The sequence below is a fragment of the Leiobunum rupestre genome, chromosome 3, assembly GCF_980474605.1.
Source record: "Leiobunum rupestre chromosome 3, qqLeiRupe1.1.hap1, whole genome shotgun sequence".
In the NCBI taxonomy this organism is placed as follows: Eukaryota; Metazoa; Arthropoda; class Arachnida; order Opiliones; family Sclerosomatidae; genus Leiobunum; species Leiobunum rupestre.
Window position 1 is genome coordinate 76,530,518 of NC_143386.1, and position 72,089 is coordinate 76,602,606.

General features: G+C 34.6%; 2 protein-coding genes across 2 annotated transcripts; one reads left to right on the plus strand and one right to left on the minus strand.

Moving 5' to 3' along the window:
- The first annotated feature begins 16,590 nt into the window (after positions 1-16,590).
- On the plus strand, positions 16,591-20,526 carry LOC149954622 (cytochrome P450 2C15-like). Its single transcript, XM_090169993.1, has 5 exons — positions 16,591-17,000; positions 18,075-18,181; positions 18,997-19,252; positions 20,241-20,431; positions 20,489-20,526. Exons 1-5 carry the CDS (start codon positions 16,591-16,593, stop codon positions 20,524-20,526), a joined length of 1,002 nt encoding a protein of 333 aa, XP_090026119.1.
- Positions 20,527-55,201: 34,675 nt separating this feature from the next.
- LOC149954623 (cytochrome P450 1A1-like) lies at positions 55,202-59,066 on the minus strand. The gene is made up of 5 exons (XM_090169994.1): positions 58,717-59,066; positions 57,549-57,655; positions 56,478-56,733; positions 55,298-55,488; positions 55,202-55,239 (listed from the first exon to the last, which is right to left on the minus strand). The coding sequence occupies exons 1-5, from the start codon at positions 59,064-59,066 to the stop codon at positions 55,202-55,204; spliced, it is 942 nt and encodes a 313-aa protein (XP_090026120.1).
- Between the last annotated feature and the right edge of the window lie 13,023 nt (positions 59,067-72,089).

The window sequence follows — 72,089 nt, forward strand, 5'->3', positions numbered from 1 at the left end:
GCAGAGCTGGTCGTCACCATCAGGGGGACCCGTGAGAAGTTATTCTTAGCCTTGACTGTTCTCATTGAAGTGACCGCGCCGCGCTTCGGACGGTCACTATGTGAGGGGGGTTGAAAAAGGTGACCTTGTGGCCAGAGGTAGCCTAAATTCCCCCTTCGTTATTTTATCTCTCTCCGTACATCCATCTTCGGGATTAGCGAGTCCCCCTATTCTACGAACAATTCACCGCGAACCCACTAAAACCCTTTCTCTCTTTCCCTGCAGTTTCGTTTACAACAAGTCCGAATTGAGGGTTGCCAATTATCTTATTCGTAGTATTTCTCCTTTTTGTGTTATATTTTTAACAATAGTTTTAAGTGAAGTGTGATACATGCCTGGCGTTTCGACGGCGCCAGGCTTGACATAATTGCAAACCTTGATTTATTGGGAACGCTACGGCTGACCCTTTGAGGTGTCCCGCTCGTGGGAACAGAAAAATTAAAAGTAGCGTGATAACGTTTTTCTGACGATTGGTTGGGTCCGGCAACGACTTATGGTCCGGCTCCTCTGATTGGAGTGAATGTGCGCGCCTCGTGAGCCACGTGACTTTGGCCACGAACAAAACCAGGGTGTTCGCGCCCTTTTGGTCAGATCTGGCTTGGTTCTCACCTTTATTCGATAAGGTCGGAGACTCTCTAAGTTGTCCCGGGAACGGCCTTTGAAAATGCGAGGTTGCGGTGGCGGGAATCAGTGAAGCCGCGAGATTCTCGACCGCGAAGTGAGGGTACCGTTACGGTCTCGCGGAACTAGAGAAGTTCTCGGTCAGAAATGGTTAGTGGCAACCAGTTTCGGGGAAGCTACCGCGTATGTGTGCGGGATCATGAGCAGCAAGAGGTGCGGTTAAAGACTCCGACCAACGTGGACCACCAATCCGGACCCTAAAAATAAGTATTGTAAAATAAGGAGGATGGCTGTGGCCATCAGTTGTTATTTAAATTGAATTCTTTCAGAAGTGTCTTATTGTTAAGTGTTTTATTTAGTATGTGTTTAGTGTTTGTAATTGTTTTTATTTGGTTTACCTTCTTTAATTAAATGTTAATACTTAATTTTGAATTTCGTGTAATGGCAACTCCCAATTTAATGATTAAGCAAATATCCCCTAGACCAGCGGTTCTCAAATTTATTTTGCTATAGAACCCGAAATTATCCACCTAATTCTGGTGGAACCCCAACTAATTTTTTTACTTATCTTAAAAGTCTCTTGACACAAACAAAGATGGCCGCGCTGCGAATTCTCGGAACCCCGGTGATCCTTCCACGGAACACCTTTTGGGAACCGCTGCCCTAGACATCCCTTTTCAAACCCGCTAACCCCGAAGGTTACGAGGGAGGGAGGATCAAACTCACCATTGTAGGCTTGGTCGCTGGGTCTCCTTTAGGCTAGGAGGGCGACGCAAGGTTTTGAGTATAAAACCCCTACAATAACGGTTACAAATCTGTAGATCATGTTTTAAACATTTATACGGAAATTCCAAGAGAATATTTACTTTCAAACCTTATAGAGATATTTCACGTCGTCTGCTTTCCCTAGCTTTGGCAGTGTAATGGTCGCCATTTTGAGCGGGTTTCTCAATACGAAAAAGCATTGGTGACGTAGACTCCTATACAAGTGAAATATCTCTATATTACGTGAAAATAAAAAAAAAATTATATCAAAATCAATTTAGGTGCCGGTTATAATATTGAACAAATTAATAATTAAGATAATGCATTTATAAGCTTAATAGTTTGATTAAGGATTTTTGTGGATGTTGTTTTTTTTTCAACACTATTTTAAGTTAACTTTTAGATTAACATGTTATGTTTTATTGAATTTTGTAAAGTCCCCATTAGGTATAATTTTGTACAGTGTGAGTCCCCATAACAGCTTAATTTAGATCTCCATTTTTTATAATTTTTACAAATTTGTAAATCATATGTTTGAAACAATTGTACCCAAATATCAAGTTTACATATTTGTTAAACCTCACTTTTCACGAATGATGAGTTTGTGCTAAATAAAAATTTAATTTAAATTTTTGCATAAAAAATGTTTGCTTTTAATAAATTATCCCCTAAAGAATAACTTTGAGTAAATTAAGAGTGATTTATTTATAACAGAAACGAAGTATTGATTAAAAACTGAAAATACTGCGATAAGAAAAAAGTTAAAAAAAAATCATTTTAATTGAACATTTTAAAACTCATTTTCTAAAATTGCTCAACCACAATTTTTTAGGCTAGGGCTTTTACGCTGTTTTAACATGATTTTATAATTAAACAAGTTGGCAAGCCAAAATATACCTCTCCTCGGAAGCATTGTCCCTAGTGGTATTAATTTCTCGAGATGACCCTCTAAGTTATATCTCCCCAATTCAGAGTTATTTACTAATAACGTAATCCTGGTTCAATCCCGCCCGGTATAAAATTTTAATTTGAATTATAATAATTGAAACGAAACAACCGAGATTAATTTGTTCAGAATATTATAAATTAAGTAGTTACAACAGTGAGTTAGACGAACTAGAACAACGCACAATTGAATTTAACCCTATTTACAGAAATTTTTTATCAGTTAAATGTAATACGAAGCAAACTTTAATAAAAGAAATATCTACAGAGGGTATTTGTATTTTTATCGCTTACTATATAACAACACAGAAAACCTTCTTTAAACCACTTCACTCGAAAAAATGATAGTTAAAGCCAACAATACCGCCCAAAAGCTAATTACAATCAAAATTAAAATACAACTAGCGGTATTAATTTCTCGAGATGACCCTCAAAGTTATATCTCCCCAATTCAGAGTTATTTACTAATAACGTAATCCCGGTTCAATCCCGCCCGGTATAAAATTTTAATTTGAATTAAAATAATTGAGACGAAACAACCGAGATTAATTTATTCAGAATATTATAAATTAAGTAGTTACAACAGTGAGTTAGACGAACTAAAACAATGCACAATTGACTTTAACCCTATTTACGGTATAAGTTTAGCAGTTAAATATAATACGAAGCCAATTTTAATGAAAGAAATATCTACAGAGGGTATTTGTATTTTGGTCGCTTACGAAATACTTGCCGCATAGTTAACGCTCATTTTATTTCAACGTTGGCCCGATCAAGATACCGTAGATATCTGGTAGTGGACGACTCGTAGACTGTCGGAACCATCCTGTTGACGTTGTGACACATACCGCATGAAAAAGACCAAAACCGTCCAATTTCCAATATCATATAATGACTCGCACACCCAGGATATCAATGAAAATGCGACGTATACACTTTGAAGGTTCCGTCAAAAATTATCCTTTCCCAAACGTAAAGGTTCTCAAAACATTAATACACAAAAAATAAGTAAAAAGGTTCCTCCAAAAAATGAACCATTTTGCGGAAGAAGTAAATAATTTTAAAAGAATAAAAGATAAAACAAATATACAACCGCAAAAATAAAACGTCAAATAATAGAAGAAAAAAATCTTTAACTCCATTCATTAAAAAAACCCTAAACAAAAGTACCAAATTGAAATAAAGCAACTTATTATATTAAACAAGATTAAGTCTTTATAATTTTTTCGTAAAAAAACCACATTAGTCCTTCACAATTTCATTCGTAAAAAAATTCAAGACTTTGTTAACTTTTATGCTTACAATGAGTGTCTTATTTGCAGTATAGCTCGAACTGAACGGCCCGGGTTCGAAACCTGGGTGACGCATTTGTTTTTAATCAAATGAGAAATCGCTAAATTAGAATTTCTTCGATGCAATAATTTAAATCTTCCACGAAATCTTGCTCTATTTCAATTAAACAAAAATTTCGTACTCTATTAAATACGCTTTCGATAAAGCTGAAGGTCTAATTTTCAATGAAACGTAATAAGTGTCGGTGGTTCTGTGGTAGAACGTCCGCCTGTCAAACAGGCGGTCTCGGGTTCGAAACCCGCCCGATGCGATCGCAAGTTGATACTAAGACGAATACCGTGAACAATTGGTGGAAACCCTGCCATTGGATGTTGAGAGGTAGCATTACACTCAGCACTCGGTCCGTCCCAAAAGTCAATAAGAAAGAGTTGGAGAGATACCACCCGTACATACACACCGCAAACTCAACACCCACAAACGTCATAACAATAACACAACATTACCACCCTACACATAAACATTACAATAGCGAAATATCCAAACCACTGAATTAAACCTTTCGTGCCGGCGAGCGTTGACGAAAAAAAACCACCAAACCAAACCCGACTGCAAATTAATCCGTTAACGCTCACCGTCCCACGGTGGTTTTGCAAACACGGTTTTTCGACTTTGTTCCCTAATTACTAGCAACTGCGAACGCAGAGATCTCGAGAAACTGCGTACGCAGTGATTACACTTTGCACCGAAAATGCGAACGCGTTCGCAGGCCTGACAGACACACAGACCCACCCACAGACAGACCCACAGACAGACACGGTCGTTGTATAACCCCTCCTAGGGGACTTTGTCCCCTCGGAGAGGTAAAAAGTAAATAGTAAAGTCATTTGAATATTTGCTGCTTGTGACGAAAAGTTGCAATTGGTTATCCAGTACGAAAGCGTGAAGTTTTTCAAACAAAATTCACCTTTACAGTTGTTTTGTTGAAAGCGAATAACGGCCCTTACTCCGCCTCTTTATAGAATACAGGAACTAGTTAGGTCTCCGCAACTTCAAATTTGTGTTTTAAAAATCTTTCCTAAACATTATCGCCATCTTTTGAAAAGGCTAGATACAAAATTGGCCAAATTATTCGCTTGTGAGGACCTGACGATAATAATGTTTATTTTAGGGAAAAATGTATACTAAAATTAAAAAAAGTTTTTAACAGAACCTGAAGTGAAGTTTTCTACATTTCGAAGGGCTTAAATCAATATTAACTAACTTATATTTTTCAAAATTAAGTAATTATTCTGTGGGGACGTGTGTAAGTCCGCACAATTTCGTAAGTCCCCATAACACATAACAAAAGTTGACCCACACACCCGAACATTCACACTCACCCACCCACCCCCGCCACTCACTCACCCACCCACCCCCACTCACTCACCCACACCCCTCTCACCCACCATATTATTTTCCATAGAATGGTTAAATAATGCCACGAATAATTTCAAGTACTAAAATCTCAAAGTTAGAAACAAACCACCAGTTATTGAACATATCTGCAGTTTCTTGTCTGACATTCATAGATGTGTTATTATAGCTGAGAGAATAGATAGTGATTACAACATTACAAACAGATAACCAACTGAAAGGTGCAATTGAACTTTGCTCAACATAGTTTCAAAGACTCTTTCCCTTTATTTCGATTACACCCAAATTCCATTATCTTGTCCATCTTCCCAGACAAATTTCTTTGTTTGGCCCATTACGACACCATTGGTGCAGGGGGGGGGGGGCGGTCGGGCCGTGCCCACCCTGGACCGTATGGTTGTATGTACAATTTTTTTTATTTGTTTCCATTGCGTGCCGACCCTGAGATCAAATCCTGGTAACGGTGCTGCATTGGTGTATGAGGTTTGAAGCTTTCTTTTCTATATTTAAAGGTCGAAAGTGAGGAAGCTTCCAAATTATAGCACTAAGTATGTGAAACTATAGTTTGCTTAGGAATTGCTTTTATCAAAAAGGTCCTAATGGTAATCCAAATGAAAACTACCTGTATGGTGGAAATAAGATTTCAGTCAAAAAACCGTTTGATTATTCGAAATGTCCAGAAAATATAATACATGAAATTACAGCTTTTGCTGGATGATCTCCAATTTGTGAAATTAAAGAAGAGGTGGTACATGATCATATCTACAGGTAGGGAATCTGCGTACATAGTATTAAACCATGTTAGTGAAGCGCAGCCACAATTTGCACTAGTTTATAGAATATTAAGTGTTCAAAATAACCTGTGTTTTGTAATCCAAAAATCACAAAACATGGGTTCCATATAGATTTTAATGCATATAGATGTAGATGAACCATATTCTTTAGCTCTACAGTCATCTGTGCAAAACCCATTTCGTTTGGTCCCAAGGTTCTTCAATGATTAAATCTATATTGTAAACAAATATGTATGTTTTGTTCCAAATTTCTAATTCCAATTGCCATTTAAATTTCATTAAAATTTTAAAAATAATGAATTTATACAATCAATTAGTTAAAGTGGCATATAATGATTTTTTTGAAAATTTAGAATTTTTTATAATTGTAAAAGGAACTCAATGCAAAATTCCAGTTTTCATTCAAATTAATGAATTGTTATAAAAAATTGGTTAAAGTGGTTTTTATATTATACAATTTTCCAATATTATATTTTTTCTGTAATAGTTAAAAATTAATTTTTATTTAAATTAAAGGGTCTTATATGTCAATAGCAAATTAAAAATATTTTAAAATAAGTTGTGGTTTGTTTTATTTAGAAGATCCCAGGGTTTCAATTTTGAATATTAAACTCTATCAGTAATTTTCTCCAGGTCAAGGACAGATTGTATTGTATTTTATTTTATTTTATAAATTTTACTTCGTAGACAATAATGCTAGATTGTAGAAAGATATTAAGAGGTTCCTGCAAGGAAGGAATGTGTGCAAATGAATGCGTAGAGTATCTAAGAAGTGAAGATGTTAAACATAATTATTGTGCATATTGTTGCTGTTCTGTTACTAATCATGTTAAAGGTAATTTTTAGAAAAAACTATGAACTAGCTTTCAATAAAGTACATAACTGAAATTTTCATAGAGCGATTCAAATCTGGGAAACATATCGAAATTAGGAGAAACACACCTAGGCCAGATTTTTTAAGGTGACATTTTTTTTGTAAGTTGCCACAACAAATTCTTTTGAAAAGGAATGTGATACTGTGAACAAGAACTCTAAAGTTGTAGATTCCGTGGATAAGATTGCTGAAGCGGAGGATTCGAGGAACGATAACTTGGGATTAGAAAATACTGTTAAATTAAATTCTTATACATGACACATGAGTCAAATTGGAGCTACTCCAGAAAATTGTCAAAGTAACAAACAAAATTCAGCTATTTCCAAAAACTAGGAAAGTATAGATTCCACCAGAGAATATATTTAAAAAAAAACTCAAGCACTCGGTAAATTTTTATTTTTTTTTAAATAAAATTGCTAAACTTATTAGTAATTATTTTTATTTATACAGATGAATGACTTTGGCGTTCCTACTTATTAGAATTTCATTCAAAAGTCACTTGAGGATGGAACAATAACAAAACCTCAAATTAGGAATATTTTGGTCAAAGAGTGTTGTTTCATGTGTGGTATGAATCCGAAATGTTGTACTAGAACTGCAAACACTATTATTGCATCAAATATGTATGAACTTTACCCAAGCATACAATTAGAAGGAACTACACCATGGTCCATTTTAAAGGAAATAATTTTGGCTGATTCATTATTTATAGTTTTAATTCATCTTTATTTAGTCAAAATTTACTAAAGCTCTAAGTTCCAAAATCAGAAAACACAGAATGAAAAAGCCCAAAAGGAGAAATCCGAGGAGGACAAATCAGAGGAAATCGGTTTCAAACGATACGCAACTGCAGAAATTACTACAAAAGAAGAAAGTGGCAAAGATAAAATTTCCAAATGTACCATTCCCAAGTCAGCAATGAGGTGGGAAAATTTCTTACTTTTCTATAGAGTGTGATATAATAATAATATTTTACATTTTAAAGTGGGTTTTCAAGGAACCGGTTCAAAGGAGAATTGATAGGTGAAGATAACGAGAAGAAGAAATATATATTTTTTTCATTTACGATAATTATCTTTTCTTGGCCTATGCCAAGTGAAGTTTCAACATGGAAATCACTGCTTTCATGAGAGGGGGACACGCGAGAAGGGATGCTGTAAAAGAGCGGACTTGGGAGTGATGGGCACGAATGGTGACAACGTGTCTGGTAGTTTATCATAGGAAAATTTAAAAGAAGCAGGCAGAATAGGTCCAGTCTAGAAGTCAGTGGTTGGGGAAAAGGGAATTTCCACCGACTACATCTTAACGTCGACTGTTCCACCGTAAGGAAATTTTATCCACTGACTATGGGACTAATGAACAATTAAAAGCCTAAAAATTAAAACGCTTTTTTATGAGACAAAGCGTGGGCGTTTTAGAAAAAAAGTAATTGGATTTTTCTCTGTCTAGCCTAACAGCAAATACAAAATTGACGGACCGGTTGGCCAAAATATGCAGGTCTGAATTACCATCAACCTTAAAACCGAATTCCATTCGAGATATTTTCCTTGTAATCGAATATTTTATAGAAACGTTTCTAAAGGGGAGTTAATTCACTACTCAAATGATTTATTAATTTAAATTTTTTTTATTAACTGCTTCTCTAAAAAATACCTTTCTAAATAGTTCTGCATTTCGTCGGTAATCAAAAGACCATGTTTTGGACATAATTAAATTTTATATTTAAGGAAAATTAATATAGGATTTAAAAAACTTCGAGGGAACACATTTTCTAAGATGGCACTTAAAGGAAATGGCTAGCTTGTTCAAATTTATTTTTTCCCTCACTGAAAAAAATGTTTTTTTATTGGGTATTCTCTTTAGCTATTACCATTTTGCTTCAAATGAAAAATTAAGCGCATAATTTTAAGAAATTTGAAATTAAAATGTGTTTATATTATTTGTTTTTATTTTGCAACTTAAACACGGCTTCAGTCTATGCGATAATATCTTTCTTATTTTGTTTTTGTTTTTGGATTGTTGTAAATGTTTTGGTAAATGAAAATAAACTTAAAACGGTTTTAAAATTCACAATTTATTTTTATTTAAAAAATCCAACGTTTCGGAGGAACTGATCCTCCTTCTTCAGAGATTTTTAAATAAATAAATTGTGAATTTTAAAACCGTTTTAAGTCTTTTTTCATTTAGTTTTTCACAATGTGCCTCTCTTCACTTCTATTTAAAGGTTTGGTACGTTATGATATATCAAACCAGTAAAGTGTGTTGACCTGTTTGACGCAGCGTTCGCGTAAACGTAGAGTATCAAAAAGCCGTGAATGCGACCTAAAATAAGCGGGGTTGATGTACGGAATATCGGAAACATAGCTAACAGCGAAACCCGGTTTATTACTAAGCTAGTTATTAACAACCCTATATTTTAAATAGGTTTTTGTATTATCTTTGTAAAGTGAAAAGAATAATATCAAATTTGTCGTGATATTGCTCTGGACTGTCCTCTCAAATATTTTTGTTCTCAGTATACACACCATAAAAGAAATTTCAAAAACCTTAAGCTCTTCATTCTTCAAAGAAGTCTACTTGTTTTCGCTAACCCTTTCGGCGTCATCGAGGTCTTTACTTATTTGCTTAAAATTTAGATTTGGAATGATGTCTGACGATCTGCTGATTAGATTCTTCTGAGGCACGGTGTTTCAAAGAAAAATATTTTGGTCAAAAATTAAATAATTGTTAGATTTAAATCATATTAACTTATACAGCTCACGAAGAGGACTAGGAATCAAGTAGCACAAAGATTACAAAGCCGCGCCTTCCAGCTGCGAAGTTACGGAACGCTGGGGGTTTTAAGGTATTCAATAACCCGTTTTGATATTAAAAAAGGCGATTTTCCATCGGTTCCTTGTTGTTTATTAACTTATTTTTAAATCCAATTTCAGAGACAATTGGGTAAGAAACTAACTGAAATATTTTTTTGTAATTATTTAAAAAAAAACTGGCATGCGGTTCGTTCTGGGCTTTCATTACGTGGGTCTATATATCCGTGTTTCTTTCTATTCGAATATCTTAACTGTTAGTTTTCTTAATATCTGTTATTATCGTTAAATTTCGATCATTTCTTTGTGCGATCGCTTATTGGTTCATGTGGTTTCTAGCACATTAACATTTTTCTCATTGCGTTTCGCGTCTTAGTGCTGTATCTATAAAATTGACTTTTGCAGAGTTATTTTTTACAATATTTTATATTTTGTAACACTGTCGTTCCGTTCGAGTCATCACATCTTTTGTCTTATCCTTCTAACCTGATGATTTTACGGTTCCAACCTTATCTTAACCGTTGTCGACAGATTGTAACCTGAGTAAGGAAGTAATAGCTCGTATGTAGAGGCGGAAATAGTTCATCTCCTGTTAACAAACCTTTACATTTTGATAGCCGTGGCGGCGTACGTTAACCTAAACCATTCAACGTTCTTCGGTTCATAGAGGAACAGAAAGCAATGAACTCCAGCTGGTAAGCGGAAATCCGATGTGCTATTTATTTGATAAATTCATATTTACTTTAATTAAAATACACAAAAATTAATTTTATGTATTTAAGAGTATACAGGGTGTTACGGAATAGTACGTCAAAAATTCAGAGGCGTGTTCCCAATGAGTAACAAATGTCTTAAGAGCTTCGTTTCAGAGATATGAACATCCAAAAATCAACGGTTTAAATTTAATATTCAAAATGACCACCTCTGGTTCTATTTCAGGCAAATCATCCAAGTACTCATTTTAAAATGCCAAGCATGTTACGGCTATGCTCACAACATCGGTCGGTTCTTCATCTGCTGCCCACTGATCCATCAACATCAAAGGAAGAACCACATGCGTCGTCTCGTTCCTTATGGCACGTTTTTGAGTAAAGACACTATTAAAACTGTTAAAAAATAAACCGACTACGATAAAATAGTACTCTAAAACACTTAAAAACGTTACTATGCCTAACCATTTAGCCTGGGTGGTAGAAAATAAGGTCTCAACTAAATGATCGACAACAAAGCAACATTAGGAGTTAATTCTGTTGGTGAGACCTAACACTGCGGTGTGAGAGTAACTTTGGCCTCACTAGTGACGTTTATGTAATTTAAGCGTTCCATCTCTGAGAAGACTATCCTCATCGGATGTTAGTCGAATACTGAAGAACTGTAGTCAACGCCTACTTTGTTCATATTCCACTGATAAAAGTCTCGATAAAAGTTTGAGCGTTTTCATATGAAACGAAATTTCATCCTAAAATGGAGGTTTTTGCCTACTAGATAAAGTAGTCTCCTCACTGACACAGGAGAAAAGGGGTAAGAATCTTTATGTCGAGTAAATTTCTCAAAGCATTTTCGTGGAAGGGGGTAGAAGTCATTTACTTTCTTTTAATGAGTCCACAAAGAAGCGGCAAAACGAAACAGTTGACTCATCGACCATGAAACTTCTCAAACGAGCGTAAGGGAGCGTTTATTTGGTACCAATTTCAAAAAACCTGCCTGTGATTAAGTGAGGTTAAATGAGAAAGGATTCTTCAAAAAATTCAATTCTGGTTTATAGTGTTTTGCTTTTTTTAAATTTTTAAAATTTGTTCACAATGTATATATATTAATTTTTTGCTTTGTTGTTGTTGTTACATTCTCTGTTTGTTTCTCTTTTACCATGTTTTTCTTATAGTTTTTTTCCTAATGTTTAGGGGCCTAAAAATCGCAAGATGACTTGGCCCCATAAAACAATAAAAATATACATGAAGTCTTCTAAGTTTAAATAAAATTAAATTGAAATTGAATTATTTTAAATTCAACGCTCCTATTCTTAGAATGCTTAAAACAATTCGAATGCCATTAGTATGATATCTTACGTGGAGTATAATTTTTGATTAAATAAATTGCAGTAAAATATAATTGGCATAGCTAGAACTAATAAATATGTACATAGCGACTTTAATCAGATAGATTACCCACTACGATCTTTTAAATCAAACATGAACTAGACGTTTTTATCCACTAGCTCGGCTTTAGGGTCATTTATTACCACGTAGGCAATATTTTAACAATGTTGTTATTATGAAGTATGGAGTACGCTCCTTACTAGGAATGAAAAACTTCAATAAGAAAAGCCAAGTGCAGAAGCTTTGGTTTTGGAGCATTATGAAATTGAAAATGGATATTTGCAAATATTTAGAGGTTTATGTATACAAAACTTAAAATAAGGTTCTAAAGCTTATCAGAATAATGGGTTTGCAAGTGTAGAAAGACCTTCCTATATTAAATGGCTACTTTATTTACGCTAATACCACATTAAGGACGATCAAAGGAGGTAAATGTTATCAAAATATCTTTTGGGAGTTTACTTGAATATACTCTTTAAATAAAAATAGTACCATCTTAAGATTTGGTACCATCAATATGGCCTACACAACTACCTTATCAAATTTCAAATAAATAAATAGTTATTTAAATATTAGTTATTTAATTTTACTCTGCTTCTGATCACACTAACCCCCAAAATGCTGGGATAGTGCAATCGCAATAAAATTACGAACAGAGGTTAAATATGGTGTCACAATTAAGGGAAATATTTTCGTAGCTCTAAAATAAAATCTTTTTAAATAAAGTACCCAGATGCTTATATAGATTCCTGAAGCTAAAATCATAAAAAAACTTTCTTTTAAACCATAAATTATTTTATCAAAATATAACATTGACTAACTGATCACACTTACCCTACACTGCAAATTTTCCGGATTTACTTTTGAAAACCTCAAATTATAAGCAAAATACAAAATTTACCCAGAAGGTAAAATGCAAAGCAGACTACAAAATATAAATTATGAAACCAGTTTGCCAATTAGGAAAAAAGTTATATAACTTTTATTCTGCGCATGAAATATCTAAATACAAGTAGAAAAGTATATATTGTTGGGGAAATAATAGGTGGGTATCACACTTACCCCTGCTCAAACTTACCTCCATTGAACAAATTTTGTAAAAACCAGCATACCAATCGTAACATTTTCTTATATTAAACGCTGAAAGGGTAATTTGGTAACGGTGTAATCTACTGTTTTGGACTAGTATTTGATTTAAGGTCTGTACTGAACATAGTTCATTTACCTTGCCGTTCATTTTTTTCTGTATATAACTGAATTTGCTTCGTTTCGTTGGCTGCACATTTCACGCTGATAAAATAAGTGTAAATGTAAACTGAAATTTGCGCTATATAGCCCTCATAAAGTCGTAATATGCAATAGGAATAGGTTCGAAAAAGTTTTCTGTTAAAAATTAAAGTGCACTTAAATGTATTATTTCAAGATATTTGTAGTTAGCGATACAAAAAGCCAAATCACTCTTGTTTCATTGTTTTTTATAACTGTTTTTTGTTCATGGTGTATTCGGAGACTGATTACTCGTTTCAAATACAACCTTCCGCCTGGACCATTGAGTTGGCCGTTAGTGGGTCATTTGCCTTTCTGTGGAGATTTTTCACGTAGACAAATTTATTTCCAAAAAATATCAGAAAAATATGGAAAAATTTGCAGGTAAGAATTTTTCAATCCAACCGAAGTATTTCAATTAATTTTGTATATATTAAAGAGATGCGTAATGAACCACTGCCCAAAAACCCGAATTTGCCTTCTTTTCCTTATAATTTCTAATTTATAACCCACGTCATTTTTAAAACATTACTCGACATAATAATTATTTTTATCTTTTAACTGAGAAACCTGCGGTTGAATAGACTACACTGCGGTGGCCCTAAGACTCAAATATGTCTGCCTTTTGGCAAAATTTCAACATTAACCTTTAGAATTTAAGTATTACTGAGTTATTTCAAAGCATTTAACATATATAGACAACATTTTGTTTTTAACATAAAATTTCCAATTATAGTTGAAAGTGTTGAATATAATCAAACGAAGAAAATTAGGTTCTACTCTGCGCGCAAAGATCAAGAAATTTAGTTTATTTCGTGATTAAGATAGCAAATTAGACAATTGCACTTATTTTCGTAATCTACCAAATTAACTGCTCATCGTGGAAATAAAATTAAAAAACCATTAACCGATTCTGGACATTTAATTTAAATACAAAATTATTAATTTAAAGAAATCCCATAAAAACAATCGTGATGGACATGGCAAAAGCTTGGGTTACACAAAGGAGGGTAGTGGGGTTATCCCTAGAAAAGGAATAGTAAAGTTCACCAATAAAATTTCGTTATAGCCGGACTACTTTTTAATAGGCGAATGTGATACGGACATTTTTGCACCTTGTAAAGCCCGCATTTGCATTTATGAGTACCGAAACTTTCTATATGCATTCTATGGGTCTCTATAAGTAAAAAATGTCTGTTACACATGGGTCTTTAAGTATTTCGTTTCAGAGATATGGGCTCCCAAAAAACTACCCCAAAAAACCTGACACAGCCTTAAATCTGGCAAACAATATTCTTCCTTGAACCAAATTGTTTGCATTAAACTATCAATTGTTTTTAATCCGTGAGGCGAGAAACTTAAATAACAAGTGGCAAAAGTTCATTATTGTCCTTTTAGAAGTAAAATAAGTAAAGACAAATACAAGTCATTTTTATTTATTGTTACGATTTTAATTATTCAATTTAAAGAATCAAATTTCTTGTATTTGTCTTAGCCGTCTATCTACAGACTCAAACGCCAGTCGATCTGACACCAGTCTTTTAGGAATCTACTGCTGGTTGAATCTTTGAGCTTCTCACCAACTTTCCTTGAGCCCGTCTGTGCAATAAGCGTTCCTCACTTCCTGGACCAATGTGCCATATTAGCTACCGTATTAGACGATTTTAAAACCATTAGTTTCGAATTTATATATATATATATATATATATATATATATATATATATATATATATATATATATATATATATATATATGAAAACAAAGTGAAACTCAAAATGAAAACGGCCACATAAACTGCTGTACCATTGCTGCGCCACTGATAAAAGAATCTACCATAGGTTGATTTTTCAAAATCTTCGTGGTTATTCGAGTAATTTTTACGGAAGTTTCATAAAGTTTCTTTGATACATTTCCAGTTTTTATCTTGGAAGCCGTCTCGCTGTTGTTGTGAGTGATCCTACTATCATCAAGCAAATTGCAACGAAACACAATTTTACAGGAAGACCCCGTGACGTCCAGTTTATGCCTGGGAAAACAAGTAATATTTGTCATAACTCAAAAAGCAATATTTGAAACCATTTCATTGATATAAATTTAAATTGACGGGTCGTAATGGCTTTCCCGTACTTTAAATTGTTCTCTGAAGTGTAGTCAACTATCGGTCGAGATATTTTACTAAGAAAATGCTTTCTTTTCACCAAATTTATCTGTTTCAATAAGAAAATTAGCCAAAGGGCTAGTTTTCTCAAATTTATGATGGACTTCTATGAAATGCTTAAGGAATCATCTAAATATCTGGTCGTTCGTATCTGCAACGTGATCAAATGCAAAACTTCAGAAAAGAGACGTGACATAAACATTTCGCAAGATTTATTAATTGAAAAATTGCCTTCACAAACAAAACATTTAGACAATCATTAGAGTCTTTGAAAGTCTTTCAATATAAGTGGATTTGCCTTTTACAAAACAATTATAGTAGGTTGATATTATTGGTTAAAGATACTTAATTTTGAATTTAAAGGGGATTAAGAATTTCATGTTTCAAAAATTTTGTAAGAAATACCGATTTCTGAAGAGGTTTATTTAGTAACGTAGATCAAGAGTTGATAAACTCTTTTGAAGAGCAACTCAGTAATAAGCTCTCAAATGATGCTTTGTTTTAGATTGCGCAAGCAAGGGTCACTCAACTTTGGGATGATCAAATGAATTAACGCTAAAACCAATTCATTATAAACCGAGGGTGACACAACGGGGACTTCGAACTCCAAATTGTTTTTTTTTTCAAAAATATTCCTAAACCTTATAGTTAAAAATAACTATCATCAACATGGCGATCTCGACATTTACAAAGTGCGAAAGGATTCCGTAATTTGAAAATTTAAAATCTAAGTATATGTCAAATTCGACTTAAACTATAAAATAATAATTTTCTTCAAGTAACAAACATTTAAATAACTTTAAATCCAATATTTCAAGTATTTTATTTATAATTTTACTCTTATTGGGCTTATATTAAATTGTGTTTTCGTTAAAAATTTCATTTGTTTTGGTAGAATTCACATTTGTGAATGATTTCGCTTATTTAAAAGAAAATACAGGGATTGTTTCAGGTATCACTTTATCTCGGATCTATTTGGTCCGAGTTTCGCGTTTTCATCCGCTCGAAGACCTATCGGTACGAGCTATTAGTAAGTTTTTAAATTTCTTCAAATTTGTTTAGGGTTTAGCTTTATTATCCCTTTTCATTATGGACTTATCTACTTATTCACCAATTTTTCATCCTTCACTTTATCTCTGTTGACTTTAGAAAGTTGAAAACATTACCTAATAATTATAAAATAGATAAACAGTGTCGTAGTCAGAAATTTGTCAAAGGGGGATCGAAGATTGTGAATGTACAGAGTGGGTCCCAGAGGGAGGTCTGGACCTGGAAAACCCCTTTGTCTACGCCACTGTAGTTTTATAAAAGGGAAATATAAAATCACGTCTCCCTAAACCTTTTCAGACTAACAAATATATAACAACAGTTAAAAATCGGATCGGCCCAAAAACCTTCAAACATTTTAGAAATATTGATTTATTTATGTTATAACCGCTTATATTTTTTTCAATAACAGACAGCACTAAGCATTATAATTATTTTGACGCTATAGAATTTTATCACGTTTCAGATATGTTTGAAACTAGCGACAGAGTCTATTATAAAGAGCATCGGCGATTTTTAAAGCAACTCATGTCAAGAACGTTAAGCCAAGGGCAATTGGATTGGGCTACTAAAGTTCAAGATCACGTCGCGAGATTCGTTAACACAATGCCAGATCTCGATGGAACTGCTCTTCAATTAAGTGAAGTTTTTCTCTACGAAGCCGTTAGTATAGTTTGTAAAATCATAGCAAACGTTCAATTTGATCCAAACTCCAAATTTGGAAATGGAGTTGAAAAACTCAATGGAATTTTTCTGCCTTACTTTTTTGAAAACAAAAAGAAGTTTTACTACCCATTACTGAAAAGTGTTCTGCCGAGAATTAATTCCATAATCAAAAATGGTATCAAAGTTGCGAAAGACCTCGAAGTGGAAGTAGAGTAAGTTATCATTTCTAAAGTTGAAAATTGGCAAATCCATTTTCTTAGATTTGATCCCTTTATAATGTTTCGCGTACGAGACTTCATCCACGAACGCTATTCGACCTTAAAGCACGCCCGTACCGCCCCGAATGAGCTCCATCTTGAATTGAAAATACGTCGTTTTCCGGCAATTGCTTGTAAGAAGCGCTTCAAGTATAAGATTGAAACGATAAGCTCAGTTTCAGTGAAGGCCGTGGATGTTTGTGATTACCTATATCCTATATTGGAGTAGGTTACCAAAGATTAATTATACTCTCTTTTTTATTTAAAACACGGAGAAAGGATATGAGATTGTAACTCGTGGTATTGTAGGGCTTCTCCCTTTCAATTAAGAATATTCGCAATCCTCGTCTATTGAAATAATATTAATCGTATTTAAAAACGCCAAAGCAGAAACTTACCAATGCCGAGCCTTGATCTCTGAAACTGAGAGCTTTAGGATCCATGTTCAATAGACATAGTTTACACGATAGAATCCGTAGAACGTGTTTCCGAGTTTTTCACATAATTATGGGTGTTAATCTGTATATTATAGGATGAAAATTGAAATTTAAAAATATGTGATGGCTCAGAAATTGAAGTTAAATATCGGAATATATCGAGGTTTTATCAAGAAAATTGTTTTGCAAAAACGGTAGAAAATATTAAATGAAGTTTAAATCAGTATTGAGCTAAAACGTTAATACGTTTAATGAAATTATTTAAGAGGTCTTTTAATAACACGTAATACTTAGCAAAATTATGTATGACTTGCTTAAATGTATTTACGTTAACTGTTTCCACTAAATTGTATAAATATTACCATATCTGAAAACATATACTATCTCCTTCTCCTGTCGAGGACACATTTGACAATTCTTAACAAAATAAAAAAATAAAGCCTCTTGGAAAAGCATCCTTTTAAATAACTTTTCTTATTGACCGCGGTAAATTTCAAATATTTTTCCATATGTTTCGTATAATTTTAAAATCTAGATTATTTATTAGGAGCAATTATTCTACGTGCTTAAATAACCCGCATTTTATTTTTAGGCAAGAAATAGAAAGGCACGAGAAGAGCTTTGTTGAGGGTCACACGAAAGATCTTATGGACTTGTACATTCAGGAAATCAGAAATATTCATTTGAAAACGTTTACTAGTATGTAACTATAAATATTTTTATATTTTATTAAAAGTGGAGTGGTTCCCATCTCCTGGCTTTTATATTTGTTAGCTATCAAACTATGCCTTTAAGGAAACCAAATTTTTTACTCCTTCACCAGAATGTTGGACGAACTTTGTTGAGTTCACTTTTCCGCCAAAATTGTACTGTTTTCACACACGATCGCGGTCTTTAGAGGGATATAACCTATTTTTGAACAAAATATTTCTTGAAATTTAAATATAAAGGAATATAGGAGCTTTGCAGTTAAATCAACATTAAAAATTTAAATAATTCATACCAACCTTATATTGAATGTAAAAAGCTAATTAAAAATGAATCGCAGGTATTAAAGGTTGTAAGGAGATAAATTATAGTGGAGAAAACGATCGTTATAGAGTCACTATACAAGTACTTGTTTTTAACCATTTGAAGTCCAAATGAGTAATTCACAGTTTGGAATACCTGGACTATTACCACGAACATATTAATATACAGCCTAAAACAAGCTTTGTGCTAAGTTTCCCCATTACTTCTCGTCTCTCTGATTAGCCCCGAAAATAGGCAATGCTGAATGGGTCAAGCTACACGTTATTTTCTCACTACGTTATGATGACGATACTGTGAATTTGATGTCCTGCCCCTGCGACCGGCTGAAATAATATATTTTCATCTTTATACAAATAAATTTGCCCATTTCTATTTTTGGGTGTTGTTTTTAAAAGCTAAACATAAAAATTAAACTTATCTCGTGCAGCGAGTCGCCAATAGATTTGACTAAATGTAAATTGACTAACATTGTTATTTTTTAGGGGAAACTATTGTTCCAAATTTGACAGGGTTTTGTGGTGCACTAGGTGACACGGCGCAAAGAACTCTTGTAATTCTGTATACAGCGTTGGCTCTTCACCAAAACAGCCAAGACAAAATACACCAAGAAGTGATTTCCGTAGTGGGCAAAGATAGATTGCCCGAGTGGAGCGACAGACACAATCTACCCCAAATGCAAGCTTTCATCTTGGAGGTTTACCGTTACTATAACCTTATATCGCTGCAAGAAAACTTAATGTACGTTGAAATTATCTGTTTTATTTCTGTACACGGTGTTATTAACACACGAAATCAAAATTGCCACACTTGGTATATTATTTATTTAAACGGTAAAACCTTCGCATACATTCGTCGAAATGAAAGAGATAAAATACTAATACTACACCTTAAATATAAGTTCCTTTTCAAGTATCCAATTAAAAATGCCATGCTTTAAAGAAACGTGACATATTAATAGGTATTTTTTCACGTAATAGGGGGATAACGTGACACGAATCCAAAGTTGCATAAACGTGAAACATTAAGTTCCAAATAAGAAATAGAAACGCGTTTGTTGAAGGACTAGCGAAATTGATGCGTTAAGATTTTAAAATAGTCATTCACTCTTTATTTTTAATTGGACTTTTTCTGTGCCGTGTACAATAAACAGAAATAGATTAACCATTTATAATGCCACTGGACGAAATTATATTATATGGCATTGCACGTTGATATTCGAAAAATGTTATAATGAATTCTGTATGGAAAGTTTTTCACGAGTCAAACGCTTCTGTAATGAAACGAGAACGTCTTCATTTTTGACTTATTTTATTGAATAAAGGCGGTGTTTGTTTCGTACAGGCTTGAGCGCGTCCTTCGAAGGGCTGCAGTATTTACCGTTCATTTTGAAGACGAATTTATACGATTAAAGCGATAACAAAATGACTACTGATTGATTGCGGCATGATCCCGGTTCGATCACGAATAGATAACGGCTAAAGCAGAGCAATTATAGAAAGGAAACGGTGACAAGATATCATTTACCGATATCATTAAATTTAATGTTTTAAATCGTCATGTTTCCCATTACAAGGGGAAATATTTAAACACCCGCCCCAGAATTTAAATTGACGAGGGAGCTTTGTCGACTTCTCCCTTTTTTTTCTCAAATCGACGAAATACCATTTCTCCCGAAATGAGATTTTGTGCAAGCAAACGATAATCAATTTGTTCAATTCAATCATAGAGCTCTGGAAGATGAAAGGATTGGAAACTACGACATACCGAAAGGTTCTAACGTCCTGCTGTTGTTCTCGTCAATCCGCGAAAGTAAGGAATTATATGGAGATCCCGAAGTGTTCAGACCAGAGAGATTTATTACTGAAGATGGCAAAAAATTGAATTCCCTCGCTGATTACTCGCTCGTTTTTGGTCTAGGTAAGTTTACTCACGGATCTTTAATTAAATAAATCTGCAAATCACTTTTTTTAATAGTCGTGGAGGTGTTGTCACACGAATTTATCCAGGAATAAAAAAATACTATTAAATACTATAAAATATTTAAAAACAACATTTATTACAACATTTTTAGAATTTGCGACTACTTTATTATAGGTTCCACACCGCGGGTGGTAAAGTAGGTCTTAACTTTTATAAAGAAAGTAGTTGTAGTTGAAACGAATTGGATAATTCTTACAGTTTATAAAATGTATAAAAAATAAACCAACATTAACCAAATTAATTTTCTTGCACTTGCGTCTAATGGTTTGTAATTTTATCCAAAATAAAGACCAAAATGGGCTAAATCTAAGCTAGTAAATTGGTTAATGAAATAAATTACTAAAAAAAATAATAAATACTAAAAGTCGTACGTTGTTTTGACAAAATCAATCAAAGAAGTGTCTTTAAAATATAAATAAACAGCACGACTTCAATCTAAATATTCAAGGAAATGCGAAAGCACTAAAAATCCCTCATAACGAGAGGCCAAAGTTGCTAATCCGCTGGAGACTTCAGAGGTTCTATAAACGTAAGCGCATTAGTCGGTACAAAAATAAATTGGGTTATCGGTTACATAGCGCAAACAAATTATTACTCTGAGGAAGCAACCAGAAGATACTTCTCAAATATTTACACAAGGTACAGAATCGAAGGCCCTTCTATCCCTATACGTTTGTAAATTTGGTAGATACTGTCAGCTGAATTAAGATAAACAAGCCAAATTCGCCGAATGCGTCATCTGCTGAAAACAATAAAAGCAGTAATGCATAGCGATTGGTTTTGACCCAACGAAAAAACACTACCTCCGATTTTTCACTTTGATCGGCATTATAGTTGAATTCTGGAGCGAAGCAGACTATTTGGTAATGGATCCATAGATAATATTACACTTTCAAGTTAGTGACCCACTTTATTGTACCTCGCGTGAAGATATATTGCTAAAAGACAGAATTTACAGCGAATATGCGGGTGAATAATTGTAAGAAATACTTTTTATCCAAAGAATAATATTGAGATATTTTATTCATTGGGCAGATGCCAATCCTGTGGGTCATAGAAGCGCTCAAATTCCTAATGAAACATGAAAGCTTAATATTTCATAACAAATGAAAGTTTTAAGAAAAATTTCAGGGGTCCGATTCTACCACTCTCGTCATGATCAAAAATTGTACTTAAATTTTAAATTCTCCTTACACTCGATCTATCGTATTCTACTCCGATCCTGCAGAAATATTGTCCTTATTAAGGAGCAGAAATGGTCCTTAAGATAAGGAAAGGGTAAACCTTATTCTTTAAATTCACTTGCTTGTTTTTAAATAAAGCACTCGTCAACATGCTTAAATATTAGTATTTGAGCCGTTAACGCAGAGTTTATTGGACGTACTAATTTATAATTTGACTTTTCGATATGGAACAGGAAGAAGAAGCTGCCCTGGTGAATCTGTTGGAAAACTTATCATTTTCTCGTATATAAGTCAAATTTCTCAGAAATACCAAATTCGATTCCTAAACCAGGATAAAGTTCAGATGCCCATTTCAATTCTCGCCTTATTAAATAATCGTGTATTATTTAAAGCTAGAGATTGAACTTTTGTTCGTTTAATTATTTTAATTGTAACAAATTTTGTTGTGATTAAAAATCTATATTCGCAGTGTGTAATTCTTACTTTGTATTGAATGATAAAGAAATGTGTTATAGCTTTCCTTTCAATTTCTTCACGAAAACCGTGTTAAAAAAATCAGAGGGCGCCAATCCACCCACCATCAGTCAAAAGTGGTTTCGACCTAAAAAAACAATTTTAATATTTTAAGTAGATGTCTATTTAATTTAAAACAATATTGTTTTAAAATCCACTTTGTGATTATCGTACTCATATTGACATATCTTAGTGGCAAGGTCAAAAACAGTACCAAGTTTTGGCCATGAAATATGGTAAAGAGCTTCGTAACCATAAACCAGTTCTAGATCAATCTCATTTAATTCCTCACTTGTAAAAACTGCTAGCTTGAAAACTACGATTTCCTACCTTTGCCCATGTCTACCATTTTTACAAATTTCTTTATAAGCCCGTAAAACCCAGTAAGGAAGCTACCAGTAAAATGCGCAAGTAGATTAGGCCATTTCAGTACAATGACAGATCAAATTAAATAAAAAATGCTTTTATCAAAGCAGTTGAAAGGTTGATTTAAGGGGGAGTAATTGAGATCTATAAAGGCGCAGATATAGAAAATGTTTTAGGTTTAAAGAGTTTTGTTTTTGGAATTTTCAAAAGCGAAATATATTTCTAAAATAATTTCCATCAATTTTCCTCAGCTTTTATATATTTTAAAAACCCTTCCCTTAAATTTGAGCCTTGAAACTGTAACAGTAAACTGAGAAAATTTTAAATTGTAAAGGAGTACGCGTGTTTAGTTCTGAAATTTTTCTATTCTAATCGAAATATTTAAACCAATTTTTAAAATCACGCGTATTTAACCATGGATAAAATACTAGGGCTGGCTGTATGATCCAAAACTAGAAAGAGAAAGACCAAAATACGAGGAAGGCTACATTGCCTGATACGGCACCTTATTTTTCAAGTGAAAAGCTTATTTCTGGCGTGGATTTTCAGTCCGATAGGAATAAAGCTTTATATTATTTGGATCATAGATATAAGAAATGTATATAAAGGTCTAGATAAATTTCGGGGCGTCCCAAGCCTAACATAAAATACGGAATTGACACCTAGCAGACATCGAGGAAGGCACGTGACCAAGAGCGCGAGCTCTCTTAGCATTTTAGTACTAAGTGCTTGACCTTTCCGTAGACCGTAGTCTTAAGACACCATCTGTTGGTGACTTTTAGTATCATTTTTAAGCAGAAGACAATGGCTCTCGCGACGATAGCACGAACTTTCTTACCGATAGATAGCGTCTTATAAGGATAGTCTGCAGAAATTACGCGTTTCTGCTAGCTGTCACCTCCGTATTCACTCCCTCTGAAATATTTTATCTAGACCTTTATATAAGTTTCTTATATCTATGATTTGGATAGGCGTCTGCAGCTCGGCTACGTAGTTGTAACTAGCTCGTGCAGATTTATTTTGCAAATTAGTACTCGTAATGAGTTATCACCTAATTAATTTCCTTTTTTTATATGTGAAATTAAAAATGTTTTTAGCATGTATGAAAACTGAACAAGGGAAAATGTTGTTACAGATCAGTTTCGTAATGTAATATTGATTAAAAATAGAGAATTAATAACCTTGCCAGAATGCTTATCTAAAAATTACCATTTATGTACAATAGTATATTTCGATAACAATGATGCGGCAAAAAGCTTGTAAAATAATTTATCCAAGATACAAGCAGACCAGCGAAATATTTCTTATACCCACATCTCTAATGATCAAGTGATTATCTTTCCTATACCACGGCCCCCTGCACGCGCTTGCTCCGCGTGCGCTCTGAGAATTATCATCCTATGTATTTTCGCGACAGTGAGAAATCTCCGCTAGAGGCGTTGTCGAGCCCACCCTAAATTTAAATATTTCAGCGGTATTTTAAAGCTTTTCAATGGTGGTCGATTTAACTTTGGAGTTATTTTGAATTGTTATGGAAGAATTATTGCGAATTTTAATAGAAAAATTCCACCATTTCACTATTAAAAGTAAAGTTTTCGAATCAAATAGTTCGTTTTTCTAAAATATTGCAATATTTTGAATGATATCAGTTAATAAGAAGGCTCAACGACTAATGACTGACGCTGACGAAGGAAACGATGAAGCTATTTTCTTGTAAAACCTAGCTGATTATTATTATTATTATTACCTAGTTTGCAACTACAACAAAAAGCGCCCTACATGAAATGAAGTTTCCGTTAGGCAATGCGTTACATGGAACATTCCTTATCCAAAAGTTTACAACTACCCTAGACGTTACAGCATCCTATCTTTGCCATCCAAGAATACTGCCAAAAGATACGTCGGAGGTGTTATGAAACTAATTGTAATAAAATGAAAATTAAACCAAAATTGCTCAATAATTAATTACCATAAAATCTTTATTTTACGCTTCGTCATAAGTCTTATCAACTTTCGATTCCATTCGACTGGTATTAACATAATTTGAAATGCTATTAGTTTTTTGGCCTATGCTTAATGGTACACGCTAACCACTTAAAAGAAAATTATTACAATTACATACGTATGGCTTAATTAATAACGGTAAACACATCAAAGTAAATTCTTTTATAGTCAAGCCCATCGTATCTCTTGTTTAATTCCTTGGGTGTAATTTGTTCAATGACACTGTTGATATTATACCAATAAACTGACTGTTTTGAAGATCATTAGGCATTTTGACTCTTAGTTCATCATAGATTGCATCTTTGAAAACAAGATACTGAATAATGACAGACCACCGTTAGAAACCATGTTTTAAATATGACACTAATCAGAATTATAATTAATAAAATTTGGTAAATAAACAACAACCACTTATAAATTCACATATACAGGTATATTTAGTTATAAAAACATTCCATTGAACCACAACCTACCTTTTCAATATCGGTAGAAAGAAAAAGCTCAAAGTTTGTTTTTACACAACTTCCTTAGATCATATCCTTTACTATACTCTAGTTTGTTTAAATCTAAAAATATAATTACTTAGTTTGTAAAGCTCCTAATGATTTATATTAGAAATGGAATTGATATTATTATTCCTACTTACTGACAAACAACCTGGGCAAATGACATCTTCTGAAAACCACGTGTTCGTTTGTTTACTTTTCTTTCGAGTAACGGTGCTTGCGCCGTCTTTTGCTAGAGGGCTGATTTTTAATAAATTATTCCGCGAAATATTTAGCTTAAAAAAATCTCGAAACGCGTTTAAACTGTTCATTAATAATTAACTTAAATATGGTATTAGTAATTTATCTCTAAAAACATACATTTTTATAACCAACCATAGCCTATGAGAGATGCATCATACTAATTTTTATCTTTAAGCCGCCAATTTCAAAATTTTATTAAACGGTAAAGCCCTTAATAGTTGACAATAGTTAACAATGATTAAAATACTTAATAATAATAATAATAATTGATACTATATAGTTAATTTACTGGGAGTTTTTGATACTGCAGCTCTGCATAAGTTTTTAAAAAATAAATAAAATTAATTTAAAAAGATAATGGTTATTTTAATAAACAATGTACACATTTTTAAAAGCAGCTCAACCAAATGAACCATAAACTTTAATAAAAATGTTTAGTAGTAATAGTTAGTACTATGGGATATCTTACATTAAATATGTAAATACTAATTGATCCAGAATGATTAATTATTTATGAATGAAAGTTGTATAATTTAGCTATTACCATATACATACAGGGGTGCAAAGCCTTAAGTTTTTAAACGTGGATACAAATTTTCAATTAATTTAAACAAGATTATGGTTATTTTATTTTTATAAATAATTATTTATGCATAATTATATGCACAATTTTATTTACAAATAATACTGTTATTAACACTGAAAAGATTTAAAACTTTTAAGGCGGCACTGATCAAAACTTTTATTTTCAAACTTTGGAACAGGGTAGCTCATAAACTTCCCAGCCGATAAGTAAAGCTGTCATGTCAAAAATGTTTCAACAAAGCAAAGCCATTGGTAGGCTTTTACCTACTGTCGGGTAAACCATGTAATGTATTCCGATTATCATGTGTTTTTTTTTTAAGTTGACAGTAATAACAAAGCCGTGTAGCTATCGCTAAAAGGCCATGTTTATTATAATAATTATTTTAATTTCTAGAAGATGGTGACGAAACATTTAAATGGACTGTGATTCACGTGTTAACAGATTTGAATATGAAAATGGACTTCATACTCAATAATACTCTTATGGTGGAAATAGCCTGGAGTTGACGGAAATAGAAGGTTTTCCAAAATTGCCAATTAGTTCAATCGATGAACTTAAATTGCTAAGAAAGTTCTGGAGTGTGAAGAAAATAGAAAAAAAGCTGTAGGTTGCATTCAATATTTACTGTTACATAAATGTTTAGTTAACTATATTTTACTTGATATTTACAGATTAAGATTTTCGTGTCTTGCGGAGGAAAACAGATCTCAGACTGCTGTAAAAGAATATTTATATATAAATATATATATATTATATAATATATTACACATGAAATAGTGCTTCAGTTCAACTGGGTTTGTTCAAGAGAAAAATATGCATTTTCCGAAATAAAAATTTCATAGTAGGTAAAGTTATCACAAAAATTTGCAAAACTAACTCAAAGTAAAACTGAAATGCTTTTTTGACTCAGGTGCAATCCAGTTAAACTTCAAGGGAGTTTAAGAATTTATTGTGGCTTCGGCTTTAAAAAATTCATAAGAGGAGCTCCAGAGAGAAAAGGAGGTCGCGAAAGACGCGGTAAAAAGCAAAAATGTGATGACGCTAAAGACTCACAATAAAACTATTGTTTAAAATTATTAAATTTTTACCTCTCCGAGGGGACAAAGTCCCCTAGGAGGGGTTATACAACGACCGTGTCTGTCTGTGGGTCTGTGGGTGGGTCTGTCTGTCTGTCAGGCCTGCGAACGCGTTCGCATTTTCGGTGCAAAGTGTAATCACTGCGTACGCAGTTTCTCAAAGGGTTGGCAAAACCACTGTGTGACGGTGAGCGTTAACGGATGCATTTGCGGTTTGGTTTGGATGGTGTTTTTTCGCTCACCGTCGTGACGGTTTGGTGTATTACGTTTTTGTAATGTTTATGCGTAGGCTGTGAGTGTTGAATTTGTTGTGTTTGTGTTCTGATGGTTGTGCATGTTGAGTCTGTTGTGTTTATATGGGCGTTTTCTCTCCAACTTCTTCTAAATGACTTTGGGCCGGACCGAGTGCTGAGTGTAATGCTACCTCTCAACGTCCAATGGCAGGGTTTCCACCAGTTGTACACGGTATTCGTTTTAGTATCAATTTGCGATCGCATCGGGCGGGATTTGAACCCGAGACCTCCTGATTGACAGGCGGACGTTCTACCACAGAACCACCGACACTTGTTACGCCTTTTTGAAAATTAGTTCTTCAGCTTTATCGGAAGCGTATTTAATAGAGTACGAAATTTTGGTTTAATTGAAATAGAATTGAAATTGAAATTATTGCATCGAAGAAATTCTAATTTAGCGTTTCTCTATTGATTAAAAACAAATGCGCCACCCAGGTTTCGAACCCAGACCATTCGGCTTGGCAGTCGAGCGCTCTACCACAGAACCACCGATAGCTGCTTAGATTCACTGAAATTAAGACAGGCATCGTAAGCATAATAGGTAATAAAGTCTTTTTTTATTAATGAATTTATGAAGGCCTAATCTGGTATTTTTTAAAGGTTAAATCTTGTTTTAGCGCAGTCAGCCGAGATTAGAGGGTTAAAGGGTAGACCCTGTGGGTGGTTCACTTTCTTAACGACCTATATATAGTTCTGTTAATTCAAAGGAGATAATTTAACGTTAATTGCTTTAAGAGCTGGCGGTTAGTCAAGTGGCTCTCTGTGCTTTGTTGATGGTAAGGTTTTTGCTTCTTTTAAATACATTTGGTGTGGATATTTGGATATCTACGATTTCTAACGCAGTCAATGATTTCTTGGGTGTGCGAGTCATTATATGATATTGGAAATTGGACGGCATTGGTCTTTTTCATGTGGTATGTGTCACAACGTCAACAGGAAGTGAACGAGTCGTCCACTACCAGATATCTACGGTATCTTCATCAAGGGCGAGTGTTGAAATAAAATGAGCGTTAAAGATGCGGCAAGTATTTCGTAAGCGAGTAATTCCAAAAAGCCTCTGTAGATATTTATTTCATTAAAATTTGCTTCGTATTATATTTAACTGATAAACTTGTTCTGTAAAAGGGTTTAATTCAATTGTGCATTGTTATAGTACGTCTAACTTACTGTTGTAACTACTTAACTTATGATATTCTGAATAAATTAAAATTGGTCGTTTCGTCTCAATTATTTTAATTATAATTAAAATTTTATACCGGGCGGGATAGAAATGGGTTAATATTTTTAACAAATAACTCTAAATTGCGGAGATATATCTTTAAGGGTTATCTCGAGAAATTAATACCACTAGGGACAATTCTTCCGAGGAGAGGTATATTTTGGCTTGCCAACTTGTTTTATTCTTCTTAGAATTAGGCATTTTTAAATGAATTGAGGAATTTTTAAATGATTGTAAAGTTTGAGTAACATTTTGGCCAAATGTATAGGTCAGAAAAAGTAACATCAGAGTCACCCTGACGTTAGCGTAATTAACGAAGTTATGTAGGCTGAACAGCTGGAAAAATAAAGGCTAAATATATGTGCGATATAAACTATGTACGTGTACCGTGTAGGCAAAATAGATGCGTAAGTAAGTGTAGGCTCAATAGATGCGCAAGTGTTGGCCCATTGGATGCGTAAGTGTAGGCCCAGTGGATGCGCAAGTGTAGGAAATATAGATGCGCAAGTGTAGGCAAAATAGATGCGTAAGTGTAGGCAAATTAGATTAGTAAGTGTAGACAAAATAGATGCGTAAATGTAGGCCCAATAGATGCGTACGTGTAGGCCCAATGGTCGGAAGAATATAGGTCTCATTGTTGGGAATATGCTGGTTAATTGTGGGAAGCCCAACACAAATCCACCTGTTGGCCAGGTAGGACATTTCCGATTGCTGACCGCTGCCGCGCCGACACTGCTGGCCGACACAATTTCACCAGCGCCGGTCCAGTGATTTTGTGCTACTAGGGGCGTTTTCATCTTTTACAGTTCTTTTTTTAATGGGCAACAAACCATTAACGAATTTTGTAAGCTGCAAAGGTACAGTGACATATTTGTTAGTTTACGTATTGAAGTATGATACATTAAGAACTTCTAGAACTTTTTATTCGTATAGTACAGATACCGAAGATCCTTTTTATATATCCACTAAAACAATTCCTGAAAATCATGAGATTTTCCCATTTAAAAAGAAAACTGAGAAACCAAAACTATACTTTGCTCAAAACTAAAGAATTAAGCAGAGGAGGTTTAATAACATTAATGTCTAAGGCTTATCAATTTTTCTATCTGATATATAAGGAAACTGAACCTACTTTTAAGCCATCTGTTCTTATTGAAAATAAATTTAGGAAAACAAATCAAAGAAAAACTAGAAAAGGAGGAAGTTGTTAAAATGTGAAATTTATTATGCGGGGAAGATAATGAGAAAGGCAGAACAAACGCTTTAAAAATAGTATGTGATACTTATTCCAAATGTTACTTAGTAAAATTTTAAATATCCTTATGAAATATAGGTATCGACAATGAATTTGAAAATACAATATTAAACTCAATTAAAGTTCTTATTGTTAAATGAAATAATAAATTATAATGTTAATTTTAAGTAACTTATTTTTAATTGTTACTTTGTAACATTTCGATGTTAAATGTGAAATATTAATCTCAACATTAAGTTTGAAAATGAAGTTTATTTTAACTTTAAAATTTTCTAGTGTTACCAGTCCTGCGCCCTATAATTACAGGTTTTAAGATTTTAAATTTTCGTTCCCTGTATTCATAATTAAGTAGATCTGGGTCTTAATGGCAACCCACCGCTCTTCGGTGTTTACCGAAATGCCTTTCGAGAGGGTCCTGGTTAAACTTGTCTGTCAGTACAAACTCGGCTCCTCTGCCTAGAAGGAATTTTACTGCTGCCACGATAGAATATACTAAAAAGGAAAAAAAAATATTTCGGATGACTATTCTTAAATTTAGAATGCGATATTACCTGTTATATGAATACCTTCTAAAGTCTCACGACTTAATTTCATCGTATTTTTTCCTTCAGTCGAGGTATTTGGGTATGCATCTGCATCGTTTTTCCAATCTTTCAGATAACCGAGACACTCTTCTTCCAACCACTTATAGTAATTATAAATAATAAAAATAAAATCAAGTTCAAATTCCCAATACCCCTAAATATATTTACTTTCAATCTCAAATCCGTTAGTAAGGTATATGGTTTTAGGTCGTCATATCTTTTTCGCCTGCCTTCTCCAAGATTTCTAACGGTTGAACATAATTATGAAATTGACTGTTTCAGACGCTTTGTCCCCAAATAATTCTTGTATTCCCATTGCTACTGAATAACTCATAATTTGAGTTGCAAGCTTGACTTTCGTGGCGTAAAATCTTCCTAATGTTATATCGTTACTAGTAAGTTTCGGACAAAATCTCAACTGGGATTTACAGGAAATGTACAATAAGGATTGTCAATCCCAGTTGAACCCATGGGTGTTCCATACTCGTCATTCTGTAACACACTAAGGAGGATAGTTTGCAGTGGATGAAGAAGTCACTCTAGTCCTCAGCTGTGCGAGGGTGGGTTTCGGGCAGCCCATGGTGTCGCCTTTTGTGGGGCCATGATGAGGGCGTTTGTTTGCTATATGTGGAGCAGTCATATTGGCTGTCTCACTGGCCGAACGTTGTTTCGCAAAGCGCACATTTGCCCCGGCCTGTTTAATCTCGTAGGCCCCTGTAGTGCTTAAGGCGGAGCAGTGGGGTACAAATACATAGACTTATGTACGTGTGCCCATGGCCCTCAAGGGGTCGGAGTGTGCAATAACTGGTGGCTTTACCGGGGAGTCGGGGTCCGGCTCTTGTAACCCATAAGGGCGGTGGCGCACTGGGAGATGTTAGCTCTGATCAAATTTTACAGCCTCCACTCTTTTTGCCACTGCTGTGTGCGAAGTGGGAAATGGTCCTCCCATTGCTGCACCTTCTGCTGGGTAGGGTGGCTTCGTCTAAGGTGCGACCATCAGTAGTAGGGTTCTGCAACCCATGCTAAATTTTCACCTGTCCGGGCTAGGTGGACTCTGGCGTAGGGCACTATGATGATATACCTCCGGTGGTATGGTCTTAGTAACTAGGTACACCAGGCTATAATTTCTGCACACTGTACGTGTCCCCAAAGAATTAGCTTTCCATTCTTTCTAAGCAACCTGGACACTATGGGCAAACAATTTCTAACAGTTTTTATTAAATGTGGATGATCAGATATATAAAAAAAAATCTCTTGGTTCCTTCATGGGTGCGTATATATTCTTAGCTTTATAAGCTATCCCTTTTTCTACATCGTAGTCTGTGATCATAGAAACTAGTTCTTCAGCCTTCATGTTATGGCACGGAAGGAATTGAGAGTTAAAGGTATAATAAATAATTATATCGTAATATTTTATAAGATGTGTTTTAGTAATCGTTAAGAAGCGCGGTAAAAACTGATTCATATTGAATGATTTCTTAACATTTTTGTTCGGGGTACAATTTGTAGGGCGGTTTCGAGTGGTCTCTCTTTTAGCGGTTCTTATATGAACTCTTAAAATCAGTCATTATTGATGTGAAAATTTTTACGCGTGTGTTTTGGGCACCATCTTTAATTTTTACCTCTCAGTTTCTTGGCTCACTGCATGCGCAGTTTAATGGTGAGCGTTACCGGATTGATTGGCGGTTGGATTTGGTTTGGTTGGACTTATTCGGGCAACATTCACCGTCGCGACATTTTTAACACAGTTTGATTGGATATTTCGTTATATTAATGTTTATGTGTAGGTTGTGAATGTTAAGTCGGTGTTGCGATGGTTGTGGATGTTGAGTGTTATGACGGTTGTAGTTGTTGAGTGTGTTGTGTTTGTATGGGCGTTTTCTCTCCAGCTTCTTCTGAATGACTTTGGGACGGACCGAGTGCTGAGTGTTATGCAACCTCTCAACGTCCAATGGCAGGGTTTCCGCCAATTGTACACGGTATTCATCTTAGTATCAATTTCCGATTTTTAGGCGCCGGCCGGGAATCGAACCCGGGTCTGCCTCGTGCAAGAGATGTACTCTAACCACTCAGCCACCAACGCTTGTTAATTTACGGTGTTTTTTTCTAAAAAACAGCTTTGGAGAATGTCCTTTACAAAGTTTTAACGTTGGGTACTATAATTTTTTCTACATCATTTTAAATATTTATAAATTATATTAATCTTATATTTAATTAAATATTTATAAATTATATTAATCTTATATTTAATTAAATATTTATAAATTAAATTAATATTATATTTAATTAAATATTTATAAATTAAATTAATATTATATTTAATTAAATATATAATTATTTTAATGTAAAATTTGATCGTGATCAGGAATTGAACTCGGGTCGCATTGTAACAATGCGGATAGTTCACCGGCGAGCCATTGATTCCTTTGGGAAAGTAAAAAAGTAAAGGACCCATTATGATAAGGGCGTTTTTTTACTAAACGGATTAATACGATATCTGTATATATTGTTTATTGAACTTCGTTTTTTAATTTTTGTGAACTTGTTAAAGTCTAAATATTTTAGAAAATTTAAAGGTCAAATCTTGTTTTAGCGCAGTCAGCAGATAAGATAAAGGGTAGAATCTGTTAGTTTTTTTGTAATTTATTTCGTTTTATCTAGTGTATTTAAGCTCGGTCGTCATTACTTCGTAATTTATTTTAAACGTTTTCTCGACTGATTAAGATCTTTAATGCAGTTCATCAATTTGGTTCGTTTGTGTTTATTTATAAAGAGCCCTAACTATTCCGTCAAGTTACTTTCTGTGCTTTGTGAATGGTAAGTTTTTCGCTTCTTGTTAATTCATTTTGTGTTGGTGTGGATATTTGGACATCTACGATTCCTAATGCAGTCATTGATTTCCTTGGTGTGCGAGTCATTATATGATATTGAAAATTGGATGGTATTGGTCTTTTGCATGTGGTATGTGTCACAACGTTAACAGGAAGTTAATGTCACTATGCTTTCTGATGCTTTACGCCACAACGGAGTTTTTAAAACGTATGTTAACGCTCAAAGTGCCTTTGTGGCAGCCTACAATTCATGGAAAGCGAGTCCTGACTTGAGAAGGGCAGTGATTTCTTACTCCGTACGAAAAGGGGAGTACGTTAACCTCGATGGTCAAAGGTGGGTTAAGAATTTTCTCTGAAAATTGACGTTGATCTTTTATAATTTAAAAAATTATATATTACTACTAGAATTTCTATGTCTACAAAAAGGAATTTTTCTATCAACGAAGATCACCTAAATACTCCAATAAAAAAGGGGAATTTTGCTATCAACGAAGATTAAAACAAATTTATTACGGAACGCAAAGAAGTTCAACCAATTTGACAACCCATATCCCTTTGAGAGTATGGATGAAATTTGACGACAAAAATGTTCGATCACAATTGAGAAATATTAGCTTGGGTTTAATACGTAACGTCAAAGCGGACCCGTCTTGGACTCCAATCGATAAAGTTTCAAGGTCATTTTCTCGTGCTTTAAAACAAAAATACCTGCCCGTCACAAGAAAACAATACCCTTTACAAGTGGCAGAAGCGATGACTGTACATAAAAGTCAAGGAGATACCTACAATTGCGTAGTCGTACCCCAGCAAACACAAATCGTCCCTGGGACGGCCCAGCATGGTCCATAGAGCCCAGCTTGGTCCCGTTCAAAATTCGTCCTACGGGACGAATAACGGACGTCCCATTTTAGTCCTCGTAGAACCAATTTCGCGACATCCGATATTCAGCCCAATCGACGTCGCATGGATCTCCACTATTCGTCCGAAATGTTTCGTCCATTAATGCTATCTAGAGGTGCGTTTATCAGCAATTAATTTTAATTTTTTTCACCTGTATTTGTATTTGAGCTGATAATGATTAATGAACCACAAAATATGAATTTTATTAAGAATATTATTATTTAAATTTACGAGTTTATTTAACGTGAATTAATGAAATTACGTATTAAATCAAAACTATTTAATTATTTAATTAATTTTATCTGTTCTTAATTTTTATATTTTTTTATATTATTATTTTCTTAATTTTTATTTCCATTATTTTCATTTGATGAATTATTTCTACAATCACAGCCAATTACTGCGAAAAAGCTGATCTAAGGTGGTGTTACCCCTGTGGCGCCCTCGGGCGGAAAGTTTTTTTTTTATTATTTTTTTTGTGTCATTACTTTTTCAGTATATTAATTCTTTTTTTTTATGTTTAAAATTAATAAAAATGTTTTCCCCCGCATAACGGGTCATAAATAAAATATCAAGAAAATCAATTTTTTTTTCTCTCTAACATAAGTAAATAATCCAAAGTAAGCCCACATTAAATTTTAAAGTTAAAGCTATAAACCAATCTATTAAGATAAACTTAAGTTCCATTAAGCAAATAAATAAATAAAATAATAACCCTAATTAAACCTACAAATTACATTAATAATATTTGTTTGTTTTATCCCCATATGTTGTTTATGTTGGGTATCCTCGTGGTGAATGTCATAGAAATAAGATTGTTGTCATAATATGTACCCCATAATCATATATTTGAATAATTCTCCATAATATAACACAGGTTTAATCAAAAGTCCCCAATTGATTAAAAATCCTTTAATAAACTTAAATAACTCCTTCGATACTTGGTATGTCATGCGTGGGATGGTTAGAAAGCCCCAGAAAAGTCCCAGAAAATAAATATAATTTTAAAATTCTAAATATTAAAATTAAATTAGAAAACCCTTAAAACTGAAAAGTTTATTTAAAACCAGAATTTAGCGAATCTATTCTATTCATTGTCCCACCTTAGTGTTATTTTCCCCAAGATAGACAATCCGGCGCCCAGAAAAGTAGATAAGAAACCCAGAAGGCCAGATTGCACCATGAGGCGACAGTTCCAAATAGAAAGAGCGTCCGAATTCCCCCCCCCTTTTCCATGCAAACTATATAGCGGCCGACCTAACCCCTGCCTTACAGTGTGAAAGGTCATATTCGGCTCTGGAAAAATCCCCGAAATTTAGTTGCCAAGGACGAAAAATAAACAGTCATCCAAAAGGGGTAGAAACAGAGACCCCTCCAGTATAATAACCACGCCTTCCAAACCCCGAGAAGACGTGACCACCAGAAAAATACACTACCAAGCCTACACTTCCAACACCCGATTTTTCCACCCCCCCCCTAAACGGAAGAAGAACAAAACCAGAGAACGCCAAGGAAAAAGAGATTCTAACAGGAAGAGGTCCGGAACTAGAAGAGATCCATAACCCAGTCCGGGCTTAGGCCGCGATATCCCAAGAACGTAGTCCCCGATGTCCCAATAAAAGATGCATAATGCACAACCCAAAAGAGGCGAAATGCCCATCGCGTTTAATTTCAAATGAATCCCAGAATCCAAGAACGTTTTTTCCCGTGATGGAAAAACTATCAGCAGATCGAGTCAACTAAAGGCACCCCTCCAAATCCACTGTCGTCGAAGTATCATAAGCGTGGGCGTGTGTCTTGCGTAATCCGGAACCCCGTAACCCGGAAGCTCCCGTCACCCGGAATCCCGTAAATCGAAGAGCAGCCACGAAGAACCAGATATTCGAGACATCAAGAAAATGAGCCAGCGAAAAGAAGACCAAATCCCATGACAGCGAAACCGTAACGTTGAAAATTTCCTTGAAAACCCCCCCTTACTATCCCCTTAAACGAAAAAACTACGTTTAAGAATATACGCTAATCCACGACAGGTTAAAAGATTGAGTCTAGAGCCCTTAAAACCCTGTTAAATCAATACTCCCCAATAATTCCTTCAATATCAAGTTAAGAGTGTTTTGTCAATATCCTGTCCCAAGAACGGGAAAAGCCCCGTGTCGAGAGCCCCGAACAATACCCCTTTATTCCAACCCGTATAAAAGCCAAACCCCCAACCCCAAAAGTATCTTAACAGATTTTTACCTCGCCACCAGTATAGTTTTGAGCTCTCCCCAATAATTTTATTAAATCTTAGTAATAGTAAATTTAAGCGCTTAACGCAAGTTTCTCTCTCTATTTTATTTAATCGCCCCCATTGTTAAGCGTTATTACCACAATCATGGCCACCAGGTATCCCGAGGATACACCAGATTTGAGTAAGAAGAGATCCCATTTTTAACTTTTTGTTCATTTTGTTGATCTTTTGTGTTATTTTATATATCAATAAAGACATTTTAATCGAGAATTTCATTGAGTATCCTAATCACTGTCCGCTATCATCTTCTTTCTTTTACTTATTGCCATCAACGCACTGCTACGTATCGTAAATAAGAATCGATATAGGCGCGGGGCGAAGGTCGTAATAGTGGCCGAGCTAAAGTCCTTTTAAAATATCTGGTAGCCCAGTTTGTAGTTTCTTTTGTACGACGCCATTACTCGATAGTTTGGAATCGGTCACCATAAAGTCCATAATGCGTTCTACACAAACGTTAAAGATTATAACATAGTAATCTCTAGTATTGCTGATAATATATCATAAGAGTAAGTATTTTATTAAAAAACTGTTGGATTTTTTAAATGATTTTAACTCAATTTTTTTAATGTGTCTTTTACAGAGGTAGGAAGAAAATATGTTTGATCAAAGTCTATTCATTTTGAACCTGTACATGTTTCAATTTAACTTTTATAAGTTTATTATTCATTACTCTCACTGAACGGTTCGCCTTAAGCTTTATTTCATTTTGTTATATTTTATATATTGGATTTGGAATTCCAAAAGTAAGATTTGCGTTGAATTCTCCGAATGTTAGGGAAGGTTCGCTGTTTTTAAAGTTCATTTTAGACCTGTACATGTTTCAATTTAACTTTTTAAGTTTATTATTCATTACTCTCACTGAGTGGTTCGCCTAAAGCTTTATTTTATACTGTGATAATTTATATAGTTAAATTGTAATTCCAAAAGTAAGATTTGTGTTGAATTCTCCGAATGTTAGGGAAGGTTCGCTGTTTTAAAGTTCATTTTGGACCTGTACATGTTTCAATTTAACTTTTTAAGTTAATTATTCATTACTCTCACTGAGTGGTTCGCCTAAAGCTTTATTTTATACTGTAATAATTTATATAGTTAAATTGTAATTCCAAAAGTAAGATTTGCGCTGAGTTCTCCAAAACTAAGGAAGGTTCGCTGTTTTTAAAGTTCATTTTGGACCTGTACATGTTTCATTTTAACTTTTTAAGTTTATTATTCATTACTCTCACTGAGTGGTTCGCCTAAAGCTTTATTTTATACTGTGATAATTTATATAGTTAAATTGTAATTCCAAAAGTAAGATTTGCGTTGAATTCTCCGAATATTAGGGAAGGTTCGCTGTTTTTAAAGTTCATTTTGGACCTGTACATGTTTCAATTTAACTTTTTAAGTTTATTATTCATTACTCTCACTGAGTGGTTCGCCTAAAGCTTTATTTTATACTGTGATAATTTATATAGTTAAATTGTAATTCCAAAAGTAAGATTTGCGTTGAATTCTCCGAATATTAGGGAAGGTTCGCTGTTTTTAAAGTTAATTTTGGACCTGTACATGTTTCAATTTAACTTTTTAAGTTTATTATTCATTACTCTCACTGAACGGTTCGCCTAAAGCTTTATTTTATACTGTGATAATTTATATAGTTACATTGTAATTCCAAAAGTAAGATTTGGATAGATATTAAAATTAAGCTTCGAGAAACAGTTATTTCTAGAGTACATTTTTCATTCAATAGTCTTAATTTTGTTTAAGGAATAGTATTAAATGGCTTAGTTTTATTTTGCTTCTGATTTAAAAATTAATTTTATTGTTTTTTACATTTGTATAAGGAAGTTTATTTAATTTTTAATAGTTTAGTTCGAAATTTTTTTTGTTATATAACAATTAAATAACTATATAAGTTTTGTAATTTATATGTTAACTGCTAATACTTGCAGAGTTCGTGTTATTACAATCAAATTGTATACTTGTTGGTGGATTTTTCCGTTATCTTGTATTTTAATGTTTTTAATTAAATTTTAATATCAAGTTTGGCTTTTTAAATTATTTGTTCAGAATACGATATCCAATGAACGTCCTAGTTTCATCCCTATTGAGCCATGATTGAACCAAATTAAAGGCCCAAAGACATTTCTAGGTTTTATAGAAAGACATCCAGGGGACGACCGCTGTAATCGCCGTTGGACGTCCGAAAACTCGTCCCCGGGACGTACTACGGCTATAGACAAACCGGACATTTGGACGTCCTTTGACGTCCAACCGAAGTCAACCCCGGATTTTGGGATGTCCTACGGACGAAGGCAAGATCCGAGTGTGACGTCTATCGGATGTCCATAGGACGTGTTTGTGTTTGCTGGGCGCGCGTTCACCTTAATGAAAAAAGAAAAATGGAACGTTCTGCTCTTTATGTAGCATGTAGCATAGCCAAATCCGCTGCTGGCCTATATAGAAATTGAAATTTCGAAACACCCGCTCCACCAACAGAATCAAACCGTGTAAAATTAGAAATGGAAAGATAAACAATGAAATTTACCAATATTACATTCAAGACCTTTTTTTCTATTTCCATAATATTCAATCACTCCGTGGTCACATAGAAGACATCCGTAGCGATCCGCTGATTTTAAGTTCCAACGTTCTTTGTATAGTTGAAACAAGGGGTAAAAAAATATGATAACTTACAATTAACCGACTTTACTTACCCGAAAACATCGTTCAAAGGACAGCTTATGGTTCTATTATCTATACGAAAAGTTCAGTGACTAGTTTCTCTTTAACAACGAAAGCTTTACGCCCATCACAAAACTGGCATATCGAAAGACTCTGGTTTGATTGTTTACTCGGGGAACAAAAAACGTCTATTTTTTCATATATAAATCACCAAATGCTAGTCTAGACATACTTTTAGAAGATCGATTTATAACTTTAAAAGAAAAATACAATAGCTCATTTTCAACAGCTGTAATAGGGGATTTCAACGTTAACTACCTTGTAAGCTCAAATATATTGTTGAACTTTTTTAAGAAATTTGGAATGAAAATGATGTCCCAATTAACTGCCCTCCCATCGACAGATGAAAATACGCAAATCGATTTGGTTTTCGCAAACGATCTCTTCTGTGATAAATATTTCGCTTGTTTTAGAGAATCAACGTGTTCCTACCATAAATCTATTTGTATTTTTTGAAAATATTACAATAAACAATTTAAAGAATAATTGACTTTGGGTTTTCGTTATATAAACTTATAAACTCATTTACAAATAAACATTAAAACCAATTTACGGCAATTTCTCAAAACCAGTTTCACTACGAACTAAAATGAGAAACTTAGGCATAAGAAGGGGTGAAAATATATTTATATATAGGCCAGCAGCGGATTTGGCTATGCTACATGCTACATAAAGAGCAGAACGTTCCATTTTTCTTTTTTCATTAAGGTGAACGACCACGCAATTGTAGGTATCTCCTTGACTTTTATGTACAGTCATCGCTTCTGCCACTTGTAAAGGGTATTGTTTTCTTGTGACGGGCAGGTATTTTTGTTTTAAAGCACGAGAAAATGACCTTGAAACTTTATCGATTGGAGTCCAAGACGGGTCCGCTTTGACGTTACGTATTAAACCCAAGCTAATATTTCTCAATTGTGATCGAACATTTTTGTCGTCAAATTTCATCCATACTCTCAAAGGGATATGTGTTGTCAAATTGGTTGAACTTCTTTGCGTTCCGTAATCAATTTGTTTTAATCTTCGTTGATAGCAAAATTCCCCTTTTATATTGGAGTATTTAGGTGATCTTCGTTTATAGAAAAAGTCCTCTTTGTAGGCAGAGAAATTCTAGTAGTAATATATATTTTTTAAATTATAAAAGATAAACGTCAATTTTCAGAGAAAATTCTTAACCCACCTTGGACCATCGAGGTTAACGTACTCCCCTTTTCGTACAGAGTAAGAAATTACTGCCCTTCTCAAGTCAGGACTCGCTTTCCATGAATTGTAGGCTGCCACAAAGGCACTTTGAGCGTTAACATACGTTTTAAAAACTCCGTTGTGGCGTAAAGCATAAGAAAGCATAGTGACATTAACTTGATTGATATATCCAAACGCAGCGGTTCGAATAATTGGTCATTTTCTTGAATAGTTTTCTTGTAAAAAAGCTCTTATTTCGCTGGGCCAGTCATTTTCACAAACGTATCTACGTAGGACTTGCCAAGGGTTCACTTCACCACCACGCATTATTTCAACTCGACAGTTGATTTCGCTTGAAACTAAAGAAATTCGAAACTAAATCCAAACGTTCAATAGAAAAACGGCGGAAGGGGTGGGAAATGGCCCGCACGTGGTTTTAAAACCAAAACTAAAATTAACCGGCCAATAGGAAAACGGCAGAAGGGGTGGGAAATGGCCTTCGCGAAAGGGGTTGCCCGCTTCGAGAACATTTCATGGATCGGGAAGGCTTTTGTTGGCAAACCTGTAAACGTTTGAATATATTTATATATTCGTTTCTCGACAGCGTTGGCAAAGGTACCGATGGAATTCACGCTACGGCAGTCGGGGACAGCGCGCTTTTCTTCTCGGCGATTTCTACCTCCTCTTCCCGCGAAGATAAGCTTGATATCGAGGGGAACTACTACTACTACTACTATTTCTCCTACACCTACACCGCACCCAGAGCAATACTTTCTCCCCCCCTTTAGGGAGGGGGGAAAAAGTAAAAACAAGGAAATGGAATGAAGCCATCATTAAATGGTGTATGTAAGTAGTATAGGACCGTCTTCCTGGATACGCGGGGGACGCTGCTTGCTTTCCCTACATGTCCACAGCCGCCTAGTGGTGAAGCATTGATAATATTAAACTTTCATCAGTTATCTTTATGGAAGACCCCTTTTGTATAAACAATAGCATTGACAATGTTATAATCATCAGTAATCTTTATGGAAAAACCCTTTAAACAACAAAGCTTAGTATATGATCACGCGACGCGGCTTTAATCATTATTGAACCATATAGGGAACCCATTGACACACGATTTTAGGGTTATTGATATGTCACGCTTGATGTGTAATGCACAATTTTTACATGCAAATTTTACGGACTTTAACCCGAAGAAATATGCTCCAAAATAACATTCTATGGTTATAAAAATTTACAAACTTTGCGCCGTTATGTTTTGTTAACGTAAACAATTTTTCCCGCGCATCCTTATAAAAGAGGTAGACCAAAGGTTATATGTTCGGTAATATCAAATTAATACATAGTTTTGAGGCATTTACAATGTCATAATAATAATCAGTTGGGCTCATACCAAATGCGACGTTTTAGGTATATGGTAATAAATATCAAATCCCTTAGGAACAACTTGTTTAAAAGAGTCAAAAACCAAGCTTGAACATGATCTAACGTAAATATGGCGCTTCTAAAACGAATAAATTTCCTAAAATTACCCGTTACAAAGATGGCCACGCTTGACAAGTAATACAAACTTTACCCCGTTATGTACTATAAGCGTAAATATGAACATGTTGGCAAGCCAAAATATACTTCTCCTCGGAAGAATTGTCCCTAGTGGTATTAATTTCTCGAGATAACCCTTAAAGATATATCTCCGCAATTTAGGGTTATTTGTTAAAAATGTTATCCCAGTGCTATCCCGCCCGGTATAAAATTTTAATTATTATAAAAATAATTGAGACGAAAACGACCAATTTTAATTTATTCAGAATATCATAAGTTAAGTAGTTACAACAGTAGGTTAGACGTACTATAACAATGCACAATTGAATTAAACCCTTTTACAGAACAAGTTTATCAGTTAAATATAATACGAAGCAAATTTTAATGAAATAAATATCTACAGAGGCTTTTAGTTATTTTCTCGCTTACGAAATACTTGCCGCATCTTTAACGCTCATTTTATTTCAACACTCGCCCTTGATGAAGATACCGTAGATATCAGGTAGTGGACGACTCGTCCACTTCCTGTTAACGTTGTGACACATACCACATGAAAAAGACCAATACCGTCCAATTTTCAATATCATATAATGACTCGCAACCAAGGAAATCATTGACTGCATTAGGAATCGTAGATGTCCAAATATCCACACCAACACAAAATGAATTAACAAGAAGCGAAAAACTTACCATTCACAAAGCACATAAAGTAACTTGACGGAATAGTTAGGGCTCTTTATAAATAAACACAAACGAACCAAATTGATGAACTGCATTAAAGATCTTAATCAGTCGAGAAAACGTTTAAAATAAATTACGAAGTAATGACGACCGAGCTTAAATACACTAGATAAAACGAAATAAATTACAAAAAAACTAACAGATTCTACCCTTTATCTTATCTGCTGACTGCGCTAAAACAAGATTTGACCTTTAAATTTTCTAAAATATTTAGACTTTAACAAGTTCACAAAAATTAAAAAACGAAGTTCAATAAACAATATATACAGATATCGTATTAATCCGTTTAGTAAAAAAACGGCCTTATCATAATGGTTCCTTTACTTTTTTATTTTCCCAAAGGAATGAATGGCTCGCCGGTGAACTATCCGCATTGTAACAATGCGACCCGAGTTCAATTCCTGATCACGATCAAATTTAACATTAAAATAATTATATATTTAATTAAATATAATATTAATTTAATTTATAAATATTTAATTAAATATAATATTAATATAATTTATAAATATTTAATTAAATATAAGATTAATATAATTTATAAATATTTAATTAAATATAAGATTAATATAATTTATAAATATTTAAAATGATGTAGAATAAATTATAGTACCTAACGTTATAACTTTGTAAAGGACATTCGCCAAAGCTGTTTTTTAGAAAAACACCATATATTAACAAGCGTTGGTGGCTGAGTGGTTAGAGTACATCTCTTGAACGAGGCAGACCCGGGTTCGATTCCCGGCCGGCGCCAAAAAATCGGATATTGATACTAAGAAGAATACCGTGTTCAAATGGTGGAAACCCTGCCATTGGACGTTGAGAAGTTGCATAACACTCAGCACTCGGTCCGTACCAAAGTCATTCAGAAGAAGTTGGAGAGAAAACGCCCATACAAACAAAACAGACTCAACATCCACAACCATCGCAACACCGACTCAACATTCACAACCTACACATAAACATTAATATAACGAAATATCCAATCAAACTGAATTAAAAATGTCGCGACGGTGAGTGTTGACCGAAAATAACCAACCAAACCAAACCCAACAGCAAATCGATCCGGTAACGCTCATCGTTAAACTGCGCATGCAGTGAGCCAAGAAACTGCGTACACAGTTATTACCCTTTGCCCCGAAATTTCGACAGACAGACAGACAGACAGACACGGTGAGTTTATAACCCTTCCTAGGAGAGGTAGAAATTAAAGATGGCGACCAAAACACACGCGGAAGAATTTTCACACCAAAAATGACTAGTTTTAAGAGTTCATATAACAACCGCTAAATGAGAGACCACTCGAAACCGCCCTACAAATTGTAACCCGAACAAAATTGTTAAGAAATCATTAAATATGAATCAGTTTTTACCGCGCTTCTTAACGATTACTAAAACACATCTTATAAAACATTATGATATAATTATTTATTATACCTTTAACTCTCAATTCCTTCCGTGCCATAACATGAAGGCTGAAGAACTATTTTCTATGATCACAGACTACGATGTAGAAAAAGGGATAGCTTATAAAGCTAAGAATATATACGCACCCATGAAGGAACCAAGAGATATTTTTTATATATCTGATCATCCACATTTAATAAAAACTGTTAGAAATTGTTTGCCCATAGTGTCCCGGTTGCTTAGAAAGAATGGAAAGCTAATTCTTTGGGGACACGTACAGTGTGCAGAAATTATAGCCTGGTGTACCTAGTTACAAAGACCATGCCACCGGAGGTATATCATCATAGTGCCCTACGCCAGAGTCCACCTAGCCCGGACAGGTGAAAATTCAGCATGGGTAGCAGAACCCTACTACTGATGGTCGCACCTTAGACGAAGCCACCCTACCCAGCAGAAGGTGCAGCAATGGGAGGACCATTTCCCACTTCACACACAGCAGTGGCAAAAAGAGTGGATGCTGTAGCAACTCCAGCCGACACCCTACCTACGTAGGTAAGGAGTCAAACCCTTTGGAGGGAGCTCCTAAAGGGGAACGACGAGCACATAACAGTCCAAGTAACCCGGCAAAGCTGGGACCCCAAAAATCCGGGAAACAGGACCGCAGTGCCCTCATATGGAGGCCCGCCTCCCCACAGCAGGCTACCCAATCCGCTGAGGCAGCCAGTTTGCACGGCCCCTCTCCGTTAGCCGGAGCCGAAGCCCAGTATCCAGCCCACAGTATGTCAGAATTTATAGCCCGGTGAACCAAGTAACAGAGATCATACCACTGGAGGCCTATCATCATAGTGCCCTACGAAAGCGTTCACCTGGCCCTGACAGGTGTTAAAGCCATTATGGGTAGTAGTACCCTACTACTGATGGTCGCACCTTTGACGCAAGCCACTAAACCCAGCAGAAGGTGCAGCAACGGGTGGACCAATTTCCACTTCCCACACAGCAGTGGGATTAAGAGTGAATGCTATAGCAACTCTAGCCGACACCCTACCTACGTAGGTAAGGAGTCAAACCCTTTGGAGAGAGCTCCTAAAGGGGAACGACGAGCACATAACAGTCCAAGTAACCCAGCAAAGCTGGAACCGGAGATCCCGGGGGGACCCCAAAAAGCCGGGAAACAGGACCGCAGTGCCCTCATACGGAGGCCCGCCGCCCCACAGCAGGGTACCCAAACTGCCGAGGCGGCCAGTTTGCACGGACCCTCTCCGTTCGTTAGCCTGAGCCGAAGCTCAGTATCCAGCCCAAACCTGACCGAAGTTGGAGGTTTAGATAGGACCATTTGATCAGAGCTTACATCTCTCAGTGCGCCACCGCCCTTATGGGTTACAAGAGCCGGACCCTGACTCCCCTGTAGAGCCACCAGTTATTGCACACTCCGACCCCTTGAGGGCCATGGGCACACGTACATAAATCTACGTATTTGTACCCCACTGCTCCGCCTTAAGCACTACAGGGGCCTACGAGATTAAACAGGCCGGGACGAATGTGTGCTTTGCGAAACAACGTTCGGCCAGTGAGACAGCCATTATGACTGCCCCACATATAGCAAACAAACGCCCTCATCATGGCCCAACAAAAGGCGACACCATGGGCTGCCCGAAACCCACCCTCGCACAGCTGAGGACTAGAGTGACTTCTTCATCCACTGCAAACTATCCGCCTTAGTAGGTTACAGAATGACGAGTATGGAACACCCATGGGTTCAACTGGGATTGACAATCCTTATTGTACATTTCCTGTAAATCCCAGTTGAGATTTTGTCCGAAACTTACTAGTAACGATATAACATTAGGAAGATTTTACGCCACGAAAGTCAAGCTTGCAACTCAAATTATGAGTTATTCAGTAGCAATGGGAATACAAGAATTATTTGGGGACAAAGCGTCTGAAACAGTCAATTTCATAATTATGTTCAACCGTTAGAAATCTTGGAGAAGGCAGGCGAAAAAGATATGACGACCTAAAACCATATACCTCACTAACGGATTTGAGATTGAAAGTAAATATAATTAGGGGTATTGGGAATTTGAACTTGATTTTATTTTTTTTATTTATAATTACTATAAGTGGTTGGAAGAAGAGTGTCTCGGTTATCTGAAAGATTGGAAAAACGATGCAGATGCATACCCAAATACCTCGACTGAAGGAAAAAATACGATAAAATTAAGTCGTGAGACTTTAGAAGGTATTCATCTAACAGGTAATATCGCATTCTAAATTTAAGAATAGTCATCCGAAATATTTGTTTTTCCTTTTTAGTATATTCTATCGTGGTAGCAGTAAAATTCCTTCTAGGCAGAGGAGCCGAGTTTGTACTGACAGACAAGTTTAACCAGTTCCCTCTCTAAAGGCATTTCGGTAAACACCGAAGAGCGGTGGGTTGCCATTAAGACCCAGATCTACTTATAATGAATACAGGGAACGAAAATTTAAAATCTTAAAACCTGTAATTATAGGGCGCAGGACTGGTAACACTAGAAAATTTTAAAGTTAAAATAAACTTCATTTTCAAATTTAATGTTGAGATTAATATTTCACATTTAACATCGAAATGTTACAAAGTAACAATTAAAAATAAGTTACTTAAAATTAATATTAAAATTTATTATTTCATTTAACAATAAGAACTTTAATTGAGTTTAATATTGTATTTTCAAATTCATTGTCGATACGTATATTTCATAAGGATATTTAAAATTTTACAAAGTAACATTTGGAATAAGTATCACATACTATTTTTAAAGCGTTTGTTCTGCCTCTCTCATTATCTTCAACCCATAATAAATTCCACATTTTAACAACTTCCTCCTTTTCTAGTTTTTCTTTGATTTGTTTTCCTAAATTTATTTTCAATAAGAACAGATGGCTTAAAAGTAGGTTCAGTTTCCTTATATATCAGATCGAAAAATTGATAAGCCTTAGACATTAATGTTATTAAACCTCCTCTGCTTAATTCTTTAGTTTTGAGCAAAGTATAGTTTTGATTTCTCAGTTTTCTTTTTAAATGGGAAAATCTCATGATTTTCAGGAATTGTTTTAGTGGATATATAAAAAGGATCTTCGGTATCTGTACTCTACGAATAAAAAGTTCTAGAAGTACTTAATGTATTCAATACGTAAACTAACCAGCAAGTTTGTTATACCACAATAATTTGGTAATGGAAAAGGGTGAGATTTGGGCGGTCCTTTTCCTCCAACAAAATGCTTTGAGCACACATAATCTGTTTTCTTTATTAAATCACTCCTAAATGAAACATTAGTTTGATCTATTTTTAGGCTTTGGGAAGGGCAAAAATATGATTCCATACATAAACGCTTCTTAAGCTTTCCTAGTGCTACTTGGGCAATCAAGGTAACAACATTTTTTATGATAAACCATTTTAAATGAATATTTTTTCCTAAAAGCAAAAGCGCAAGCCCTTGGAGAACCGCTAGCCCAAGGCCTAATAATATCTTCAGTTAAATTAAAAAATTTCGATAAACGGAAATCGACAGAGGGATACGATGCGCGTAGTCAAGGAAATCGCGATGCGCGTTGTAGATTCGCCATCTCTCTGGCGCTCGCACGAAAACATGCTTAAAACTTAACCGCCACTCCCGGTATAGTTCCTCCAAGGTCTGCCGACGTCGAGAGAGCTTTCAAATTATCAAAGAGTGAGAAAGGCAAGTCTGTCGTTGGAACACGTTGCCGATACCTTGACGTACTCGGAATACAGAACTAATCAAATAAAAATGATATTGGAAAGCTAAAAATAAATGCAGACAAATATTTGTTTTGATGAAATAATTGTTGGATTGTTATGCAACTTGTAAATCAACATTTCCAAAATAATGAGAATAAATTATGACTAATTTCCCAAAATACCCTAGCAGCTCCGTAGTTCTATAAGTAACATAATACTAACAAATATGCCACTGTACCTTTGCAGCTTACAAAATTCTTTAATGGTTTGTTGCCCATTAAAAAAAGAACTGTAAAAGATGAAAACGCCCCTAGTAGCACAAAATCACTGGACCGGCGCTGGTGAAATTGTGTCGGCCAGCAGTGTCGGCGCGGCAGCGGTCAGCAATCGGAAATGTCCTACCTGGCCAACAGGTGGATTTGGTGTTGGGCTTCCCACAATTAACCAGCATATTCCCAACAATGAGACCTATATTCTTCCGACCATTGGGCCTACACGTACGCATCTATTGGGCCTACATTTACGCATCTATTTTGCCTACACTAAAGTCCCATTTTCATGCTCGCTGGTAGCGGGTAAAAATCGACAAAATCCGCTTCCGCTACACACTTTTTCACTTTCCGCGTCGATCTGTTTCAAACAGATATTTTAGCTTTATTTTCACGCTTGCGAGTGGCGGATGCGAATTTTGACAATTTTTATCCGCTACCAGCGAGCATGAAAATGGGCCTTTACGCATCTAATTTGCCTACACTTACGCATCTATTTTGCCTACACTTGCGCATCTATTTTTCCTACACTTGCGCATCCACTGGGCCTACACTTATGCATCTATTTTGCCTACACGGTACACGTATATAGTTTATATCGCACATATATTTAGCCTTTATTTTTCCAGCTGTTCAGCCTACATAACTTCGTTAATTACGCTAACGTTAGGGTGACTCTGATGTTACTTTTTCCGGCCTATACATTTGGCCAAAATTTTACTCAGACTTTACAATCATTTAAAAATTCCTCAATTCATTTAAAAATGCCTAATTCTTAGAAGAATCAAAAAATAAATAAAGAAAATAATTTTTTTTATTAATTTTAGACAATTGTTTTATTGTGAGTCTTTAGCGTCATCACATTTTTGCTTTTTACCGCGTCTTTCGCGACCTCCTTTTCTCTCTGGAGCTCCTCTTATGAATTTTTTAAAGTCGAAGCCACAATAAATTCTTAAACTCCCTTGAAGTTTAACTGGATTGCACCTGAATCAAAAAAGCATTTCAGTTTTACTTTGAGTTAGTTTTGCAAATTTTTGTGATAACTTTACCTACTATGAAATTTTTATTTCGGAAAATGCATATTTTTCTCTTGAACAAACCCAGTTGAACTGAAGCACTATTTCATGTGTAATATATTATATAATATATATATATTTATATATAAATATTCTTTTACAGCAGTCTGAGATCTGTTTTCCTCCGCAAGACACGAAAATCTTAATCTGTAAATATCAAGTAAAATATAGTTAACTAAACATTTATGTAACAGTAAATATTGAATGCAACCTACAGCTTTTTTTCTATTTTCTTCACACTCCAGAACTTTCTTAGCAATTTAAGTTCATCGATTGAACTAATTGGCAATTTTGGAAAACCTTCTATTTCCGTCAACTCCAGGCTATTTCCACCATAAGAGTATTATTGAGTATGAAGTCCATTTTCATATTCAAATCTGTTAACACGTGAATCACAGTCCATTTAAATGTTTCGTCACCATCTTCTAGAAATTAAAATAATTATTATAATAAACATGGCCTTTTAGCGATAGCTACACGGCTTTGTTATTACTGTCAACTTAAAAAAAAACACATGATAATCGGAATACATTACATGGTTTACCCGACAGTAGGTAAAAGCCTACCAATGGCTTTGCTTTGTTGAAACATTTTTGACATGACAGCTTTACTTATCGGCTGGGAAGTTCATGAGCTACCCTGTTCCAAAGTTTGAAAATAAAAGTTTTGGTCAGTGCCGCCTTAAAAGTTTTAAATCTTTTCAGTGTTAATAACAGTATTATTTGTAAATAAAATTGTGCATATAATTATGCATAAATAATTATTTAAAAAAATAAAATAACCATAATCTTGTTTAAATTAATTGAAAATTTTTATCCACATTTAAAAACTTAAGGCTTTGCACCCCTGTATGTATATGGTAATAGCTAAATTATACAACTTTCTTTCATAAATAATTAATCATTCTGGATCAATTAGTATCTTACATATTTAATGTAAGATATCACATAGTACTAACTATTACTACTAAACATTTTTATTAAAGTTTATGGTTCATTTGGTTGAGCTGCTTTTAAAAATGTGTACATTGTTTATTAAAATAACCATTATCTTTTTAAATTAATTTTATTTATTTTTTAAAAACTTATGCAGAGCTGCAGTATCAAAAACTCCCAGTAAATTAACTATATAGTATCAATTATTATTATTATTATTAAGTATTTTAATCATTGTTAACTATTGTCAACTATTAAGGGCTTTACCGTTTAATAAAATTTTGAAATTGGCGGCTTAAAGATAAAAATTAGTATGATGCATCTCTCATAGGCTATGGTTGGTTATAAAAATGTATGTTTTTAGAGATAAATTACTAATACCATATTTAAGTTAATTATTAATGAACAGTTTAAACGCGTTTCGAGATTTTTTTAAGCTAAATATTTCGCGGAATAATTTATTAAAAATCAGCCCTCTAGCAAAAGACGGCGCAAGCACCGTTACTCGAAAGAAAAGTAAACAAACGAACACGTGGTTTTCAGAAGATGTCATTTGCCCAGGTTGTTTGTCAGTAAGTAGGAATAATAATATCAATTCCATTTCTAATATAAATCATTAGGAGCTTTACAAACTAAGTAATTATATTTTTAGATTTAAACAAACTAGAGTATAGTAAAGGATATGATCTAAGGAAGTTGTGTAAAAACAAACTTTGAGCTTTTTCTTTCTACCGATATTGAAAAGGTAGGTTGTGGTTCAATGGAATGTTTTTATAACTAAATATACCTGTATATGTGAATTTATAAGTGGTTGTTGTTTATTTACCAAATTTTATTAATTATAATTCTGATTAGTGTCATATTTAAAACATGGTTTCTAACGGTGGTCTGTCATTATTCAGTATCTTGTTTTCAAAGATGCAATCTATGATGAACTAAGAGTCAAAATGCCTAATGATCTTCAAAACAGTCAGTTTATTGGTATAATATCAACAGTGTCATTGAACAAATTACACCCAAGGAATTAAACAAGAGATACGATGGGCTTGACTATAAAAGAATTTACTTTGATGTGTTTACCGTTATTAATTAAGCCATACGTATGTAATTGTAATAATTTTCTTTTAAGTGGTTAGCGTGTACCATTAAGCATAGGCCAAAAAACTAATAGCATTTCAAATTATGTTAATACCAGTCGAATGGAATCGAAAGTTGATAAGACTTATGACGAAGCGTAAAATAAAGATTTTATGGTAATTAATTATTGAGCAATTTTGGTTTAATTTTCATTTTATTACAATTAGTTTCATAACACCTCCGACGTATCTTTTGGCAGTATTCTTGGATGGCAAAGATAGGATGCTGTAACGTCTAGGGTAGTTGTAAACTTTTGGATAAGGAATGTTCCATGTAACGCATTGCCTAACGGAAACTTCATTTCATGTAGGGCGCTTTTTGTTGTAGTTGCAAACTAGGTAATAATAATAATAATAATCAGCTAGGTTTTACAAGAAAATAGCTTCATCGTTTCCTTCGTCAGCGTCAGTCATTAGTCGTTGAGCCTTCTTATTAACTGATATCATTCAAAATATTGCAATATTTTAGAAAAACGAACTATTTGATTCGAAAACTTTACTTTTAATAGTGAAATGGTGGAATTTTTCTATTAAAATTCGCAATAATTCTTCCATAACAATTCAAAATAACTCCAAAGTTAAATCGACCACCATTGAAAAGCTTTAAAATACCGCTGAAATATTTAAATTTAGGGTGGGCTCGACAACGCCTCTAGCGGAGATTTCTCACTGTCGCGAAAATACATAGGATGATAATTCTCAGAGCGCACGCGGAGCAAGCGCGTGCAGGGGGCCGTGGTATAGGAAAGATAATCACTTGATCATTAGAGATGTGGGTATAAGAAATATTTCGCTGGTCTGCTTGTATCTTGGATAAATTATTTTACAAGCTTTTTGCCGCATCATTGTTATCGAAATATACTATTGTACATAAATGGTAATTTTTAGATAAGCATTCTGGCAAGGTTATTAATTCTCTATTTTTAATCAATATTACATTACGAAACTGATCTGTAACAACATTTTCCCTTGTTCAGTTTTCATACATGCTAAAAACATTTTTAATTTCACATATAAAAAAAGGAAATTAATTAGGTGATAACTCATTACGAGTACTAATTTGCAAAATAAATCTGCACGAGCTAGTTACAACTACGTAGCCGAGCTGCAGACGCCTATCCAAATCATAGATATAAGAAACTTATATAAAGGTCTAGATAAAATATTTCAGAGGGAGTGAATACGGAGGTGACAGCTAGCAGAAACGCGTAATTTCTGCAGACTATCCTTATAAGACGCTATCTATCGGTAAGAAAGTTCGTGCTATCGTCGCGAGAGCCATTGTCTTCTGCTTAAAAATGATACTAAAAGTCACCAACAGATGGTGTCTTAAGACTACGGTCTACGGAAAGGTCAAGCACTTAGTACTAAAATGCTAAGAGAGCTCGCGCTCTTGGTCACGTGCCTTCCTCGATGTCTGCTAGGTGTCAATTCCGTATTTTATGTTAGGCTTGGGACGCCCCGAAATTTATCTAGACCTTTATATACATTTCTTATATCTATGATCCAAATAATATAAAGCTTTATTCCTATCGGACTGAAAATCCACGCCAGAAATAAGCTTTTCACTTGAAAAATAAGGTGCCGTATCAGGCAATGTAGCCTTCCTCGTATTTTGGTCTTTCTCTTTCTAGTTTTGGATCATACAGCCAGCCCTAGTATTTTATCCATGGTTAAATACGCGTGATTTTAAAAATTGGTTTAAATATTTCGATTAGAATAGAAAAATTTCAGAACTAAACACGCGTACTCCTTTACAATTTAAAATTTTCTCAGTTTACTGTTACAGTTTCAAGGCTCAAATTTAAGGGAAGGGTTTTTAAAATATATAAAAGCTGAGGAAAATTGATGGAAATTATTTTAGAAATATATTTCGCTTTTGAAAATTCCAAAAACAAAACTCTTTAAACCTAAAACATTTTCTATATCTGCGCCTTTATAGATCTCAATTACTCCCCCTTAAATCAACCTTTCAACTGCTTTGATAAAAGCATTTTTTATTTAATTTGATCTGTCATTGTACTGAAATGGCCTAATCTACTTGCGCATTTTACTGGTAGCTTCCTTAATGGGTTTTACGGGCTTATAAAGAAATTTGTAAAAATGGTAGACATGGGCAAAGGTAGGAAATCGTAGTTTTCAAGCTAGCAGTTTTTACAAGTGAGGAATTAAATGAGATTGATGTAGAACTGGTTTATGGTTACGAAGCTCTTTACCATATTTCATGGCCAAAACTTGGTACTGTTTTTGACCTTGCCACTAAGATATGTCAATATGAGAACGATAATCACAAAGTGGATTTCAAAACAATATTGTAAGAAGGGGTGCCCAAATATTAAATTAAATAGACATCTACTTAAAATATTAAAATTGTTTTTTTAGGTCGAAACCACTTTTGACTGATGGTGGGTGGATTGGCGCCCTCTGATTTTTTTAACACGGTTTTCGTGAAGAAATTGAAAGGAAAGCTATAACTCATTTCTTTATCATTCAATACAAAGTAAGAATTACACACTGCAAATATAGATTTTTAATCACAACAAAATTTGTTACAATTAAAATAATTAAACGAACAAAAATTCAATCTCTAGCTTTAAATAATACACGATTATTTAATAAGGCGAGAATTGAAATGGGCATCTGAACTTTATCCTGGTTGAGGAATCGAATTTGGTATTTCTGAGAAATTTGACTTATATACGAGAAAATGATAAGTTTTCCAACAGATTCACCAGGGCAGCTTCTTCTTCCTGTTCCAAAATCAAAAAGTCAAATTATAAATTAGTACGTCCAATAAACTCTGCGTTAACGGCTCAAATACTAATATTTAAGCATGTTGACGAGTGCTTTATTTAAAAACAAGCAAGTGAATTTAAAGAATAAGGTTTACCCTTTCCTTATCTTAAGGACCATTTCTGCTCCTTAATAAGGACAATATTTCTGCAGGATCGGAGTAGAATACGATAGATCGAGTGTAAGGAGAATTTAAAATTTAAGTACAATTTTTGATCATGACGAGAGTGAATAATAATAATAATAATAATAATATTAAGCTTAATGTTTCATTAGGAATTTGAGCGCTTCTATGACCCACAGGATTGGCATCTGCCCAATGAATAAAATATCTCAATATTATTCTTTGGATAAAAAGTATTTCTTACAATTATTCACCCGCATATTCGCTGTAAATTCTGTCTTTTAGCAATATCTCTTCACGCGAGGTACAATTAAGTGGGTCACTAACTTGAAAGTGTAATATTATCTATGGATCCATTACCAAATAGTCTGCTTCGCTCCAGAATTCAACTATAATGCCGATCAAAGTGAAAAATCGGAGGTAGTGTTTTTTGTTGGGTCAAAACCAATCGCTATGCATTACTGCTTTTATTGTTTTCAGCAGATGACGCATTCGGCGAATTTGGCTTGTTTATCTTAATTCAGCTGACAGTATCTACCAAATTTACAAACGTATAGGGATAGAAGGGCCTTCGATTCTGTACCTTGTGTAAATATTTGAGAAGTATCTTCTGGTTGCTTCCTCAGAGTAATAATTTGTTTGCGCAATGTAACCGATAACCCAATTTATTTTTGTTCCGACTAATGCGCTTACGTTTATAGAACCTCTGAAGTCTCCAGGGGATTAGCAACTTTGGCCTCTCGTTATGAGGGATTTTTAGGGCTTTCGCATTTCCTTGAATATTTAGATTGAAGTCGTGCTGTTTATTTATATTTTAAAGAGACTTCTTTGATTGATTTTGTCTAAACAACGTACGACTTTTAGTATTTATTATTTTTTTTTAGTAATTTATTTCATTAACCAATTAACTAGCTTAGATTTAGCCCATTTTGGTCTTTATTTTGGATAAAATTACAAACCATTAGACGCAAGTGCAAGAAAATTAATTTGGTTAATGTTGGTTTATTTTTTATACATTTTATAAACTGTAAGAATTATCCAATTCGTTTCAACTACAACTACTTTCTTTATAAAAGTTAAGACCTACTTTACCACCCGCGGTGTGGAACCTATAATAAAGTAGTCGCAAATTCTTAAAATGTTGTAATAAATGTTGTTTTTAAATATTTAATAGTATTTAATAGTATTTTTTTATTCCTGGATAAATTCGTGTGACAACACCTCCACGACTATTAAAAAAAGTGATTTGCAGAACTTATTGAATTAAAGATCCGTGAGTAAACTTACCTAGACCAAAAACGAGCGAGTAATCAGCGAGGGAATTAAATTTTTTGCCATCTTCAGTAATAAATCTCTCTGGTCTGAACACTTCGGGATCTCCATATAATTCCTTACTTTCGCGGATTGACGAGAACAACAGCAGGACGTTAGAACCTTTCGGTATGTCGTAGTTTCCAATCCTTTCATCTTCCAGAGCTCTATGATTGAATTGAACAAATTGATTATCGTTTGCTTGCACAAAATCTCATTTCGGGAGAAATGGTATTTCGTCGATTTGAGAAAAAAAAAGGGAGAAGTCGACAAAGCTCCCTCGTCAATTTAAATTCTGGGGCGGGTGTTTAAATATTTCCCCTTGTAATGGGAAACATGACGATTTATAACATTAAATGTAATGATATCGGTAAATGATATCTTGTCACCGTTTCCTTTCTATAATTGCTCTGCTTTAGCCGTTATCTATTCGTGATCGAACCGGGATCATGCCGCAATCAATCAGTAGTCATTTTGTTATCGCTTTAATCGTATAAATTCGTCTTCAAAATGAACGGTAAATAGTGCAGCCCTTCGAAGGACGCGCTCAAGCCTGTACGAAACAAACACCGCCTTTATTCAATAAAATAAGTCAAAAATGAAGACGTTCTCGTTTCATTACAGAAGCGTTTGACTCGTGAAAAACTTTCCATACAGAATTCATTATAACATTTTTCGAATATCAACGTGCAATGCCATATAATATAATTTCGTCCAGTGGCATTATAAATGGTTAATCTATTTCTGTTTATTGTACACGGCACAGAAAAAGTCCAATTAAAAATAAAAAGTGAATGACTATTTTAAAATCTTAACGCATCAATTTCGCTAGTCCTTCAACAAACGCGTTTCTATTTCTTATTTGGAACTTAATGTTTCACGTTTATGCAACTTTGGATTCGTGTCACGTTATCCCCCTATTACGTGAAAAAATACCTATTAATATGTCGCGTTTCTTTAAAGCATGGCATTTTTAATTGGATACTAGAAAAGGAACTTATATTTAAGGTGTAGTATTAGTATTTTATCTCTTTCATTTCGACGAATGTATGCGAAGGTTTTACCGTTTAAATAAATAATATACCAAGTGTGGCAATTTTGATTTCGTGTGTTAATAACACCGTGTACAGAAATAAAACAGATAATTTCAACGTACATTAAGTTTTCTTGCAGCGATATAAGGTTATAGTAACGGTAAACCTCCAAGATGAAAGCTTGCATTTGGGGTAGATTGTGTCTGTCGCTCCACTCGGGCAATCTATCTTTGCCCACTACGGAAATCACTTCTTGGTGTATTTTGTCTTGGCTGTTTTGGTGAAGAGCCAACGCTGTATACAGAATTACAAGAGTTCTTTGCGCCGTGTCACCTAGTGCACCACAAAACCCTGTCAAATTTGGAACAATAGTTTCCCCTAAAAAATAACAATGTTAGTCAATTTACATTTAGTCAAATCTATTGGCGACTCGCTGCACGAGATAAGTTTAATTTTTATGTTTAGCTTTTAAAAACAACACCCAAAAATAGAAATGGGCAAATTTATTTGTATAAAGATGAAAATATATTATTTCAGCCGGTCGCAGGGGCAGGACATCAAATTCACAGTATCGTCATCATAACGTAGTGAGAAAATAACGTGTAGCTTGACCCATTCAGCATTGCCTATTTTCGGGGCTAATCAGAGAGACGAGAAGTAATCGGGAAACTTAGCACAAAGCTTGTTTTAGGCTGTATATTAATATGTTCGTGGTAATAGTCCAGGTATTCCAAACTTTGAATTACTCATTTGGACTTCAAATGGTTAAAAACAAGTACTTGTATAGTGACTCTATAACGATCGTTTTCTCCACTATAATTTATCTCCTTACAACCTTTAATACCTGCGATTCATTTTTAATTAGCTTTTTACATTCAATATAAGGTTGGTATGAATTATTTAAATTTTTAATGTTGATTTAACTGCAAAGCTCCTATATTCCTTTATATTTAAATTTCAAGAAATATTTTGTTCAAAAATAGGTTATATCCCTCTAAAGACCGCGATCGTGTGTGAAAACAGTACAATTTTGGCGGAAAAGTGAACTCAACAAAGTTCGTCCAACATTCTGGTGAAGGAGTAAAAAATTTGGTTTCCTTAAAGGCATAGTTTGATAGCTAACAAATATAAAAGCCAGGGGATGGGAACCACTCCACTTTTAATAAAATATAAAAATATTTATAGTTACATACTAGTAAACGTTTTCAAATGAATATTTCTGATTTCCTGAATGTACAAGTCCATAAGATCTTTCGTGTGACCCTCAACAAAGCTCTTCTCGTGCCTTTCTATTTCTTGCCTAAAAATAAAATGCGGGTTATTTAAGCACGTAGAATAATTGCTCCTAATAAATAATCTAGATTTTAAAATTATACGAAACATATGGAAAAATATTTGAAATTTACCGCGCTCAATAAGAAAAGTTATTTAAAAGGATGCTTTTCCAAGAGGCTTTATTTTTTTATTTTGTTAAGAATTGTCAAATGTGTCCTCGACAGGAGAAGGAGATAGTATATGTTTTCAGATATGGTAATATTTATACAATTTAGAGGAAACAGTTAACGTAAATACATTTAAGCAAGTCATACATAATTTTGCTAAGTATTACGTGTTATTAAAAGACCTCTTAAATAATTTCATTAAACGTATTAACGTTTTAGCTCAATACTGATTTAAACTTCATTTAATATTTTCTACCGTTTTTGCAAAACAATTTTCTTGATAAAACCTCGATATATTCCGATATTTAACTTCAATTTCTGAGCCATCACATATTTTTAAATTTCAATTTTCATCCTATAATATACAGATTAATACCCATAATTATGTGAAAAACTCGGAAACACGTTCTACGGATTCTATCGTGTAAACTATGTCTATTGAACATGGATCCTAAAGCTCTCAGTTTCAGAGATCAAGGCTCGGCATTGGTAAGTTTCTGCTTTGACGTTTTTAAATACGATTAATATTATTTCAATAGACGAGGATTGCGAATATTCTTAATTGAAAGGGAGAAGCCCTACAATACCACGAGTTACAATCTCATATCCTTTCTCCGTGTTTTAGATAAAAAAAGAGAGTATAATTAATCTTTGGTAACCTACACCAACATAGGATATAGGTTATCACAAACATCCACGGCCTTCACTGAAACTGAGCTTATCGTTTCAAACTTATACTTGAAGCGCTTCTTACAAGCAATTGCCGGAAAATGACGTATTTTCATTTCAAGATGGAGCTCATTCGGGGCAGTACGGGCGTGCTTTAAGGTCGAATAGCGTTCGTGGATGATACATTATAAAGGGATCAAATCTAAGAAAATGGATTTGCTAATTTACAACTTTAGAAATGAGAACTTACTCTACTTCCACTTCGAGATCTTTGGCAGCTTTGATACCATTTTTAATGATGGAATTAATTCTCGGCAGAACACTTTTCAGTAATGGGTAGTAAAAGATCTTTTTGGTTTCAAAAAAGTAAGGCAGAAAAATTCCCTGGAATTCTTGAACTGTATTTCCAAATTTGGAGTTTGGATCAAATGGAACGTTTGCTATGATTTTACAAACTACACTAACGGCTTCGTAGAGAAAAACTTCACTTAATTTAAGAGCAGTTCCATCGAGATCTGGCATTGTGTTAACGAATCTCGCGACGTGATCTTGAACTTTAGTAGCCCAATCCAATTGCCCTTCGCTTAACGTTCTTGACATGAGTTGCTTAAAAAATTGCCGATGCTCTTTATAATAGACTCTGTCACTAGTTTCAAACACATCTGAAACGTGATAAAGATCTATAGCGTCAAAATTATTAAAATGCTTAGTGCTGTCTGTTATTGAAAAAAATATAAGCGGTAATAACATAAATAAATCAATATTTCTAAAATGTTTGAAGGTTTTTGGGCTGATCCGATTTTTAACTGTTGTTATATATTTGTTAGTCTGAAAAGGTTTAGGGAGACGTGATTTTGTATTTCCCTTTTATAAAACTACAGTGGCGTAGAAAAAGGGGTTTTCCCGGTCCAGACCTCCCTCTGGGGCCGACCTTTGACTTTACTACATTTCTACCGCCTTCTCGACCCACTCTGTACATTCACAATCTTCGATCCCCCTTTGACAAATTTCTGACTACGACACTGTTTATCTATTTTATAATTAGTAGGTAATGTTTTCAACTTTCTAGGGTCAACAGAGATAAAGTGATACCTGAAACAATCCCTGTATTTTCTTTAAATATGCGAAATCATTCACAAAAGTCTGATTCATCTGGCTGATAGGTTTTTCATATCTCGTTATTGGTTAATGCTTCGCGGAGAATGTTTAATAGGGGGTCTTTGGCAGTTTCTATTTGAACTTCCGGAAGAGTAATAGCACCGAGACATGATAATATAGCAGTTATCAGGTGTTCTACATGGTCACCAGTATTCTCGATAGGATGTCTCGACATATAATCCATAGGATTTGTTTTCCCTGGGTGGTAGGCTAGTGTGAAATTATATTGCTGAAGACGTGAAAGCCAGCGCTGAATGCGGCTTGAGCCAGGAGAACGAGGATTATTGAAAATTGGGACGAGAGGTTTGTGATCCGTTATGATTTGAACTGTGATCCGGCGATATATAGGTGGAATTTTTCGCAAGCGAAAGTTATGGCCAGAGCGTCTCGTTCAATTTGATAATATCGTTGCTCCGTCGGGGTTAGCGCGCGACTGGCAAATTCAACGATATTTTCGTTTCCATTGTTATCAGTTTGCTGTAACATAGCACCTAAACCAACCGTTGAGCCGTCAACTACTATAGTTGACAATTTGTCCTTATCAAAGAATTGAAGGTTGGTGCATTGAGTTAAGTGTTATTTAATGGTATCCATTGATTTTTTATGGGTGTCTGTCCAGATCCACTCGATATCTTTCTTAGTGAGATAACGAAAGGGTTCCGTTATTGTTGCATAATTTGGAATGAAGCGCGCGCAATAATTTGATAATCCTAGGAAACTTCTAAGTTCTTGCACATTTTTAGGTGCCGGAAGGATGTTGATAGCTTCGACTTTTTTGGATCGGGTTTGATGCCCTTCTTTGAGAAGACGAGACCAAAGATTGTGATTTCCGATTGGGCAAATTCACATTTTTCTTCGTTAAGGGTCAACCCGGAGTTTGCGATACGTTGCATCACAAATTCTAGTTTTTTATCATGGTCATTGATGTCTTTTCTTCCTATCAGTATGTCGTCCGATGTATTGATTGTGTTCTTTGTGTTTCCAATAACGTTCGCTATTGCCCTTTGAAATATTTCAGACGCAGAGTTAACACCGAAGATTAGGCGTTTGTAACGGTAGAGTCCAAGGTGTGTGCTAAAAGTTGTGATGTCTCTTGAAGCTTCGTCAAGTTCTAATTGATGGTATCCTTTGTTGAGGTCTAATTTAGTGAATATGGTCATTCCGGTCATGGCGTTGATGATATCCGCGGTCGTTGGGCCTGGGTGGCGCACACGTTGTATAGCTTTTTTGGGCTCACGCATATCGACACAGATACGAATATGTCCGTTGGGTTTTGGAATTATGAATGGTGGGTAGAGCCACGATGTTGGACCATGAGCAGGCTCGATAATATCGTTTTCAACTAGGTAATTGATTTCGTTTGAGACTTTGTCTCGTAGATGAAAGGGAATACGGTGGTGTTTTATTATTACCGGAGGAGTTGTTTGATCTAAGTAAAGTGGTACTTGAGAGGTTTTCAATTTACCAATGCCTTCGAAGATTTTTCGTAATTTTTTTAAAATAGTTTGGTAGACACTCGTTTCAGAGGTTTCATCGGATTTAGTGAAAAGTGTAGATATTCTTTTCAGGAATCCGAGGTTATGTAGAGCTTGTACTCCAATAATGTTAAAGGCTTGTACGTTTTTGTTCAGCACATTGAAAGTAGTGTGCAAATCGACATCGATGTATGATAGTTTTGCTTGGAATGTTCCTGAGAAGGACAAAGGAGTGACGGAAGCAAAGGGATAAACTTGGATGGAAGTGTGGTGCAGTTGTAGGGAGGAGTACGTTGTATAGTCCAGAATGTTGACGCTTGCACCAGAGTCAAGTAATGCCGAGAAATGGACACCGTTGATATGGAACGTTCTAGTTAGTAGTAGGTGTGGTGATTGGTACGATTTTTTTATCCTATGTATGAAGGTGGTGGTGGTTCAGGTTCTTCAACAGTGAACGGATCACCATAGTCTTGATTGCTAGTGTCAGAGTTATTCGAGTGTGCTAGTGTTGCAATGTGCGGTGGAATATGGATGTGTGCATTATTGTATGACGAGGTTTGTTGTTGAATCATGGAATTACAAACTTTTTGATAATGACCCATTTTTCCGCAATATGTACAAACTGTGTTTCTGGCGGGGCATTCAGATCTACCTCTTTGATGCGGAAATAAGCCTCCACAATTAAAACACGAGAGTTGTTGATTCGGTTGTCGAAACGCCGATTGATAGCTCTGAATTGTTTGCTGATCATTTGGATAACGAACCCAACGATTTGGTGGATTTCTAGGGTAAATCTTTTGATTTACGTATTGTAGTGCCGGTGGAGGTCGTTGAGATAATCGATGGTTCGGGTGAGCTGGAAATTGTTGAAACTGTTTTGTGGGAAGTGGCTGAATTCTTCGGTTAGCGAGTGAGGTAGAAGTGTCCGGAAAGTGGTTTTTTGTGACGGCGTTAAGCCCGAGGATTGTAGTATGTTTCATTTTAGACTCGATCAACTTGGGTTGCTTTTCCGACTCCTCATATGATTTCGCAATTGTTAGAAACTCGTCCAGAGTTATTGCAGGGTTACGTAACCCTTTTCGACGAAGAGCATTGCAGAGGCTAGTATGTATTAGGTGTCGCAAAATTTCCTGGTTTGGATTCACAAGTCACACGAAATAGATAGGGCACGAAGTCGGGTTTGATAGTCTTCTATGGTTTCGGACTCAAATTGAGTCGCGTCTTGAAAATTTATAACTTCAAAATTTGGGTTTCGGCGAGGAAGAAAATTATTGTTTAAAGCTTGGAGAAGTGCATCATATTCATCTTGGCCCGCAACACCCTGTCCAGCCGGTTGATGAGCTGGAACAGTCAAAGTGGTGTAAAGATCTTGAATTTAGTCACCACCATAATGTAAGAGAAGTGATCTTTTCCGATGGGGATTTATAACGTCAAGAGCATCTAGAAGGATTTCGAATTTCCGTAGCCATTTCTCCCAACGAGGACCGATGTTCTCACGGGATTCCGAAATAAGAAACGGTGGGAAAGAAGGTAATGAAGCCATAATAACTTATCTTGAATTGTTGAAAGAATTATTCGGAGAGATGGTTTGGAAGGATTGCGCTGGGTTCTAGGCCCTCTCCGTCGCCATTGTCATGTCCCAGGATAGGTAAATATTGAAAGGAACACGAAGCGTAATTGAAGGTTGTTAGATAATATTCTTTATTTAACTGTCCTTTCCGTTATAAATCCAAAACTAAAAATAATATTTTCAAAACCCTTTTTACTTTCAAAAATAAGCGCGCTCTCCCACGCGGACCAACGTAATATTGCTCGTGACTTTTAATTTGGCTCTTTTTAAAATTCGAATATATTTTATGTAGGATATCACAATGCCGTCCAATTTCCAATACCATATAAGGACTCGCACGTGGCACACCCAGGGAATCAATGACTGCATTAGGAATCTTAGATATCCATATATCAACACCAATAGAAAATATATTAACAAGAAGCGAAAACCTTACTATTAACAATGGACAAAAAGCTACTTGACTAAACGACAGCTCGTATATCAATAAACGTCAACCAACGCTACGGCATTAATACAACTATATCTAAGTCGATAACCTTTTAAAGATATATCTCCGCAATTCCGAGTTATTTACTAAAAACGTAATCCCGGTTCAATCCCGGCCGGTAAAAATTTTTAATTATAAATAAAATAATTAAGAAGAAACAACCGAGTATAATTTATTCAGAATATTATAAATTAAGTAGTTACAACAGCGAGTTAGACGTACTAAGACAATGCACAATTGAATTTAACCCTATTTACGGTACAAGTTTATCAGTTAAATATAATACGAAGCCACACGCACACGCACACGCACACGCACACACACACATACGCACACACGCACACACACACACACACCTTTTGTTTGCAGGGAAGTCAGTGGTAAAACATCCGCTTACTAACCCTACCAACCGGGTTCGATCAATTAATAATAGTAATAATAATTATATTTATAAATTTAATATAAATTTAATTCATAAATATTTTAAATGTAATAGAATTAATTGATGTTAATAACTTTATAACAGTGTAAAGGACTTTCACAAACCAGTTTTTGAAAAACATCTTAGCTATACAAGCATCGGTAGCTCACTGCCATCTGGATGCTAAGACGTTTATCGTAACCCTTAGCACTCGGTCCATCACAAACACATCACGCACAATTACAATATGCAGACGAAGGATATATTATACAACACCCAATGATGAAACGAGGGAATTTTGGAAAAACCTTTTCCCTTATTCCAAGCAACTGCGAACGCAGTGATTTTGAGAAACTGTGTACGCAGCGATTACACTTTGCTCCGAAAATGCGAACGCGTTAGTAGCCCAGACAGACACACACACATACCGTTGATTGTATAACCCCTTCTAGGGGACTATGTCCCCTCGGAGGTAATAAGCGATTTTAAAAGGAAGATAACTATATGCCAATAACATTAAATAAGTGCCAGAACTTAAGAGGGCCATGTTGAAATGTTTCTTTAAATAGTGTAGCTGATCATATTTATCTTTAAACAGGTTTAAGTTGATGACTTTTTTTGAAATTTGATCCGGTATTTATTTATTTAATAACAAAACGAAATTATAAAACAAAGACTTCTTTGAAATGATAACCAGGTCCTTCTAATAAGCGCCTTATATTTTAGGAGGATTTGCATTTATTTTAGCTATAATTAATAGTTATATACTTACACGGAGATGTGCGCTCAGTATAAAACTGATTTACTAGCATTCTGTAAAAATAAACTAATTATCGGTTTCCGAGTACTCCGTACAATTTCAAGCTTTCACAAAGTTCTAGGTAAAACATCAGGGAAAATGAAAAGTACGTTAGTTTTATATATATATTTATTTTCCATGTTATTTTAAATGACGATTTATATTTTAAGAATAACATATTTCTAGTATTAGTTCTGAGGTTCCTCTTTAAGTATTATTTTCCATGTTAATTTCGATATCGATTTCTTATTTAATAAAAATTAGAATTAATCACTTGAATAGGAAAACCTATAATTTAATTTATTTTTTTAACTATGAATCCTTAATTCAAGAGTTTTAAGAAAATATCCAAAAGTATTTCGAAGTTTCAAAAAATAAATTTCTAGAACTGTAGATTCCTCAGGATTTCTTAGTTTTTAGAAATATAAATTTTCCATGTTAATTTCCTTAAATAAGTCTTTGGACTTTCGTTTTAAAATATTTCATAAATGATAATTCATTAAAATATTTAAAGGGGGGTATCTTAAAAACTCCATGATTATTTCCATAGATAAAATAAAATGGAATGAACTTCTACGTTCTTCCGGACTAATGAGCTTAAATCAAGTCATCAAGCGTAGCTTATTTTTAAGAAAATCCTATTGCTTAAACTATTTAAATTTTAGATGTTTGAAAATTTGCAACACACACGCATGTAAAAGGCGTGCAAATATAGCTTGATTTATTTTCCAAAAGTCAACTTAGGAGATTTGCCATGGGAACTGAAATAAACACACAAGGAATTGTCAGAGGAAAAAAATTAGAAATTAATACTCTAGGACGGCATGAATTTTTTAGTGGAAACTCTAAGGATCTTTACTACAATATAACGTATCTGTTTTTACCACTCCCGTCGATGACCTACAAAGTAAAACCTTGGAGGAGGTGCAACTTATTGTCTTTCGCAATTTGATTGCCCAAAATCAACTGAACGGAACTGAAAAAAGTAACTTATATAAACGGTTTATATATAATAATTTCCTGAATACAAATTAATTTATTTTAATAATTAATATATTAATATATTAGACTATAATTTATTGTTATTTTTAACTTATTTTTCTCTATTTATATTTTGTTAGCAACACCTTTTTATCACAATTTCCCAAAAAATAACTTAACTAATAATTCTTTTAGCTGTATTCGCGGTTCTAAATAACGTTTGGGTGATGGTACAAGCTGAAGTTTCTACAACGACCAATAAAATTTAAAAAAAGAAAGTTCCGTTTCGGAAACAGCTAAAGACCAAACTACAAAAAAAACCCGCCTTTGTTCGAAGATTCAACTAGTTCAGATGACCTCGGTGAATCCATTCAACTACTTATTTATTCTAACGACCAGTTAGAGGAAGTCGCACAAAAAGCAAAAGCCGCCAAATTGGGAAAGGACCCGAGAAAAGTAATGCCGGAAAAGGGAACCAAGGATTTCCCAAATAAACTCAACTCCAATGTTAGAATCGGTCGACCGTTTCATGGAAACGCGAAACACATCAGGGAGAGTAAGTTTTTTTAATGACGTTTTGATCAGTGTTTCAAATTAGCTAAATTTTAACCTCTCCGTGGGGACTTTGTACCATAGGAGGGGTTCTACAACCACCGTGTCAGTCTGTCAGGCCTGCGAACGCGTTCGCATTTTCGGGGAAAAGGGTAATCATTGCGTACGCAGTTTCTTGGATCACTGCGTACGCAGTCGAATGACCGTTCTAGCAGTTTAAAGGTTGGAAAAACCACCGTGTGACGGTAAGTGTTAATGGATTAATTTGCGGTTGCGTTGCGTTTGGTTGCTTTTTTTTCGCCCACCGTCGTGCTGGTTGTTATGGGTGCTATATCTCCAACACCTTCTTATTGACTTTTGGGACGGCCCGAGTGCTGAGGGTTACGGTACACGTCTCAACGTCCAAATGGCAGGGTTTCCACCAATTGTTTACGGTATTTGCTTAGTATCAATTTGTGATCGCATCGGGTAGGTTTCGAACCCAAGACCGCCTGCTTGACAGGCAGACGTTCTACCACAGAACCACCGACACTTATTACGCTTTATCGAAAATTAGACCTTCAGTTTGATCGGAAGCGTATTTAATAGATTATGAAATTTTGGTTTAAGTGAAATAGAACAAGATTTCGTGTAAGATTTAAATTATTGCATCGAAGAAACTCTAATTCAGTGATCTCTCTATTGATTAAAAACAAATGCGCCACCAAGATTTTGAACCCGGACCGTTCAGTTAGGCAGTCGAGCGCTCTGCCACAGAACCAACGATAACTCCTTAGTTATACTGCAAATAAGACACTCATCGTAAGCATAATAGTTAATAAAGTCTTGAATTTTAATTACGAATGAAATAATGAAGGCCTAATCTGGTTGTTTTACGAATGAAATTATGAAGGCCTAATGTGGTTTTTTTACGAATGAAATTATGAAGACTTAATCTTGTTCAATATAATAAGTTGCTTAATTTCAATTTGGTACTTTTGTTTAGTGTTTTTTAATGAATGGAGTTAAATATTTTTTCTTCTCTTATTTGACGTTTTATTTTTACTGTTGTTTATTTTTTTATCTTTTATTCTTTTAAAATTATTTACTTATTCCGCGAAATGGTTCATTTTTTTGGAGGAACCTTTTTGTCACTTATTTTTTGTCTATTAATGTTTTGAGAATATTTACGTTTTCGGAAAGGATCATTTTTGATGGAAGCTTCAAAGTTTATATTCTGCCGGGAGTAGTGGCTCACTCCTGTAATCCCAGGCGTCCGGGAGGCAGAGTTTGTGGATGGCCGTGTGAGGACAACCACCAATCCCCCAACGGGTGGTCAGAATACTTCCGCCACGGGTGTCCCCACCCCTGTCCCCACGTATACCCCCGTTGGCGTGGCCGTTACACATATCTCGCCCTGATTAATCAGTTATTGTGTGCTGGTGTCTAAGGCCTTGGGTCGACACCGATGTGTAGATGTCAAAAAAAAAGTGTATATTCTTATCGACTTAAAATTTGTGATACTGTTGTATTATTGCGGTGGTGCTGGTTTGGCGTTTAATATTTAAAATTCAGTTAAGAGCCTTTTCTTAGCTTTGTCAAAGGTAAGGTGTGTAAGTTCATAACGAATGTCATACTGAAATTCAAGTTCTTTCTCAAGATATTTTTCAAATTTCGTAATGGATATAAACACCTTTTTACAATCGTTTGCTAGTTTTTATCAATAAGCATTTTAAGGGCGAGTGTTGAAGTAAAATCAGCGTTAAAGATGCGACAAGTATTTCGTAAATGTAACGGCAGGGGGGATAAATTAAACTAAATTTATAAATATATAAATTTTAAATTATTAAAAAGTTTAAATTTTCGGCCCGTTTTTTAATTTGTTTTATAAAAACAATTGAGTCGCCGTTATAACAGTTTTACTTTAGCGTCGTTATAACGCGTGGGGAATGAACTTCAACCCCTCCGAGGAGAGGTAATATTACGGGCTTGACCGACTTGTTTAACTATTTACTAACCATTACTTTTCCCTTGTTTCGCTATGAACTTTGAAATTTTAAGGCTATACTTTTGAATGTGGTTTGTTAGTCGTTCGCTAGATTTCCTTCACAGTATACTGATGATGATACACGGGTCGAAACCAGCCTACTGATGGTTGTTCTGTCAATCATGATATTGTTTTCAACTCTAAGAGCTAATTAAACGGCTTTCCCGTGTTCATTTAACCAAGGATTCTATATGTGTAAGAGGATATGAGTGGACCCGTAAAACCTGTACTAAAAAACTGCCGGCAGCATCGTCGCGGTTAAGAGAGAGCAAAAGAGCATTTAAAACGCGACTACTTATTTCGATTCCCTCAAGGTCAAATATCGTTGTATTGAAAATGGGCGCGATTCTTTAAGACACTATTTTAGAAAGGATGATTAAGAAGTGAAAAGTGTATTAATTCATTTTTTAAATCTGACACTTTTTTGATTGGACGTATTTAAAACGCGAGTCATAGTTGGCGATTTTTTTAATTGCAGACAGAACAGAAACGAGATATTTGACCTTGAGGGACTTGACAAATTTAAATCTGCCTTGATCAACTGCGCATGACCGGCCTAATCACCGTCAGGTTTTATCTCTCGCCACATATCCTCTTACACATATAGAATCCTTGATTTAACCATCAAAGAGCTATCGGTCTGCCTAACGCATTGATATTTCTGTAATGTTTATGTGTAGGGTGTGAATGTTGAGTTTGTGTTTTGACGGTTGTGGGGGTTGAGTTTGTAGTGTTCTGACGGTTGTGTTTGTTGAGTTGGTTGTGTTTGTGTTTGTGTTTGTTGTGTTTCTACGGGCGTTTTCTCTGCAACTTCTTCTTATTGACTTTTGGGACGGACTGAGTGCTGAGTGTTTTGGCAACCTCTCAATGTCCAATGGCAGGGTTTCCACCAATTGTTCACGGTATTCGTCTGAGTGTCTATTGGCGATTTACTGGCGCTTGTTTAACTACGGTGTTTTTCTAAAACAGCTTTGGCGAAAGTGTTTTAAGCAGTTTTAAAGTTATTAATGTCAATTTTTCCTGTACCATTTTATTTTTTTGATATGTATAAAATTGACAAATGTGTAAAATGATCAATTTGTAGTTAAATACGATTGTCGTCAGGAATCGAACCCGGGGCACATTCTTATGACGCGGACGTTTTACCGATGAGCAATTGACGTTTAAAGTTTAGATACCAGTAAAACCGGGATTAAAATAAATGAAATATTTGTTTGGGTGGGAAGATTATAAACACCTTACGTATATGTTTATTTTGTTTCTGTTACTTGAATGTTTGATATTGCATTGGAGAATGTGTGTGACGTTGAGACAAGGCTAACTTTGTTAAAGCTTTGTTATAAATAAAATGTTTCAGTGTATTTAGCATCACATTGTTTTATAACGTGGCCATTAGCTTGAAACTCTTTAAGCCGCAACTTGATACATTTTAGATGCACTGAGAATTGGCGCCATTTTACTAGCGCACAGCTCACGTAGGAATATCACTCTTAGTTCTAAGCCACCTCACACGGTAGCGCTCAAGTATCTCGATTTTTATGACGTATTTCCCGACTCCCTCTTCGTTTCCCTTTTTTACTTTAGGACAAATTCTCATTAATTACTATACAGTTCTGACACACTTTTAGGTCTTATGTTACTTTTGATGTTATCAATGTCGTTTTCTTTACTCGTTATTTGTTGTCAGTAGGTTTATTTTTTTCTGGATACGTTTTTTTTGGAATATAATAAGAATTTGTGTTTCAGACTGATCGTGATAACGTCATATTTTTCGTAGTTTTTAACATTTCCCCGCGAAATCGTTCAGTGTTAGAGGAGGTTTAAAAGTGTACGCATCGTGTTCTTAAATTTATCCGGTTGCATTATAGTAACGTCGTAAATTTGAACTTGTGAATGGTAAGTTGTGGTACTTATTATTATAATTACATTTTATATTGCTTAGTTTCTAAAATATTTGAAGTAATTTGTGGCTTGATTGCGTTATATTTTTCTTCCGGTTATTTTTGCTTTGAAGCCTGGTAGATTGAGTTGGTTTATATATTTTTATTTTTATTTATAAAGAGCCCAAACTATTCCGTCTATGGTCATTTATTGATAAACGAGCTGTCGTTTAGTCAAGTGGTTGTCTGTGCTATGTGAATGGTAAGTTTTTCGCTTCCCGTTAATACAATTTTTATTGGTGTGGATATTTGGACATCTACGATTCCTAATGCCGTCATTGATTTCCTGGGTGTGCGAGTCATTATATGATATTGGAAATTGGACGGTATTGGTCTTTTTCATGCGGTATGTGTCACAACGTCAACAGGAAGTCTACGAGTCGTCCACTACCAGATGTCGAATATAGCTATTCTACGGTATCTTCACCAAGGGCGAGTGTTGAAATAAAATAAGCGTTAAAAATGCGGCAAGTATTTTGTATGCGAGAAAAAAAACCCTCTTTACATATTTCTTTCATTAAAATCTGCTTCGTATTATATTTAACTGATAAACTTGTTCTGTAAATAGGGTTAAATTCAATTGTGCATTGTTTAAGTACGTCTCACTCACTGTTGTTACTACTTTATTTATATTATTCTGAATAAATTAAACTCGGTTGTTGCGTCACAATTATTTTAATTAAAATTAAAAATTTATACCGGGCGGGATTGCACCGGGATGATGTTTTTAGTAAATAACTCTGAATTGCGGCGATACCTTTAAGGGTCGTCTCGAGAAATTAATACCACAAGGGACAATTGTTCCCAGGAGAAGTATATTTTGGCTCGCCAACTTGTTAATTTCTGTAAAGACTTCTCTTTTCCCCCATGGTGTGACAGTCCTTTCTAACTATCGCTAATCATACATTCTTTGTATTCATTTCATCGGTGGTTCGTAAAAGTTTGACAAACAATTAACACTGACATATAATATTTATATAGACATTAAAATAATCAATCTGTAAAAATATAATTGCAATTAACTAAACTACAAACATTGTATCCCTCTTCCTTAGTTTGCAGAAAAATCCACGTTTCCCACGTTTTGAAAATTATGATATTTTTGGTTAAAATAAAGTACAACACTGACATTTTCGAAGCAAGACTTTTAATTGAAGTGGTAGACATTTATGCGTTTCTTAACGAATTAAAGACTCGTGATGTAAATTACTTTCTAAATTTACATTGCTTTTTATTAACAATATATAACTTAGATAATATTATATAATGGTCTTAAATTAAATGTTTAGGTACATGCGCATTTATTAAAATATATCAATGCTAACACATACTTAAGCAAAATTTATTATAGATTAAACCTCCAAATATAAAAAATAGATGCCCTTCAAAGATATGTAACTTAGTTAATATTATAAAATGGTCTTAAATTAAATGTTTAGGTACTTGCACATTTATTAAAATATATCAATGCTAACACATACTTAAGCAAAATTTATTATAGATAAAACCTCCAAATATAAAAAATAGATGCCCTTCAAAGATATGTGGTATTTTTTAAAAAAAAGCGTCGAAAACTGTTGACAGTGATAATTCTTGCTTTTCGAAGGTAATAATGTTCAATACAGATGAGGAATTTTACAAATCCCGCCAACATTTGGAGACCGACGTCATTCCTACTCTGAGAATAGATTATTCAAGGGTTATCACCAATTACGCGACAAAAAAGAATTTCAACCCTTTGGTGAACAAGGAGGTTCCGGAAATAAATATACTGCACATTATTTTTCAAGTGACTATATAAAAAATAAAATCCACAGCGCATTTACAGAATGCGAGGAGTGCTTCAATACGGTAGCCTTTTTTAACAAGGTAAAACTTTATTTATTACATCAAATTTAAATATCCTTAATATTATGAGTATGATAACTCAGATTATTTAACATAATAAGAGTTGATTTTGCTAGGAATCTTGGAAGTTATTAGATTAATAGGATTTGTGGGCTCACGTGGCATAAAAGGGCTTGCCACCACCCTCGTACGCATTGTGACCCGGCCACCTGAATTAATGGCTCTAAAATCGCTTAATGACTAAGGTGGTCCCTTGGGTATAAGCCCACCTGATTATTATTTTAACAATTAAAAAGATAGAAGGAAATCTAAGATTCGTCAAATTAGTGGGCAAAATTGGCTATTTGTATAAAAAGCTTCAAT

What these genes read in the sequence shown, in the direction of transcription:
- LOC149954622 (XM_090169993.1), top strand. Translation starts at nt 16,591, where the DNA reads ATGTTTGAAACTAGCGACAGAGTCTATTATAAAGAGCATCGGCGATTT. An exon ending in GACCTCGAAGTGGAAGTAGA is followed by an intron (nt 17,001 to 18,074) that starts GTAAGTTATCAT and finishes TTTTATTTTTAG; the next exon opens with GCAAGAAATAGAAAGGCACG. An exon ending in TCGCTGCAAGAAAACTTAAT is followed by an intron (nt 19,253 to 20,240) that starts GTACGTTGAAAT and finishes ATTCAATCATAG; the next exon opens with AGCTCTGGAAGATGAAAGGA.
- LOC149954623 (XM_090169994.1), bottom strand. Translation starts at nt 59,066, where the DNA reads ATGTCAAGAACGTTAAGCGAAGGGCAATTGGATTGGGCTACTAAAGTT. An exon ending in GATCTCGAAGTGGAAGTAGA is followed by an intron (nt 57,656 to 58,716) that starts GTAAGTTCTCAT and finishes TTTTATTTTTAG; the next exon opens with GCAAGAAATAGAAAGGCACG. An exon ending in CTCGCTCGTTTTTGGTCTAG is followed by an intron (nt 55,240 to 55,297) that starts GTAAGTTTACTC and finishes TTTTTTTAATAG; the next exon opens with TCGTGGAGGTGTTGTCACAC.